The following is a 63,222-nucleotide window of genomic DNA, read 5'->3' on the forward strand; positions in this document are numbered from 1 at the left end:
ATTATTGGAATCAAAACAAATAAAATTATTGGAATCAAAATAAATAAAATTATTGAAATCAAAATAAATAAAATTATTGAAATCAAAATAACAAATAAAATTATGGAAATCAAAATAAATAAAATTATTGAAATCAAAATAAATAAAATTATTGAAATCAAAATAACAAATAAAATTATTGGAATCAAAATAACAAAATTTCAAACATCATAAAAAAAGAACGTAATCCAATAATACATAATAATAGTGATGGAAATGATTTGCCTTGTCACCGTTTCGGGTAGCGCTCTGCAGAAAAATTATGAAGTACGTTAGTTGACTACAACGAGTTTTATATTTATATAGTTTTTTTTTTATAGATTTTTTTTTTCACCAAAAACAACTTACTTTGATGTAAGACATTAAACTAAAGGGGTTGGAACATAATACAGCGATGCTATAAAGGGAGTTGAGAAGCAATATGTCTGTTTACATTACACTTGAACTTCTGCATGTCAGTACTATCTGGGAAGCAGGAACCCAGAAGAGAATTCCAAAGTCTAGCAGTTTTGGGGAAGAAACTATTAGAGTAGAAGGATTTCTGGCATCTGGCGATCTCTACTGTGGAGGGGTGGGATTTTGCTGATTGTCGGATTTGTCGAGAGTATTTACATAAAAGGGTACAAGGGTTTATAGTTCGTCAGAGTATATACCATAAAAATACTTGTAAAATATGAAGAAGTATGCAACCTTTCATCGGTGGGAGAGACCTGTAGCAGACTGGTGGTATATTAGGAAGTGTGTGTTCACCTTACGTTCAGGTGTCACCAGTTTCTAGCGGACTAGGGTGTATTATATATATCCCCCAGTCGTACAAAAGAAAAAATGAACTAAATTGAGAAAGAAACGAACAACGTATTAAATTGAAATAAACGAACTAGAATTTATTTCATGAAGAAACAAATAAAAGAAAAGTACAGCACATGTTTAGTTTGGCGTGCGTCTCTCGCTGTTAGCTGGTGAGAGGGAAAGTCTATTGTTGTAGAGAGAGAGAGAGTGAGAAAGTCAATCCAGGCCATGAAGAGAGAAAGTGTGTAAGGTGTACGTACTGTCAGTTGGCTCTTGTCCCACACATAGTAGCAGGGGACATGAAGCGCGCCCCGAAGGGAGCGGTAGGTCCGTTAACCGTTCAGGTGGGGAGCCGAATCGAAAAGAAGGAAAAGCTTAGGTCTCTTGTTTTTATACTTGTTTCCGGTGGTCTTTTGCGCATGTGTGGATTTCCTTTAAAGGGAAGTGACGTTGCCCATGTGTGCATATGTGTGCGCATATGTGTGCATGTGTGTACGTTAGCATGTGTGTGTATGCACATGAATGTGAGTGTATGTACGTGAACGTGAATATAGTGAATATATGTATGTGTATGTGTGCACATATGTGTATGACAAGAAAAGTGGCTTGAAATGTGAACGCGTGTGTTTGTGTGTGACTAGAAAAGGCTTGCACAGACCTATTGGGTTGGTGACTCTCTTTTGAATCCTGTCCAGGAGTGAGAGACTAGTTGCAGATGCATCAACCCAAATATGACAACAATACTCCATACATGGGCGAATGGTGGCCTTGTAGAGATACAGCATATTCTCAGGCATAAGTAATTTTCTAGCATGGTAGAGAGAGCCTACCTTCCTTGCCCTCACTGTATCTGTTCCAGCTCATGTTTCCTGTGAACATTAAACTGAAGAGTTTGAACAAAGTACTTTCAGGTAATATATCATTAGCCATAGCTGTTAGTGGTTGAGAAGGTTTCTTGTAATTATTTAAGGAAATGAGCTTAGTCTTGGTAGCATTGAATGCTTACATCTATTTTTGTTCCCATTCCTTTGACTGGAGGTCTTCTTCTAGGGTTTCTGCGATTGCCTTAGATATGTGTTCATTTGTTTTCCCCTCATGCCTACCATAGAGTGTGGTCTCATCTGCAAATATACCCATCTCAGAGAAATCTTATCAAGGACGTCATTTATGAATATCAGGAATAATAAAGGTTCAAAAGAGAGTCACCAATCTGATAGGCCCTGAACTGGCATCTAAGCTTCAGCCTCTGTCCCATCGACGAAACCTTGCATCCCTCTGCCTGTTCTACAAGTATTTTAATCCTGAATGCTCTGACGAACTGCAAGCACTTGTGCCCTTACGATGTAAACACCCTCGATAAACCCGTCAGGCAGCTAAATCCCACCCCCCACACAGTAGAGATCCCTAGATGTGAAAGATCTTTCTACTCCAGTAGTTTCTTCCCAAGAACCACTAGACTTTGGAATTCCATTCCAGGTCCCTGCTTCCCCAATTGTACTGACGTGCAGAAGTTCAAGTGTAACGTGAGCCGACATCTTGCTGCCCAAATCCCTACATAGTACCCCAGTAGTTGTTTCCCCTGTTAGTAGCCCTCTACACCAAAGTTGCAATTTGCCTTGTTTGGGGTGAAAATGTAATAAAAATAAAAAAAGTATCGACTCCTGAGGCATACCCATATTTATATCATATTGTTTTGATGTACGTCCATTGAGGATAAACTGGATTCTTGTCTTACTTAAAAAAGATTTAATTATGTTAGGTATTCGTCCAGTAATACTGTATGATCTGATTTTCCTGAGAAGACCCTCATGCCATACTCTGTCAAAAGTCTTAGATATATCTAGGGCTACTGCTCTACCTTCCCCTGCTTTATCCAGTGCATGGTAAATACATTCAGAGATTACAGTTTGGATATCTGCAGTGGAATGGGCTTGCCTAAATCCATATTGTTGATTGGACAGATATTTAGCAGCTGTAAGATGGTGAACTAGAGCTAGACTAATTATGGACTCAAATATTTTGGCAAAAAGAGGGAGGAGGCTAATGGGGTGATAGTTTAATGGGTCAGTCCTTTTGCCAGAATTCTTGTAAACTGGTCCCACAGAAGCAGTTTTCTAGAAATCATGAAAACAAGATTTGTTAAGAAGTTTGGAGAGATCTGGACTAACCTCGACAGAGCATTTTTTTTTTAATAGTACGGCTGGCATGTGATCAAGTCTGCATGCTTTTGAGGTATCTAGGTTTTTTAGAATATCATGCAAGGGGTGATTGGCAGATCATCTCGTGTGGTTTCTGTCTGCAAAGGAAAATCAGGGAGGGAGTGGTTTGCTGGGTCCAAGGTAGAGTTTGAGTCAAACTGACGGGCAAGCATGTTAGCTTTCTCGGTTGCCATGCAAACAACCTCATGATTGTTGGATAGTGGAGGAATTATTGAGTGCCCATTATTTACTTTACTGTTGTTATTTACTTTACTGTTGTTATTTACTTTACTGTTGTAAATTTTCCAGAAATCACGAGTTCCTAATATCTGTGTATCCTCGTGATTTCAGTATATTCTCTCTTAGCTGTTGCTACCTCTTTCTTGCAATTACTGCCAGCTTCTATATACTTTTGTCTGTTTGTACAAGACTTATGCGGGGTAAATCTGCAGTATGTGTATTGCCTTTGAGCAAGGGCAGCTGTCCAAGTAGGAGTGATTTTCAGATCATCTTATGTGGTGCAAAAGAAAATCAGGGAGAGAGTGGTTTGCTGGGTTCAATCTAGAGTTTGAGGCGAACCGGTGTTAATCTTCTCAGTTGTCCTGCAAGCAATCTTATGATTGCTGGATAGTGGGGGAATTGTTGATTGCTCATTATTTTCTACACTGTTGTAGATTTTCCAGAAATTTTTAGTTCCTAATTTCTGTGCTTCAATATGTTATCTGGCGGTTACGGTGTATTCTCTTTTAGCTGTCGCTATTTCTTTCTTGCAGTTACTTCTAGTTTCTATTAGACTTATGTCAGATAAACCTGCAGTATGCATACTGCCTTTGAGTAATGGCAGCTGCACTAGTAGAAGTAAACTGCTGAGGAGAGTGGGGTTTACGATAGAACTTCTGTGTAAGAACATGTGCTTCAATTGCCACTATGAACCATTCGATGGTCTCATTTGCACACTGTTTATGAAGGAAGAGAAAAGATATTTCCCCATGGGGCAATCAGCTTTCTTATAGTACCTTGTCGTTTTAAGTAATGGCTCCTCAGTTTTGGGTTGAGAGTTTAGGGTGATTTCTACCATTATCACAACGTAGTCAGCATTCCCGAGTCAGCTATGGGCATTTGTTATACAAACATTGGAAACTGTAGTCATAAATAAGTGAGGCTTGTTGATCTTGTCAATCTGGGAGATGGGTCGGAAACATTGTTTGTAGCATCACTACACCTCTTCCACCTGATCCCATGAGCACACATGAAACATTTGGGAGGTGGTCTTTTGCGCCGTGTGTTTTTTTATGGCAGTACAGTTACTGGGTCTCCATTTTAAGTGCTGCAATCTGTTGAAGTGCTGCAGTCTGTGATAGGGAATGAGATACTATGCTACCAGCTGCGTCTGTGTAAGTAGAGAAATCAAGCCAATTATTGTAGTGGACAGTGAAGTCACTAAATACATGTACTTATGCGCTAGTTTCATGGGAGAGTGCTGTATCTATGCTGTCAGAGACTTGGTTGAATAAGGTACACAGTTTAGGTTGTAAAGATAGCCTCCAACTCTTGCATGATTAAAAAGAATAGCTTTTAAAACCACACCGCTGTGACGTCACCAATGATTGTTTTGGTTTTTTTTCCCCTTAATGATAATCAACAATATATTAATTTCTAAATCATGTTAATAAACATGAAATAAATATTTTAAAATTATAAAAAACGTCAAGGATGTGAGTTCCATTATAGAAACGTTGATTTAATTTGAATAAAATAACATATGCGTCTATAATGCAACATCCTTGATATTATTCTTGCATTTCCTATACACAGTTCTAATATTCCAAAATACAACTACTGAAAACAACGCGTGGATCTTTACAAACAGACTTTTCTTTCTCTAACTTTACAAAAAGGCAAGAAAGAAGAGAAATAAAATGAAATAAAACAAAATACTGAGGATGGAGTTTAGCTCCGAAATATATTTAAATTATAAATTTCAAGCAAGTTAAATATTTGTTTATTTTCCTAATATTGCGTTGTGATTAGGCTTTCAAGCGCACTTGATGCATATTTCATTTGTTTTAAAAAGAATTTTTTTTTATTTATTTGCAACTCATAAAATAAGATCAACTTCTTTTCCTAAATTTATTGAATACTGATTACTCGATCCACAATATTGATTTTCATTTTAAGGGCTAAAAAATCTATATATCTATAAAAACAAAATTGTGTGTGTGTGTGTGTGTGTGTGTGTGTGTGTGTGTGTGTCTGTGCGTGTGTCTGTCTGTGTGTGTACATTTCTCTAGCAAACTACTCTGTCAATTTTCAGTCTACAGACTTGAGATTTGATATAAAGAGTATTGAGATTTGGAAAAATCTTTTTAATCGGTTTTCGGCCAAATATTTGGCCGTCAAGGGGTCAAAGTTCAATGATTTGACCTTTAAAAACTCTACCAAACTCCTCCGCCAATTTGGGGTCTAAACACTTGAAATTTTAGATGGGTAGGGATCAAACTTTTAAATTTGATTTGAGCCGAAAACAATAAATGTTAAGGGATCCAAATCGGGGTCAAAGTTTTTTTTTTTAAATGTACCTCTGCGGTCTACCAAATTACTCAGCCAATTTCTGGTCTAAACATTTGAAATTTTACAGAAAGGATATTCAGAGATAGGGCAAGCTTTTTAATCTGTTTGGGTCGAAAATTTGAGCTGACAAGGGGTCAAAGTTTAAAAGATTTGACTTTTGCAGTCTCTAGCAAAGTATCCAGCCAATTTTGGATATAAACATTTAAAATTTTACATAAAGGGTATTCAGACATGCAGTAAGCTTTTTAATCAGTCTTGGAGACAAAAGTTGGCTGCCAAAATGTCAAATTTGAAAGAGTTCGCCTTTGCAGAGATTACCGAACTTCTCTGCCAATTTTGGGTCAAAACACTTGAAATTTTAGATGTAGATTGTCAGGACATGAGTCAAACTTTTTAATATATATATATATATATATATGTATATATATATATATATATATATATATATATATATATATATATATATATATATATATATATATATATATATATATATATATATAAGTTAGAAAAGCATTTCATCCAAGGCATGAAAATTGTTAAACAAAATGTTTTTACTATAGGCTTTAAAAAAAAAGGTACAAGATTCAATTTGAAATTTATTTATCTTCAAAGTGCAGTTTTATACATTTTACAAAGTAAGGTATAAAAATTTAATTTAAATTGAATCAAAAAATTACCTTGGATTTATTTTATGTAATGTACATTCTGTTGCACTTTAAAAAAAAAAATCATTGAAAATTTTATATCTGTATCATTAATTTCTAGATGAAAGATGTTTTTAAATTGATTACTTCACAAGTGAAAACAACTGAAAAACATCATTATATACAAGCCTATAAGGTAAGCTGTTTCTTTCAAAACACATCTTCTGTTGTTTGCTTGTTTCATGGCGAGTTTCTGCTATTGTTCTGGTAGCAATTTTTATCCTCTAAGATGATAATGTTGACACTTTCCGGCTAAAGAAACAAAATGGAATTTTTCTTTCTTTTTTCTTTTTTTTTTTTTTTGATTTTCTTCCTTTGAAGATTGTAATGCTGGGTATGGGCCAGCCAAACCACCTGCCAACATTGTCTTGCTTTTTATTGAAATGTAGCAGAAACAAATAGAACTCTTTTCTTATGCGTCAGTGCCTCCCCTGACTGTGCGATATGGCACATACTGACCAATCAGAGGCATAGCGCAGGGATCTTCCTTACCCCCTTAAGGAATTATAACTGCTTCCGTCCCGAACGAGAAAAACTCTACCCTTTTCCAGCGAGACGTCAAAGAGAGTTGACCTGTTTCCTCTCTCTCTCTCTCTCTCTCTCTCTCTCTCTCTCTCTCTCTCTCTCTCTCTCTCTTTGCCTACACCGGTATCTACAATTCCCACTTGGGATTAACTACCGGGCAAAGGCAGACGAGTTCTATCCTAGCAATATCTAAATGACATCATTGCCCTTGCTTCAATAAACCTTTTCCTTGCAAGTTTTATGAAGTCATTTGTCCGTTTATTCAGTAGCTTGTGTTGAAATATTTATTTTATTAGAGAGTGCCCAAAAAGCATTGACTCAACTCCCTAAAGAAACCAACCGAGAGCTCTTTTAAGTATCCTCGCTGTTCCCTTAAGTGCAATTGTCTGGATCTATTTTGCCCTTGGTTCACCAAAAATATTAGTTAGGTAGGACTTCAGGTTCTTCTTCATAAGCCCTGTGGCACCTATAATAACTGGTATGATTGATATCTCCTTAAGATTCCAGTTTCTTTTCATATCATACGCAAGACTTTGATATTTGATCCGTTTCTCTATTTCAGCGTTGTTCAGACCGCCATCATTAGGGACACTCACTTAAGCTAAGGTTGAAACTCTCTCTGACTTATTCCATATAACTATGTCAAGTTACACAGCAGCATTTTCAAGGTAGGCTGTAGGGATTACATGGTCGTAATGTATGGTATACAAGTCATTTCCAACTGTTCTTTCAGGTTGATGTTCCCAGGACTTGCTGCTACACTGGATGTTTAATTTTTACAGATGGTCCAGTGGAGGTACTTACATACTCCATCATGTCTCGCTGTATAGTAGTCGTCCCTTAAAAGAACCTTGCAACTTGAAACGAAATACGAAACCAATGCACTACTTATTCAGCTGAATTAAACTGATTTCTTTTTATTTATTTTTTTATTTATTTAAAAAAAAAACAAAAAAAAACATTGTCAACATTACCCCCCCCCCCCCCGCCCAGAAAAAAATCAGAATTTCGTTTTTTAACCTTTACGGTAGACACGTATGTATGCACACATGGGCGGAAGTGAAGATCGCCTAATTGCATTGTGGGTAATAACAATTGGGTTATCCCAATACCCGCCATGATTAATGCCTCGCCCTATATATTTCCGAAAAATACTAGAGAAAGCAAAAGAAAAGATTAACCAAGTTTTAAAATTATATTTTTTTATTTCAATATCTCCTTATTTAACCTTCTACTCCGTATGCAGAGAAGGTACCGTGATGAAATAATAACGTTATTATTTAGAAAGCCACTCTTAACATGGTGAGGAGAGGGTGTTTTGTAACTATTCTGTACTTTCACCTAACAATTTAATAGACAAAAAGATACCGTAAAACTTAAACTTAACTTGAAAATACCATACAAATAAAATAGCACGGTACCTTCTCTGCAGAAGCACCAACTTTTTTTCGTGACAAAATTACGTGACAACATGTAAGTATAATTCCCAGCTTATTTTCACCGCTACTTTTTATATTTTCTTAAATACTTTTTGCAGAATACGTACCGTGCTGTTATCCGGCATATTTCTCGAGGTATTTCATTGTTGCTTTTAGTTCAGTGTTTTCTAGACGGTGATAGCTGATTTGGCGTCCCCGACGAAACATGTTCCAACGAAGGAATCACATATTTAATTACGGAGGCATTCTTAGACGAAATAATAATAATAATAATAATAATAATAATAGTAGTAGTAGTAGCCTGACGTAATAATGATACTTTTCTGTAAAAAAAAATGTTTATTTACTTTTAAGAATGTTTTTCACATGAAAAAGAAAGTTAACAATTACAATAAATAAACGGTTTGTATTACTGTACACATAGATTCGAAAAAGTTGTCAAAAAACAAATATATAACAAATAAATGTTATCAAAGGCAAGATAAGTTACTTTTCTACCTAACTGGATATAATTTTTCGTGTTTTTATTCAATGTAACATGTTTATTCATCTCGAAAAACATACAGTGTTTACCGATGTATTGGAATATTCAAAATGGCGCCCGACTTTCTCGTTAACACGGTAAGTTTGGGAAAAGGTGCTATAAATATAAAACTAGACAAAATACTGTTAGAAGAAACTCGCTCAATATATGTTACCGTGACATAGGTTGATATATATTCGGTGGGTTTTTAATAGTATTTTGTCTAGTTTATTATTTATAACACCTTTGGGGACGTGTTAAAAAGAGAGTCGGGCGCCATCTTGAATTTTCAAATACATCGGTAAACACAAACACTGTATGCTTTTCGAGCTGAATAAACATGTTACATTGACTAAAAACACGAAAAATATATCCAGTTTGGTAGAAAAGTAACTTATCTTGCCTTTGATAACAAAAAACAACAACTTGATTTTGCGGCCATTTTTGGCGGTGCCTAATTTAAATCTTAGTAAAAATTTATTTTATTTAAACAAAAAATATCTTTACTAAAGTTATGGTTTTCAGTAGTAAATAAAAACGCAAGAATTTATTTTTGCTTGTTTTTATATAAATAAAGCATCGTAATTTGTAACAATAAAAACGAATAATTTTTACAGGAACATTACGGAAAAAGCTCATGAAGTCTGTATTAATGAATTCGATATAACTTGAAGAAAAATAAATTTCTCAACCTATCGATATTATCATTGAATTAAGCATTGTTTATTTAATATTTTCACTAGGTGTATCAGAATTTTTGAGGAATTTTTGACACCCCTAACTCGAAACTGCGAATAAAATTTTTTAAAAAGCTCATAATTTCTCTTTTAAAAGTGTGTTGTTTATTTTCTTTATAGAATGTTGTTTAAAAAAATAATAGAAATATTATTTTTTTATTAAAAAAAAAAAACAGTGTTTACAAAGTGCCGGCGCGCCTTTATGCAGCCATTTTTTTACGTAAAAATCAATTGAATTTTATGAGTTAAATATTTTTCAATTTTTAAACTTCAAAAATCTATAAAATTTTTCTATTGGTTAAATTTTTACGATATTTTCAGGATCAATGTGAAATTTTATGCTCTTTTTAATAATCCGAATATAATATTTTACACAAACGTTTTTTTTTAATTCACTCACCCCTATTTTGAAATATCTATTAAAATTTTAATAATTTACGTACCAAAGTTTTATATATTACAAATTGAAGATAAAAGATCAATAAATAATATATTGTAAATTAAAACAAAAAAAAAAGAAGTGTTTTTTGGAAATTTACCTGTAAAGTCTAAAGTGCAAAACCTTTTTTTTTTAAACACATTGACTTCTGTTTTTTTTTAATTGGAAATCTATGTTCTGCTTATATTGTCCAGTAAGTAATGGACGATGACGACAATTTTTTTTTCTATTTCATTCAATGTTTTCTTTTTTTTAGATATTTAAAAAAAAATTTCACTCGACAAAAAAGAATGAAAATATAATAAATCAAAAATTTATGTATTTCTTTGAGAAGAAAAAAATTCCTCAAGTGTTTTTTTAATTTTTGTTTTTTTTAAGGAAAAATCCTATAAGTAAAATTTAACTATTTTTAATCCATGGGAACACATATTTCTTCAGGCACAAGGCTACACGACTAACATGAATGTGTGATTTTTACTGGCTTCTATCCATCGGTCATTCTAAACAAGGACAAACGGCGACTTCTGGTTTTTCGATAAAGATGTAAAAATGCTTGCGTCATCACGCTTTTTTCAAACAGTCATTAAAAAAATTCTTTTATTCAAAAAATAAATGGAATTTAAAATATAAATATGGATAAATTCTGAACAATGAAGAATGGAACTAAACATTCAATAGTATTTTTTATAGGTAAGTGATTTTTTCGAATTTATATCGATTTTTTATAACTGAAGTAAGTAAAATTACGTTGATTTTCTTCGAATCTTTTTTAAAGAAAACCGATTAAAAAAAACAAATATTGCATAATTTGCTATTAAACCTGTTATTTTTTTTAATTGGTCTTTGCTCCTTTAATTGAAAAAAAAATTAGGGTTTGAATTACATTTTTCAAGTAGTTATAAGCTTGTAAATATAGGAGGTCGAATTATTCAATTTCTTTTCACGCATTCTTAAGATCGGTTTCTTACACTGCTATATTTTCACACACAAAAAAAATTATAATAGCAAAAATATTTGTACTTTTTTTTTTAAATTACATATTAAACTTCATCAAATCTCCACATTAACGTAATGTACTTGCAATAACCCTTATCCCTGAGTGGCTTCCGGGCCTTGATAAGTGGTGATCACTGTGTCAAAAAAAAAATTCGCATAATTATTATATGCAAGATTTTAATAATTTCCTTGCTCGCAAGAATGCGAAACTTTCGGCGTAACATAATTTTTATATGATCTCGAACAATAATGTAAAAAAAAAATAATTTAAAAACAGGACCATAAAAAATGATAAAAATTGATACAAACGTTCAGAATAGGAATGTATGGATGCATGTCTGCGAAAAAAAAGAAGAAATCTAACCCCCCTGCCTCCTTTTACTATCATGACTTCATTTTGAACCAGTGTTTCGATTGGCTGAAAGTTTGGGCCTCCTTATAATCGTGTTTACAAAATTTTAGTTTGTTGGGTTTTTCGCAACCGGTAAATTATTTGCTTTTTGAGGGCTAATTAAGTTATTTTTGCGCAAACAAAGTGTTTTTTTTTAAATTTAATTCAATATCTTAGAGCTTTACTTTACTAATTATCTTTGAAATAGACCCAGAAAACTAATATTTATCTTTTAAACGATTTTTACAATAAATTTATTTAACTTCAAAATTTAGCTGAATTTTTTTATTTTTTTATTTTTTATTACATTTTCATCCCAAACAAGGCACATTGCCACTTTGGTGTAGGGGGCTACTATCAGGGGAAACATCTACTGGGGTACTATGTAGGGATTTGGGCAGCGAGATGTTGGTTCACGTTGCACTTAAACTTATGCATGTCAGTAAAGTTGGGGAAGCAGTGACCTGGAATGGAATTCCAAAGTCTAGCAGTTCTGGGGAAGAAACTACTGGAGTAGAAAGATCTTTTACGTCTAGGGATCTCTACAGTGTGGGGGTGGGATTTTGCAGCTTGTCGAGTCTGTCGAGGGTGTTTACGTCGTGCGGTCACAAGTGCTTGCAGTTCATCAGAGCATTCACCATTATAATACTTGTAGAACAGGCAGAGGGATGCAACGTTTCGACGATGGGACAGAGGCTGAAGCTTAGATGCCAGTTTAGGGCCTATCAGATTTGCGACTCTCTTTTGAACCCTGTCAAGGAACGAGAGACTAGTAGCCGATGCACCAGCCCAAATATGGCAGCAATACTCTATACATGGGCGAATAGTGGCCTTGTAGAGGTACAGGATACTTTCGGGTGTTAGAAGATTTCTAGCTTGGTAGAGAGAGCCCACCTTCCTCGCAGCGGCCCTGGCAATGCTCTCGATGTAATTGTTCCAGCTCATGTTTCCTGTGGACGTTAAGCCAAGGAGCTTGAGAGACGTACTCTCAGATTAAGAGTCGTTGGCCATTGTTATAGGTGGTAGAGAAGGTTTCTTGTAATTATTGAATGAAACCAGTTTTGTCTTGGCGGCATTGAGCGTGGCCATCCATTTTTGTCCCCATTCCACTACTGATTTGAGGTCATCCTCTAGTGTTTCTGCCATTACTTTAGATATATATTCATTCGTTTTCCTGTCGTGCCTGCTATAGAGTGTGGTGTCATCAGCATATATACCCATCTCAGAGGCAATTTTGTCGGGGAGGTCATTTATGAATATCAGGAACAGCAGAGGTCCAAGGATAGATCCCTGGGGCACTCCCGCATTTATATCATATTGTTTAGATGTACGACCGTCGAGGACAACCTGGATTTTTCTCTTATCTAAGAAGGATTTAATTATGTTAAGTATTCTACCAGTGATACCGTATGATCTAATCTTCCTGAGGAGACCCTCATGCCATACCCTGTCAAAAGCCTTAGATATATCTAGAGCTACTGCTCTGCCCTCTCCCGCTTTGTCCAGTGAATGGTATATGCGTTCAGAGATTACAGTGAGGATGTCTGCCGTGGAACGGGCTTTTCTAAATCCATATTGTTGGTTGGTCAGAAGTTTAGCATCTGTAAGGTGCTGGACTAGAGCATTAGCTCGCTGTGAAAACATTTTTCATAACTTTTTTTTCACGTGTACAAATATTTTTTCCTTTAGGAAATTAACTTTAGTCTCTAATCTTTCAAATACAATCAAAAAGTAATCAGAAACCTATAAAAAAATTATGATAAATTAGCTTTCAAAAGTAGGTCCCCCTATTTTTGCCCGCCCATGTTTGCCCGTACCTAAATATTACATATTTATTTATTAAAAGTAAGAAATTATTCACATTGTTTCACTTATTTTCATATGAAATGTGTTTTATATGAAGTACACATAAACAATTAAAAAAATGAATGTTTTACAATTTCAAAAGTAGGAAAAAATGACCATTTATTAAATTAAAGTATGAAAAGAAAATTAATTACATATTTATTAAATATAATTAAATTTAAGCCACATTATAATTATAAATCCAGTACATTATGTTGCCGAAGAATTTTTGTCACTTTTGCATGACAGTGACATGAGGCAAATGTGTGTATTTTAGTTTTAAGAACTCCCGACAGATGTCACTTGTCAGCCAAAGAACAGGGGTCGATAACTCTTTCCTTTTCTGAAAGTGCGTGCGAACTAAAATTATATTTTGATACATTTTATGCAATATATCTGTAAAAAAAAAAAAACAATCTTTCTTTACAAAAAAAAATATTCTTAAACCTCTATAAATGTTTCAGGTTTTTAAAATTCTATTTTGCTACAGCGAAAATCTAAAATTATATTTTGATATATTTTCATACAATCTTACTGTGAAAAAAAATATATATTCATACAATCTTACTGTGAAAAAAAAGCAATAATTTTTCTGTAAAAAAAATTCTTAATTCTATTTTGCTACATTGACAAACTAAAATTATATTTTAATACATTAAATCACTCTTGAAAAAAATTATATTAATACATTAAAATTATATTTGATACATTTTTTATTTAATAAATGTTTTGATTTTCATATTTTTGTATTATTAATTTCGTTATATATTTTCACGTTATTGTAAACACTTGATTATATTTAAGGTTCACATAATGGCCACTAGATGTCGTCTCTCGTTCAAAGAACAGGGGTCAATAACTTGTCTCAGTTGCTAATATGTCACTGCCATGCAGAAGTGCCGAATATTTAATAATACTAACCATAAATTCATTCAATGAAAATGTGTTTTGGAACATCTTTTTTATGTGACATATTCTTAAAAATAATTAAACATTTGCCTGGTATTACAGTCGTGATGTGAGCATAGGTAAATGTTTCCCACCCCCTACAAAAAAATAAATTTGAAAAGGTTATCAGAAACAGCATTAAGGCGAAGACGATTTTAAAAATTCAATATATGACTTTTCTATAACAATAGAAAGAAATGCGAATGATGTTATTGTGTTGACATATTTTTCAGAATTCGTAAGAACGTATAATGTTCAGTAAAGGAATATTTTAGCAATGAACTTAATGTTTGTTACGTCTTGTATGGTCGCTAGGACTCTATATATGTAGATGTATTTAGTATGGTAGGTTTTGAATTAAACGCATAAAGCAAAATAGAGAGAGAAATCTTGCTCTGACTGAGGCAAATGAACCGAGAAGGGTAAATGTTAATTCTCGCCGATCTGGTACTTCCATGTGAAGAATTTAGATGTGTGACGCGTGCGAAATGATATTGGTTGTTTAACGTCAGAAAAAAACCCACGGAGTATGTGATTACAGCAGGCTGATTTAACTTGGACTCTGGGCTCGACTCATTGGTTTTGTCACATGTGGAGAATTGAGATGTGTGATGTGTTCAAAACAATGTTGGTTGTTTAACGTCGGACCCAGCAGAACTAGTGATTACAGCAAGCTGGTTCGGTTTTGACTGATTGATTTTGGTGCAAAGTGCCCTTTTTAGAGATTTCAAAGCAGCTCCATGAAAGCTGTCTGAAAAAATATTTTTTTAAATTTCCTTTCTTTGTAATTCGATTGGATGAAAAAAAAAAACACCTTTGTGATGTAAGGTGCTTTGGAATACATCTGCGTGAACAGGCAGAGTTTTAGTTTTTATGATCGCAAAGATTGCGTGGGCGTATACAGACGTTATGTTTCTTGCATGTCGCTACACCATAATAATAATAATAATAATAATAATAACAATAATAATAATAATAATAACAATAATAATAATAATAATAACAATAACAATAATAATAATAACAATAATAATAATAATGATAATAATAATAATAATAACGACATTATTAATAATTTGTCTAAATATGTCTCCGTAATTAAATATATGATGAATTTGTTCATTCAAAATATCTGTTGGAATTTGTTTCTTCGGGGATGCCAAATCATGTCACCCTCAACAGAGGAGGTAATGAAATGTTTCGAGAAATATGCCAATTAATCAATTATTATTATTTAGAAACCCGTTTTCATATGAAGGGGGTTGTAACTATTCTGCACATCATCAAAAGGGTACTTATGCACTTATTGTACTGAGCTGAAATCATAATTTTATTCTTTAAAAAGCCATTTTTAACATGGGGAGGAAAGGGTGTTTCACAACTATTCTGTGCTTGTAAATCTTTGAAAGAAAAATGTGTTTGTGTTATTGGCGTAAGACTGATACTTTTCTGTAAAAAAATGTTTATTTCACAAAAAAAATTAACAATTACAAGAAATAAATATTACATACAAAATATGCATCAAGTCTGCTTGAAAGCCAAATAAAAATAAAAATAAAACAACATGCTGATGATGGAGTTTCTTTCAGTTGGAATATGTTTCATTGGGGATGCCGAATAACCTATCACCGTCTAAAAAACAGGGGAGGTAATGCACAAATGAAATGCCTCGAGAAATATGCCGGTTAATCAACATTATTATTATTTTTTTAATTTTTTTTTTATTACATTTTCACCCCAAACAAGGCAAATTGCCACTTTGGTGTAGGGGGCTACTATCAGGGGCAACAACTACTGGGGTACTATGTAGGGATTTGGGCAGCAAGGTGTCGGTTCACGTTACACTTGAACTTCTGCACGTCAGTACTGTTGGGGAAGCAGGGACCTGGAATGGAATTCCAGAGTCTTGCGGTTCTGGGGAAGAAACTATTGGAGTAAAAAGATCTTTTACATCTAGGGATCTCTACAGTGTGGGGGTGGGATTTAGTAGCCTGTCGGGTTTGTCGAGGGTGCTCGTGTCGTGGGGCACAAGTGATTGCAGTTCGTCAGAGCATTCACCACTAAAATACTTGTAGAAAAGGCAGAGGGATGCAACATTTCGTCGATGGGACAGAGGCTGAAGCTTAGATGCCAGTTCAGGGCCTATCAGGTTTGCGACTCTCTTTTGAACCTTGTCAAGGAGCGAGAGACTAGTAGCAGATGCACCAGCCCAGATGTGGCAGCAATACTCCATACATGGGCGAATGGTTGCCTTATAGAGGTACAGGATACTTTCGGGTGTTAGTAGTTTTCTAGCACGGTAGAGAGAGCCTACCTTTCTTGCAGCGGCCCTGGCAATGCCTTCAATGTAATTGTTCCAACTCATGTTTCCTGTGAACGTTAGGCCAAGGAGTTTGAAAGATGGACTCTCAGATAAAGAGTCGTTGGCCATTGCTATAGGTGGTAGAGAGGGTTTCTTGTAATTATTGAATGAAACTAGTTTAGTCTTGGCAGCATTGAACGCGACCAACCACTTTTGTCCCCATTCCACTACAGATTGGAGGTCTTCCTCTAGTGTTTCTGCCATTTCTTTAGAAATGTGTTCATTCGTCTTCCTGTCGTGTCTGCCATAGAGTGTAGTGTCATCAGCATATATACCCATCTCAGAGGCAATGTTGTCGGGGAGGTCATTTATGAATATCAGGAACAATAGAGGTCCAAGGATAGAACCCTGGGGCACTCCCACATTTATATCATATTGTTTAGATGTGCGACCGTCGAGGACTACCTGGATTTTTCTCTTATCTAAGAAGGATTTAATTATGTTAAGTATTCTACCAGTGATACCGTATGATCTGATTTTACTGAGGAGACCCTCATGCCATACCCTGTCAAAAGCCTTAGATATATCTAGAGCTACCGCTCTGCCTTCCCCCGCTTTGTTCAGAGATCACAGTGAGGATGTCTGCTGTGGAACGGGCTTGTCTAAATCCATATTGTTTGTCAGTCAGTAGTTTAGCATCTGTAAGATGATGGACTAGAGCATGGTTAATTATGGTCTCAAATATTTTGGCAAAAAGTGGGAGGAGGCTAATGGGGCGATAATTTGATGGGTCTGTCCTTTCGCCAGAATTCTTGAATACTGGTACAACAGAAGCAGTTTTCCAACAGCCCGGAAAGCAAGCTTCATTAAGACATTTGTTGTAGAGTTTGGAGAAAACTGGAGCTACTTCGGCTGAGCACTTTTTTAATAGCACAGCTGGGATAAGATCGGGTCCACATGCTTTTGAGGTGTCAAGGTTTTTTATGATAGCATGCACCTGAGCAGGGGTGGTTTTCAGATCGTCTAGTGTGGCGTCTGTCCGCATAGGAAAGTCAGGTAGGGGGTGGTTGGAAGGGTCCAGTGTGGAGTTTGAGGCAAACCGACTGGCAAGCATGTTAGCCTTGTCGGTTGCTGAGGAGACAACCTCGTGATTGTTGGTTAGTGGGGGAATTGTTGATTGCCCATTATTTACTACACTGTTGTAGATTTTCCAGAAGTCTCGAGTTCCTAGTTTTTGTGCTTCGATGCGCTTTTTAGTGGTTTCCGTAAATTCTTGTTTTCATATGAAGGGGGAGGGGAGGTGTTTTATATTCTGAACAATTTAATCAGCAAAAGAGTAATATGCATTTATTGTACCATGCTGAAATAATAACGTTGTCATTTAGAAAGCCATTCTTAACATAGGGAGGAGAGGGCTTTTGCGCAACTATTCCGTACTTGAAAATCTTTAAAAGAAAAAAAAAAGAGCCACCCTTTAATTGCAATTACTCCCAGGTCCACTCTGACCCATAGTGGTAGTACCTGTTAGAGTCCCAACTATGGGTTTAATAGAAACCGACTTGAAAAAAAAAATTCTATTAAAAAAAAATTTTCTTCAAAATAACTGGATTCGGCATTAAATAACCTGAAAAGGGTTGATATGCCGTAAAACAACGAACTAACCAACCAACCAATCAGGAAGAGTATCCATTCTAATAGGCCTCACACTATCAGCCATGAGCCTATTTCATAAATTAAATTCCATTTTGTTTTTCCGGTAAAGTCTTCTTTTTCAGTTAAACACAAAAATTTTATTTCTATGTTTTATGTTTCAATTGTTTATTGGTACTTTCAGTTGATAACAAGAAAATTGTCTTTGTTTTCATCCTGAAAATATAAAATGCAAATCAATATCGGAATATAATCGAAATATAAAAACAAAGGAATTTAAATCGATTATTTACACCAAAAATTAAAAAGGAAAAAAAAGCAAAGTCCTCTAATGCTTAAGCACTTTAACGGTGAATGCTCTGACAAACTGCAAGCACTCAACGTAAATACCCTCGACAAACACGACAAGCAGAAAAATCCCACCCCTTCACAGTAGAGATCCCTATATGTAAGAGAGCTTTTTATTCCAGTAGTTTCTTCCCCAGAACTGCTAGACTTTGGAATTCCCTTCTGGGTCCCTACTTCCCCAACTGTACTGACATGCAGAAGTTCAAGTGTAATGTGAACCGACATTTTGCTGCCCAACTCCCTACACAGTACCCCTTATGCTTATGTCCCTGATAGTAGCCCCTACAACAAAGTGGCAATGTGCCTTGTTTGAGTTGAAAATGCAATTAAAAAAATGCTTGTTGCGGGTCTGTCAGACGTAAGAGCATAAGAAATGTATCCAATACAAAATATTCTATAAAGTTTTCTGTTTTACTATTAAGATTATATATATATATATATATATATATATATATATATATATATATATAGTAATTTATAAAATATATATGGCGATTAAGCTACACTGAATATTCCGCATTTCATCCACTCTAGGATTCTTCAGGCTTATGCGCATAAGCCTGAGGAGTCCTAGAGTGGATGAAACACAGAATATTCAGTGTAATTTAATCGCCATATAATTTTTATAAATTACTAACTAGCTCTACCTACGTATTGAGCACTTTTGAAGTAAATACTTAAAGTTTATGCATAAATCTATACTTTCATATATTAATTTTATGTGAGTAAATTAATTATATATATATCATCATGTATTAAAATTTTATGATTTACAAAGGTTCATTTTCAAATCTAGAATGTTTATTGTTTGCAAACAGAGAATACATTTTAATAAATATCTATATTTAATAAATATTATCTATATTTATAAATTTCAAATCATAAAATTTAAATACCTAAATCAGCAAAAGAGTAATATGCACTTATTGTACCTAAATTATAATTCATTTGCTCTGTCTTGTATGTTGAGCAATTTTATTTAGCTGGGATTGTTTTATATAAAATATTACACCTAATAATATTTTGTAAAACAGATAATCACTGGATTTGCTTACCAGTAGATATATATGCATTTCATTATTCTGAAGTACATATATATTAAGTAAAATGATTCCTAATTTATAAGTAAAAATCGGTTTCAAAAGATAGAAACAAAATCAATAAATTGTACGATCCTTTCAGAAATTATGTTTTTTATTGAGACAGCCAATACGTCTTGAACAATAATTTTATCGTTTGATTTTTTAAAACAAAGTCTCCTCATCAGCAAAAAGAGTGGGTGGGGGTTTAAAGACACCAAAAATAAAATTAGCATTTTTTCAGTAAGGCAGATATATCTTTTATTCACCCGCCTTTAAATCCCCTAAGTATCTTACTCCATCCATTCATTGGCATGTTGTTAAATTTAACATTAAATTCATCAGCTCTTATTCTTAAGTGGTCTTCAGTCCTTATATATATATATATATATATATATATATATATATATATATATATATATTAGACAGTATAAATATAAATTGTTATTTCAATTCCTTAAGTATTTTTGTTTTATTTATTTACAGACATAATGGATAACCCTAATTCTAAACATAAGCCCTCAGAAGAGAAGTTATTTTCCTGTAAACTTTGTAGTTTATCCTTTTCATATAAATCGAAGCTGAATTGCCATATGATGGTACACACAGGAGAAAAACCATATTCTTGTGAAGTATGTGGATCTTCATTTTCCCAGAAAGGCCATCTAAAAACACACAAGCTCACACACACAGGTGAGAAACCCTTTGCCTGTAGGTTATGCGGATCTTCCTTTTCTCAAAAGGGAAATTTTAAAAAGCACATGCTTGTGCACAATGGAGAGAAACCATTTTCGTGTGAAATATGCAGATGTTCGTTTTCTCAGAAATCGCAATTGAATCTTCATCTGCGTCTGCACACTGGAAAGAAACCGTTCTGCTGTGAGACATGTGATGCTTGCTTTTCCCAGAAATCACATCTGAAGCTCCACATGCGTGTACACAATGGGGAGAAACCATTTACATGTGAAATTTGTGCATCTTCGTTTTCACAGAAATCAAACTACGACAAACACATGCGTGTACACAGTGGAAAGAAACCATATTCCTGTGAAATATGCAATGCTTCATTTTCTGAGCAAACATATCTGACGAATCACATTCGTGTACACACTGGGGAGAAACCATTTTTCTGTGAAGTGTGTGGGTGTTCGTTTTCTCAAAAAGGAAGTTTACAACGGCACATACGTATACACACAGGAGAGAAACCATTTTGCTGCGAAATTTGTGGATCTTCCTTTGCAGACAAATCAGTTTTGACAAATCACATGCGTACACATACTGGAGAGAAACCGTTTTCATGTGAAATATGTAGTTCTTCATTTTCTAGGAAATCACATTTAAAAACACACCACAAGCACATACACGACTGCTAGCCTTATTGTGTCACTTGATCTTTAACTTTAATTCATGTTGATACACCAATTCTTGTTATACGACTTAATATAAGGAAAGGACATTATTGAAAATAACACAATTAGTCTTTTTTTTCATTTTAAACAAAAGATTTTTTAAATAATTTATTTTTTTTGTAAATTATGTTGTTTCGAGATTTTCAAGGAAATCACATTTAAAAGCCTGCAAGCATATAAACAACTGCTAGCCTTGTTATAGTCAGTTCACATACATCCTAACTTCCAACGTTGCTGCTACCTGAAGCGGTGATGAGGCAAATCTGTTTTTTTTATTGTTCTTCAGTATTGTGAATTAAATATATGAAAAGAACATTATATAAAATAAAAAATAAAATTAAAAAATAAAAACTTAAAATTTAAAAATAGAAAAGATTTTTTATTTAAAATTTTATACAATATATGTTCATGAATGTATAAAATAAGTTTTTTTTAATTTTAAAAATATACACATTTTATATAAAAGTATACAATAAAAATTAACAAAATTAAAAAAAGAAACAAGTGAAGCATGCATGGTCCTCCATGAATGAACGAGGCATAAAAATAACTAAGTTCAGCACTTACCACCTCCCCATTTAGCCCCAAAAGTCCACAGGGGACGTCTAATCCTCATAAAAATAAACAAACGGTGCAGTTTTAGGCGTAAACATATATAAATTTGAGTTCTCCAACATGTAAAAAAAGAAATGACTAAGTCCATCATTTGCCCCACCCCCATCCCCATCCCCATCCCCTATTTAGTCCCAAAAGTCCCCAAGGCTTTAACATATTTAAATTTGAGTTCAACACAATGCAAACCTGCAAAATAGACATACACAGAAAATTTTGGACAAACATGATAAAATAGTCCCAAAAATGGAGTGTTTTTATTAGCCCAAGAGTTATCGCAAAGTATGGACAAACAAAATTTTATAGAAATCAGTGGGTTACAACTTGTTTTTATTAGCCCAAGAGTTATCACAAAGTATGGACAAACAAAATTTTATAGAAATCAGTGGGTTACAACTTTTCAGAAAGTTTTATAAAAATTCACGACATCACCTTGTTTTTAATAAGCACAAAAGTGTCAGTGCTAATCATTTTAACCCGAAAGGCACCTCTAAGGGGGCAACCAAAGTTTACCCAGAAAATCTGTTCTGTTACGTTTTTACTCATGCCATGTTTAATGTTTGTGCAAAATTTCAAAAAATCCCAAGGCGTAGTTATTGAGAAAAGTGCAGCAGGACAAATGGAAAAGAGTGAATTTACAGGTCCACTCTCTTTTTGTCGGGGAACAAAAAAGTTTTTATTTTATTTAAAATTTTATACAGTATATGTTCATGAATTTATAAAAATAAAAGTTTTTTTTTTTAATTTTAAAAACTATACACATTTGTGAGAAACCATTTTCATGTGAAATATGTAGTTCTTTATTTTCTAGGAAATCACATTTAAGAACGCACTAGCATATACACAACTGCTAGCCTTATTGTGTGTCTCGATCTTTAACTTTAATTCATATTGACACATCAGTTTCCATTAGATCACCAAATGTAAACCACGTTGAGCCAGGTCAGTACTAAAATCAGTGACCATTTGAGAGTCTTAGGTGCTGTGTGTGCTCTCTGCTTATCCTGGCATTGTTTCCATTCATCTAGAACTTTTCCTTGCCTCTGGACTGAAGCAGTTCCTATTCAGAAGAGCTGTTGGAGGTTTGTGCCACCCTTGCCTCATAATTACATGCAGTTCTCCTTACAGTGGGTATCCATTGTCTCTTGAGACTGAACTAGCTTGGTATCTTCCTCGTCACTGTCATCTAGATGTTCAAGATTAATCCTTGGGCTGTTACCTGGATGAGAAGGGAATCATTTTTTGTGGACCTTGTATGTACTGATACGTAACTGAGAGCTGGCAAAATTTCTAATCTACATCCACTCATCTTGCTTGGATGAAATTAAGTATTGCTTACATCCTTTATTTTTTGATAGGTCATTGTAAAGGTACACAATGTCACCAACATTCACCTCCATATAAGGCCTACATGAATGGTTGGGAACCCTAGACTGCTCACCGTAAACATGCTTATGTTGTTCCTCTATAAAATCTATATGATTGGAGTGGATGCATTCATTAGTAAATTGGTCCCTATGAAAATAACGATAGAACAGAGACAGGCTCGCAGTATCTCTTCTGTGGGAAAGAGGTTGCAGAGAAGAGAAAAGGGCATCACCTACTAGGTTTTGAAGCTGGTTTTGAACTGTATCAAACCAGGATAGAGGGCAGCGATCAGGTCCTGTCTAGATGTAGCAATAGTACTCCATTTTAAGACATACTTTGTTCTTATATAGATAGAAAATTGCATCGCCACAGAGATACCTACTGGAGTGATAGTGATCCAACTATTTTTCCAGTGATCTTGGCAACAGATTTGATGTATGTGTTTCAGTTTAGATCAGAAGTGAAAGTAAGTTCCAGAAGCTTGTCAAGACAGAGCTTCCCCAGAGAGCCATTCATTTCAATTGGAGCTGTGTGTGTGTGTGTGTGTGTGTGTGTGTGTGTGATACAAGATTTTTCTGGAGGACAATCTGAGTGATCCAAACCTACATTTCAATGGGCAACATTGATATCTTGGATGGCCTTTTCAGCAACAGGGTTACAAGTGATGTTTTTAGCATTAACTTTCTTTATTGAGATATGGTGAGTGAGCAAAAACCCATCATTTTTAAGGGATTTGAAGCTGGTGCAGAATCTGTCCTTACGACAGCAGGTAGATTAATTATGGGTCTGATGGGCAAACATGTCTTTAGAATAGCCTCCCGCAATATGTGCTCATTTGGAATAAGGATCAAATAGTATAAGAACTATGTACTCCTGTAAGACAAGAATCAGTTGTCTATTTCTCTTGATGATAGTGAACCTAAGACTGAGTGTATACAGGGGATCTTCACAGGACTGAGTGAGGAGCTGCTTTTTCTACTCAAGTGGTCTTTAGCCCTTATATATATATATATATATATATATATATATATATATATATATATATATATATATAATGTTGTTTATTTGTTTTTGTTTTTGCAATACGTTTTAAATATCTATTGCATAACTATTTCAAATGAGAATTAATGTTATCAAAGTAAGTTTCGGTATATTTTTACTCTCTCCAGCTCAACACACATCTTTAAAATGACTTTTATAGGTTTTTGGGTATGCTGAAAACGAATATCACATTCTTAAGATTCGATGTGTTTGAAATTTACAATACATTATGATATTTTTTACCGTGTATAGTTTGCTTTATGTACATAATAGAAATCTTTTATACTTTCCTCTATCACTGAATCTAACAATGTTTAATTTTTTTATTCAGCCATAAATCGCACAGCTTATTTAAAAATTTATTTTTATGTTTTCTACTTTACTATTGGTCGTTTTCTACTACTTCCTTGACAAGTCCAGATATATTTTTACAGTGTTGTTTTTTGTTGAAATAATATTTAGATAATGATTTAATAATGAACAAAATATTTCATCGAATAATAGCAAATACGAGCCACACATTTTGCACATGAGACAATTTTTAGCAGAAGAAGAATCAGATTCACTTTAATTAAAAAGATCAAGATTTTGAAATAGATTCATACTTCAATAGGTGAAAAATCGTTAAAAAAAACTCTGGTTATTGTTAATAAATATGACGTCTGTATAGAGATGATTGTCGAACTACTATTCAGCCTCGCTTGCATGTAGAACACACATGGGTACTATGTACAACACTCTCAAGTTTGAGACATATATTGTTATCGCCCCTCATTTCTGGAGTTGCCAATAGGTGACGATATTAACTTCCTTTCTCTCTGTCTATGTCACTCTTTTTTATACAGTATGGATGCGTGAAGATTTTCTCCTCATAACTTTCTTATGCATTGAATCTATCATATTAGAAGTCTTTTTAGATAGAAATTGTCAATTAGATATTCCTATTATTGAAGGTTCAACCTTCATCGTGGGCAGCACTCAAAATACAATGGCGAATTACTTAAGATATCTACCAAGTCATGGTTGATGGAACGAAAGCATGCTACTCCTGTGGATGAAATAAGGGATTTCATTAGAAATTACGTGTTTTTTTTCCAAGTTCGAAAAATAAACTCAAGAGTTCGACAAAATGCCTAGTTAAATATATCCATCCATAACCTTGAGTCCGGGGAGGGGGGGGGCATAGACCATCTACAACTTTGAAAATGCTTTTGTAGCGAGGAATTCTTTTTTCGGAGTGAGGGTGCTGGCTCTGTGCCCAACCTTCCCAGAAGGTGCATACAGCGCTTAGTCTTCCAAAATTATCATCCATCTGGTACTGGCAAGGCTCAGCATTGCTTAACTTTGGTGACCTGGTGAGAACCGGTACGTCAATGTGATTGTGGCATTAAATATATAGAGATTTATAAAGAATCAGAATCGGTAATTGTATCAGTATTGGGAATTTAGTACAGAATCGGAAAAAATATTGGAATCCTATCCCTAAAAATATATAGAAAATCTCACAATGGTTTATCAAAATCTTGGACAACATAGATTAAGAAGTTTATCAAATTAAAAAGAAATTACATTTACATCCGTTTTTAATTACATTTAATTCATTTTTACTGAATTTCATCAAGTACTCTATCCACTGGATAGACTAAATTCAGTTGTAAAAGTTACATTCCTGGAAATCGAAGGTTCAGTCCTCAGTGTGGGCAGCCCAAAACTACAATTGCAAAGTACTTAGGACTTTTACCCAGTCATGGCTGACAGAACAAGAGCATGCTACTCCCATTCGAAATTACGTGCAGATTTCCGAGTTCAATAGAAAGATTATTGAGTTCAACAAGATACACCTGAAGAAGGTCAGAGGTTACATCGGCCGAAATGGTTTTACATATAATGTTCTTTCACCAGAAATAAGGCATGATGCCACTTTGACGTAAGAGGCTACTATTTACATATTTACAATGATACAAGTTCTTTCAGTCATGGCTCTCAGTGGTTGAGGTTTCTTGTAGTTACTAAAGGAAAGAAGCTTAGTCTTAGCAGCATTAAATGTTAGCATCCATTTACGGCACCATTCTACTACAGACTTGAAGACTTTCTCTAAGGTTTAGTTCATTCGTTTTCCCCTCGAGTCTTATAAAGCATGCTGTTATCAGAAAATATACTCATCTCGGAGACAATTTCATCAGGGAAATCATTTAAGAATATCAAGATCCTTGTGGCACACCGCCATCCTATAATAATTCTTGCACTACTTTTTTGGTGAGTTTAGCTTTCCCTTTCATAAAATCTCTTTTGAACGTTTCAACGAACAATTCTGTCCGAATATGCTCTCTCGTGTTGTGTTATATATTCTTCTCTGGGTGTAAGTTTTACTTCTTACGATCGATATCAGCTGTTTCTTCAGCCACTCTTTTGCCATAGTTAATCAGAAGCCCTTTTTGCTTAACCGCATAACTGCAAGGCATCCTGTCTGACGGATCTTCTGATCTTCTTTCTCTTCTATGAGGCCGCTCATATTATTTGGCGGGCGACCTAAGCCTTGTTTGCACCAAACAAGGAAATGCTCCACCAAAACCCTTAAATATTTTCCCCAATGTCATCACCTGAATGTTCCAGAATACAAACTAATCTTATCCAACATGCATACTCCTCAAGATAACTTGATATAGTATCTTGCTACTTTGTTAATTATTAGCAGCATTCTGATTTCATCCCCACTTTTTTGTTGCTTTAACTGATTCACAGCATAAATCTCATGTTCGGTGTATATATTACCATCAAGGAGAATCTGGATTTTTCTCTTATCTAAGAAGGATTTGATTAGGTCCAATAATACCATATGATTTAATTTGGATGAGAAGACCATCATGCCAAACCCTGTTAAAGGTTTTAGATATATCAAAGGTTACTGCTATAGCCCTCCCCCCTGCCTTATCTAGTGCATTGTATTTACTGTTGGTTGGAAAGAAGTTAATTATCTATGAGGTGGTGGGAAAGTGCTTGCTTGATTAAAGATTTTGCCGAAGAAAGGGGGGAAGCTAATGGGCAATAATTGAGTGATTACTTTTGCCAGAATTTTAAAAAACTCGTATAATAGAAGCAATTTTCCAGTAACCAGAAAAGCAAGATTTTGTAAGGCATTTGTTGAAGAGTTTTGTGAGAATTGTGGCAACCTCAGCGGAGAATTTTTTAATAGTATAGCAAGGGTGAGATCAAGCCCACATGCTTTCGAGGTGTCTAAGTTTTCTTAAGACATTGGTTATTTTCAGATCACTGAGTGCGGCTTCTATCTTCTTATGTTGGGTCTTATGTGGAGTTGGAGGCAAAGCGTTGTGCAAGCAGGTTCGCCTTATCAGTTGCTGTGTAAACAACCCCAAGGTCATTGGATAGTAGGGGTATTATATGTTGATTACCCATTATTATAAATTATTATTATTATTACAGTTATAAATTTTCCAGAAATCACGAGTCTCTAATTTCTGTGACTCAATGTATTTTCTTATGATTCAGTAAGCCTTATGTTGTCTGCGCGTATTTCACTCTTACAATTATTTTCACTCTTCTATAAAATTTTGTCTATTGAACTTGACTTATGTCGGTTAAATCTGCATAATGCATGCTGCCTTTGAGCAATGACAGTTGCACAAGTAGAAATGAATGATTGGAGAGAGTGAGGTTTGCTATAGAACTTTCATGTGAGAACATGTACTTCAATTGCTGCTTTGAACTATGCAGTTGCCTTATTTGTGCCCTGGTCTACAGAAAGAGAAAAGTGTTGTTCCATGGAGCATGTCTGATGCGATCCCTGATGGTTTATCAGTCAACTTTCTTGAAGTAGCTTGTCGTTTTGAGTCATGACTCTTCAACTTGAGGTCGAGAGTTTCAGATGATGTTTATCAGTATCACAATTTGACCAGCATTCCCCAGTGAGCTATGATCATTTGTCACACAAGCCTTGAGAACTGGTTTATCAATTTTAGGAAAAACAGTTGAACGCATACGACTTAGACGCCTTGTGCTAACCTCAACCTGTTACTCGACCTTACTGCTTTAAAAGTGCATCTTTTGCTAACATCTAGATCAGCCTTTAATTTAGTATTGATAGTAACATGAATCTACATAAAATCACCCGTTGATTTAATATTGATGTTTTGGAATTTTCATGGTGACCAAAATTATAAAACATTTCAATAGGCTCACTATATCGCATATCTCTCCATATTTACGTAAATAAGACAGAAATCAGCAGGAGCAGTGACGGTGACAACAATGCCGATGCTAAAACGAACCCCATTCATCGACACAACACAAATGACCACTAGGTGCCTCAGAATTTTTGTAGGAATTTTTGACACCCCTAACACGAAACTGCGAATAAAATAAAAAAAAAAACTCGTAATTTCTCTTTTAAAAGTGGGTTGTTTATTTTCTTTATGGATTATACCTCCAAAATAAACTATTACAGTTGTTTTAAAAGTAATAGATTTTTTTTTTCAAAAACAGTAATGAATTTTACGAACTCAATATTTTTCAATTTTTAAACTTTAAAAATCTATCAAAATTTTTCTATTGATTTTATTTTTACGATATTTTCAGGGTCAATGTGAAATTTTATGCTCTTTCCAATAAACCGAATATAATATTTTAGACAAACGTTTTTTTTAATTCAAGCCCCCCCCAATTTCAAGTGTCTATTAAAAAGTAAATAATTAATTTAGTCACCAAAGTTTTATATATCACAAATTAAAGAGAAAAGGTCAATAAATAATATATTCAAATTTAAAACAAAAAATGGTGTTTTTTTTTAGAAATTTACCTGTTTTATATATCACAAATTGAAGAGAAAAGGTCAATAAATAATATATTCAAATTTAAAACAAAAAAGTGGTGTTTTTTAGAAATTTACCTGTAAAGTTCAAAGTTTAAAACCTTTTTTTTAAAACCACGTTGTTTGTTTTTTCTTTTGTTTTTTTTTTTATGAAACCTTGGTCCTTGCTCCTTTAATTGAAAAAAAAGGTCTTGAATTACATTTTTCGAGTAGTTATGAGCTTGGAAAGACAGGGGGTCGAATAATTCACGCCTCCCATTTTGAAATGTCTATTAAAAAGTAAATGATTAATTTACTCACCAAAGTTTTATATATCACAAATTGAAAAGAAAAGGTCAATAAATAATATATTCAAATTTAAAACAAAAAAGTAGTGTTTTTTAGAAATTTACCTGTAAAGTCCGAAATTTAAAACCATTTTTTTTAAACCACGTTGTTTGTTTTTTTAGTTTTTTTTTTAATGAAACCTTGGTCCTTGCTCCTTTAATTGAAAAAAAAATTAGGGCTTGAATTACATTTTTCGAGGAGTTATAAGCTTGGAAAGACGGGGTGGAATTATTCACTATTTTCCACGAAATTTCTGACACACCTAAATGATCAAACATATACGACAACATCAAAGCCTATTTCTTTATGTGTCCATCAACAACATAACTTGCAACGCAAATCAACAAAGAAAACCGCCAGAGGAAGCCGTCCATCGAAAGAAAAATCAAAATTCAAAGCACAAACAACACAGCCGATGCGCCTCCGGCTGTTTATAAACACAAATGAGTATCCCATAGAACATTGTAATAGTACAATTCTCACTAGAAAATATTCACAACTTTTTCAGCTTCAATTTGATATAACAGATGAATATAAACCTCAAACAGATGACTCCCTTCAGTACGTTTAAACAAAAAACAAACGCAAATCAAAAATAAAAATGACGACCAGTGCTGAAAGCCACCTTGTCTACAACTATGTCCTCAACAGGTGTATAAATACAATCACTGTTTTGCAAACAGTTAGATCACCCCAGCTCGTCAAGCAGTGAGTTTCGTCCCGCCATCAGCAGTCACCCAAGAACACCACACTTTATACCAGCAGCACAGCAGTCAGCTAGGAACGATCTACTTGATACCAGCAGCTGAAGCCTAGATCAATCCATGCTCCTATCACCGCCGCCCCTACCACAGCCTGATAATACCAACCGATACTCCCCAAGTTCGTGCCAACAGCCGACCAGCATTCCTACCAACACGCCACCACCGCCGTCACTGACATATCCTGACAAATCCAACAGTTCTTTTACAGTCGTTTTAACTTGCTTCCATACGCTCAGTTTTGTAATATAATAAACTCCACTGGTTAATCATTATAGATGTAAACTGTTTCAACTAGTGGTAGGTGCACCAGCCCAAATGTGACAAACATACACGATGCATGGACAAATTGATCATTCTGAATGTAAACTGCTTCAGATTTAAATTTGCATAATCTTACAGTTTAAGAGGGGAGGAATGATTCGAAAATGAAGGAGTTCCTTCACTGTAAAAGTTCTGCTTTCAAACACAATAATAAATCTGGCATTTTGTGTAAGTCTTTAATATGTTTTGATGCTTTACAGCTAAGACATAATGTTGAATATTGAGCCGGGGCGACGCCAATAAAATCGGAGATGTGCAGACACGCACATTTAAGATGGATTTTAAGCTACATTCTTGTGTCCTATAAAAATTGATCTGAATTGTAATTATCACCGAAAACAACAAAAGGCTTACATTCCAGGTCGGGAAGTTAGAATTATGAAATGCAAAATAAAGAAGAACGATTAAATATTTTAAATATTTCCGTTTCAGGAATATCGGTTGATGTCTTTATACGACACAGAGAACAAACAAAAGAGGAGTAAAGAGAGGAGGGCTGACAGTCGTCCAGTGTGAGTGACAAATTCCGCCATTGCCTGGCACACACACACACACACACACACACAACCGCTAAACGCAGCTGTTCTATTCCATTCCTCTTTCTTGTTAATGGTCAACAGTGAATTGTAAATTAACCTGTATATTGACAAAGTTGGTCTGTGTTGATTTTGAGAACAACGACAAAAGAATCGTCAAGTGCAACTAATTTCACAAACATTCGAAAAGTGCAAACTAGAGGAATATATCTTCAGTAATGCAACAGTAGCCACCTCTTGTTCTGTGTGGTATTCAACAGCTTCTATTTTTAGCTCGATGGGTATTTTACCTTGCTGTCGGCAATAAAGTTTATGTCTATTTTATCTAATTATTTGTGGACTATTATCCTCTTCTTCTAGTCCGCAAATAATTGAATGAAAATAAATAATACAAATTACTCATCTCAAAAGTATTCCGAATTAATTCAATCAAGTTTACGTCATTCTCAATAGCTCCAATTCTAACTGTATTAGTAATCGTACACAAATGTCCTTAAGGAATCCGATAAGATTTGTACTCGACATATCCGATTCCATTGTCTGGGATTGTATCCATCATGCTAATCATGCACACATGGCAGAGAATATAATTGGAGAGTAGATAGTGGACTTTGTGTTTACATTTGGAAGCTTCATAAATCTTGTTTTGCCATTTTTTGCCTTTTAGTCCTAACAGCTCATGAGAGATTTTTCGGACAAAGAGAGAAAAATTGCTGTTTTCTGAGTAGGAATCTATTTGCATAATTGTTGTGGGGGTACAAATGTCTCCTATTTGAGAACTAAGTGGAATCAACCAATCCTATGAATACCATTGGTTTTAGAGACTAAATGGAAACATTCATACCATGCTTAATTGCATCCTACGAACACGCTCCTCTCATACCACTTTAGTATTCTTTATGATAAATACATATATTTTATACACTTTACACTACTTGTGGTTTCTTTCATTTGTGACCCCTAGCACTTATCGCTGCCTAGTTTTTGACCTTGAAAAAGATATTTTTACTTCACGTCTTGTCTAGAGAAATTTCCATTAAAGCAATGAGATTGCAATAAGGCGAGTTGGGGAACCAGATGTTTAAACTGGTCATATCAGACATTCACTTCTGGATCTTTTTTTGTTTTTTTTTTAGGTATGACAAGAACTTGAATTCTGCTCTCACACTCCTTCCTATAGTGGATCCTCTTCATGAGTATTTTGAAGAGTACAAACTAGAAAAGTATAGTCACATTCAATAACGTAAAGTAAGTAAACCAAGAACAATAATAAATAAAAACTTATTTTCTCTCGTCTGGAGAAATTACATTACACTCCGACCAATCAGCTTGCAGGGCACATTGATTCTATTTATCCAATAAGGAATCACGGTGTTGAATAAGTATAAAGTCAATAAAGTCAATTAATCAAATAATTACATACTTTGTATAGATTTTGTGGAAATTGAAGATCAAAGAAAGAAAGAAATGAAAGACACATTTGAAAGGCCTTTTCAATAATACAAGCACAGAAAATGTGTGATCAGATTTTTTTTATGTGTTAAGCAAAAAGAGAAAGATGCAGTCAACTCTCGTTTACACATTGTGGCCACTTAAAACTAATCCAATCTCTCTAAACTTTATCTTACAGACCAACTGACACCACAAGACAAAATGCAATTCTTTTTCCAACAAGATGGCACTACATGCCACACGTCTCACAAATCACTGACACGAATTCATGACATGTTTACGGGAGAGAGAACAACAAATAAAGAGTTATGGCCACCACGTTCCCTGGTCTTGTTATCATGTGATTTTTATCTTTGGGGGACTTTAAAGCAAAAAGTTTATGCAAATAATCCTCACAATCTAGACCAACTAAAGGAGAACATTACCAAGGCTATCAGGAGAATCACCAGAGAAGATCTACAGGCAGTATCTGCAAACGTTGTTAAACGTGTCCAGAAATGCATAGATGCCAACGGGGAGCACTTCTTGCATCTTTTATAACATTATATGTAATTTAAACAATAAAAGTATGTTCCTTCTCTCTACTACATTTTTCTGGGCTACTTTTAAGTGGGTCATCCCGTATATCACCTAAAGTACACATCATAAAAACCACAGTCCAAGGGAGACGACCTCCAACAACACCTCACACAGTCCAAGGGAGACGACCTCCAACAACACCTCACACAGTCCAAGGGAGACGACCTCCAACAACACCTCACACAGTCCAAGGGAGACGACCTCCAACAACACCTCACACAGTCCAAGGGAGACAACCTCCAACAACACCTCACACAGTCCAAGGGAGACAACCTCCAACAACACCTCACACAGTCCAAGGGAGACAACCTCCAACAACACCTCACACAGTCCAAGGCAGACAACCTCCACCAACACCTCACACAGTCCAAGGGAGACAACCTCCAACAACACCTCACACAGTCCAAGGGAGATAATTTCCAATAACTCACTCAATTCCAACACAGTCGATCATGAGAGAGAATTCTGACAGCAATAAAAACGTCTCCTTTCTTCTTTCCTACCCCACTGGACACTCAAGTATCGAATATCTTTACTTTTTTTATACCATGTGAACAGACTTGAAGCTTGCACCATGTAGTAACTCCTTATGTAATCAACATTTTTCTTCTGTTCTGCGCTCATACATAAAGCTTACATTATGTTGCCACATGTGAATAAATGTCCCTGCTGGATCATTTCATTGCACACTGACCAATCAGCTTGCAGAGCACATTGATTTCATTTGTCACCTGCAAAACCTCCATCCCTTTTAGGAATCAAACTCGATCAGGAGAAAGAACTCTAGAAGCAACAAACACGTCCCCCTTTTCTTCTCCTGCCCACTGGACACTTATTATCGACTATCTTCACTTATACAGTTTGTAAAATGTTTTTGACTTGTGATGGGGGGGGGGGTATGAGACAAATGGATTCGTCTCATACCCCCCATCACAAGTCAAAAACATTTTACACACTCCCTTTTTTGATATAATGGAAAAATCCTTTCGGATTCAATTTTGGTTTCATTTGAGAAAAGGAAATAAAAATAAATAAATAAAAATAAATGAACAAAGAAAAAAAAACAATTATTTTATTGGTTTATTTTTTCTTTGTTCATTTATTTTTATTTATTTATTTTTATTTCCTTTTCTCAAGTGAAACCAAAATTGAATTCGAAAAGATTTTTCCATTATATCAAAAAAGAGGGTGTGTAAAATGTTTTTGACTTGTGATGGGGGATATGAGACGAATGGATTCGCCAATCAGTTTTATAACCAAGGGCCGGCTGCGCTAAACAACCAATCAAAACGTCGCAAAATTATTATAAAATTCGTCGAATTTTGGATTCAATCAATTCGTCATTTGCTACGCCACGGACCGCATTTAATTCTTCGCCGCCATCTTGGTTACTGATCTGAACTACGCTGCCATCTGTGTTCAACACAATGTCTCAAAACTTAACACAGTTTGCTCATGAGGCTCACATTATGTACCCATCCCCGTTATTATTTATTATTTTCTGGAGTGGATTCACAGGAATCTTTTTTTAATTACGTTTCAAGAATTTTGTTGACAGCATAGGGCCGAATATTGGGAGCTTTATGAATAGAAATTCAGTTTTTTTCCATGGAGCTATGGGCTGGAAAACACTGGTTGTAGTTGCAACAAAGGGCGAGCGAAAATGATACTCACCCACATAGCGTAGGGATGTGGATGGAGCCGCCTGTGGACTTTTAGTTGGTTGCAGAATGTGTGATAGTATGAGCAGTTACCTCCCCTTAGCGAACTCTCTAAGAACCTTTTCCATTTAGGCGGGTTTTTCAGAAGAATAAAACATGGAGCTCATATTATGACTCGTATAACTGCATCTCATTCGTTATCATCCTCCCTTCCATAAAAATGATAATATTTCAGAATGTGCAATTTTGGAGGATAAAAAAATACTCCTCTGACACAGAGTGCGGAGAGTTATGCAAATAATCACAACACACCGGTTCCCATGAGATCACCGAAGTTAAGCATCAGTGAGCCTTGTCAGTCTAAAATGGGTGACCATTGAGGAATTTCAGATATTGTATGTGTTCTCCGCTTATTTCAGCATTGTTTCCAGTCGTCCTAGACCTCTTTTTGCCACTAGAATTAAGCAGTACCGATTAAGCAACCCTTGCAGAGGTCATCTATTGTTTCTCAAGACTTAACAGAAGCCATAAAAATGGCAATTTGCATGTGTTGTCACTGACCCGGTTTCGAAATATGATCGATGCCTCCATTCAATTTTAAGACAATGGATACCCAATAAATAAAAATAGAATAAAATAAAAAGGCCATCCAGTCATGACAAGTAAACGGTGAAGTATGGCCCCAAGCCAAAAAATATAGAGAACAAAGTTAAGGTAAGGGTTATTAAATGAGGATAAATAAACTTGTATGTTGACAAAGTTCGTCTGGGTGGATTTTGTGAACAACAACAAAAGAATTGTCGGGCATGTATAATTTCGTGAGCATCTTGTTACATATACCTAAACCCCAATCACTGCCCCCCCCTAGCCCTCTTCTCTTTCTACATAACTCTCCTATAAAAAGAGGAGGACTCCTCATTATAAGGTAGCTGATCAATAAAGCTGTGATTACACTTAGTCCCGTGTCGTCTTCATTCTTATACTAACCATGAACATAACGTGGTGGCAACACGTTTACAGAATTCGTACCATCCATAAGAATGAGAGATCATTAAATAACACGTAAGCAGTATTCCTTTCGGTTTTAACTTGTGTGTGTGTGTGTGTGTGTGTGTTATTGCTCGGTCGTTCCCACCTGGATATATTAATGGCGTGCCTTCATCTCATAGTCTCTGCTGACTTGTACAGTCTGTTATTATTATTGTTATCAAGCTGCTGTCATAAGTGATTATTTTTTCTGTCTCTGCATTGATTAATTTCTAAAACAAAACACATCAGTCTCACAGTGATGTGCGCTGAAGAGAATATGATTACTGCACTAATACCATGTCCGGCTTACACATCAGGGCTCCAGAACAACTCATGTTTAGGAGGAATAAGGCAGACTCTGGAAAACACTGGTTGTACCTATTTACAATGCCTCCCCACGGGACAGAGTTAGACACCAGGGTCGTTTTTTAACGTGGAGAAAAGGTACAAAAATAAAAATTGTCTCATTCGTGAAGGATTTGTCCTCCACCGAAAGAGAACAAGAAAATGAAGTGCAGCATCTGAAGAACAGATGGTATTTATTTGCTCCCCCACCGAGCAAATTAGGCACAAGGCCGATTTTTAATGTGAGGAGTGAAGGGAGGGGGAAGGGAAAAAGGGGGACCAGCTCCCGAGAGGTGGGAAATGGGAGCTGGTTAAAGGTCAGGCATGTGGGGTTGCCCCCACATCTGGTCTTTGCTAGTCATAGCTAGTCATAGCTTGCAGCATCTGTCGGAACAGATACTACACTTTGATCCTGTCCCGAAGGCCAAGATGAAACACTGGTTGTAGCTGCAATTAAGTGCAAACGAAAAATGATGCTTCCCCACATAGTGTAGGGATGCGGATGGAGCCACCTGTGGACATTTGGCTGGTTGCAAAATGTGCAATTTTGGAAGATAAAAAACACTCCTCTGACACAGACAGTTATAATGGCAGAAGGTTGGGACATTATGTTGCCAATCACACGAGGGAGAAGAGAGAAAGATAAGAATAAAGTAAAAAGGCTATCAAGTCATTACAAGTAAAATGTGAAATATGGTCCCAAGCGAAAAAAATATAGAGAACAAGGTACCATATTAGATGAGTGTTATGTTTGCAAACATTGGCATAAAATGGACAAATGACACAGATCTAGGTAGAAATCAAATATGCTTTATTGCCGGTCATGCCAGAAGTCGCACTTTCCCCTCCAAGGTGATTTGCTCCAATCAGGGAAAGTCAGTAGGGAAAATATACCTCTACAAAGAGAGTTACACAGATAAAGGGCAGTGTATTGTTTATACACATATGTTCGAACATGCTTTTCTTCACATATACATGCCCACACGTACGCACGCACATACGCACACACACACGCACGCATATACACAGCCTCATACACGCACTCACATTCATGCGCATGTCTGGTTTTCACTTAAAAGGAAGTGACGTCACAGCTCGGGTGTGTGTATGCACATGAATGTGATTGTGTGTATGAGGCTGTGTATATGCATGCGTGTGTGTGTGTGCGTACGTGTGGGTGCGTATATGTGAAGAAAAGCATGTTCGAACACATAAGATCCCCCCCCTTATGGGGGATAGGGGAAAGGGAAATTGAAACCTATTTATTATATTTTTGGTGGGTGATGAAAGGTATACTTAATTGGGATAGATCGTTGGATTCATTCAAAATATCTGGGGGTTTTTATGACTAAGCCTGATCTTGTTTGTATTGGTGATACTGGTTCCTCGTTTGGCTCTTGTTGGTCTGCTGCTACTGCTTCCATCTTATTGTGTCTGCTTGTTTCATTGTCTGAGGTGAGAATTTCTATCTGAGAATGGTTGTAGATGGTGCCTCTTGGTTGTTGTATTGGGAAAGAATGTTTTGATTGTAATGTTTGGCAGGTGCCCGTCTGAACTCCAATCTCTGGTCCCCCCTCGCCAATCTTTCACGAAAAACACCCGTCTAGCTTAATCCACTGTGAAAAATTTCCCCCACTCTATATCTGTGCCTAAATCAAAACGTGGATTCCATGAACAAAGCTTCTTTCTTAGAACTGCACGCCTGTGGAACTCTGTTCCGTCTATCTGCTTCCTACCGGACTACAACTTGGATGTTTTCAAGTCCAACGTTAACAAATTCCTAATGAACCGCCCCCTTAAGTAAACACTTCATCAAATCTCCACACCAACGTAATGTACTTGCAATAACCCTTATCCCTGAGTGGCTTCCGGACCTTGATAAGTGGTGATCACTGTGTAAAAAAAAATAAATAATAAATAAATAAAACAATAGTTGCTGCGGTATCGCTGTCCGCTTGCATTTTTCATTTTGTACGACCGACCAGTCAACCTTCCTCTCATTCTCTTGCATGAGGGCTTAGAGGTTCTTCTCTCGATAGTTCTTGTCTATGTTAACCGCTGCGGCACAGTGGAAATTCTGCTGTTTTATCTCCACTAGGCCCTTATGTGTGCTTGTAGGTAGGCCCAGAAACGGTTGACAGTCGTCTTCATCTTTGAATATGACAAACTCCACTGAATATTTTTTGCATGCCTTGGGGTTTTTAACATTTTTGTGACATGGCAAAAATATATATATATTGTAAAATGTTTATAGAAATGAATAAAAAAAAAAAAGAATAACAAACCAAAATTGGTAAATCCAGAGTGAATTGAAGTCATTTAGAAAGATTAAGAAACAAAGAAAAATTCTTAAAAAATAAATATATTCGGAATTTCAATCAATCCCAACTCACAATGATGAAGTTTGGTCATATTCCAATCTGATGTGGTTAAAATGAATAGGCCGATGCAGTTAAAATAAAGCAAACCCTCCTTCTAAATAAGGTCCAAATAAGTTGGGTTATCAGGCATGAGTTAAAAACAGGAGAAAGTCAGCAACCCTCCCATCGCTGGAAAACATGTGAGAATGAGAATTAGTTGTCAGATTTTGAGAAATTAGGTTAAAATGAAATAGTTGCATCCGCGAAGCACATGTACCCAACAGAAACGAAACGCTACTGGAGCTAAATATGGGAATAACGAAAGGGAAGGATCATAAGAGAAATACAGAAGGGTAGAAAGAATAGAAAGACGAATCACAGCACATCGAAGAGTGAACTGAGAAAAAACTCAACAAGGAAACCCTCGGGATAACCCTATAAAAATGGCCAACTGGAGAGCATCACGTCATGAGGGAATACATGCCTATTGGTTATAAAAATATACAATATTACATGAAATGTTAGTTCAGCACTGGAAAAGTTGCATCCGCGAAGCACAGGTACCCAACAGAAACGAAACGTAGGCGTTAAAGTTTAAACACCGGAAATCATCATGACAAAAGAAGAAAAAAAGAAAAAAACTAATACTGTGATATGTAGGGAATTTCTGATGGTTTTTAAATAAAAAAAATGAGAAAATCTTATTAATAATAATAACACAAACAAATAAATAATAATAATGGTAGTTATTAGAAAGAGTAATTATAAGTTAAAGTGAATATAATCGTAATATTTGAAATAAATAATAAAAATAATAATAATAATAAACTGGGCGTTATAATATAATAGCCCTATTACAATGAATTAAAAATATATAAATTTGTAATAGCAATGCCATTCACAAAATTAAAGGATAATAGGATGTTAATATTATTCATATTGTAATATAGATGATAATACTATTCATATTGTAATATAGTATCAATGCTTCTAATTGGAAGTGAATGTTGTAAAATGTTATCTGGTAGCATATTCAGGTCCAGATTTTATATATAGATATAGTTTGTAGAGGGAAAGGAAATTTAAGAGAAATTAAATTCCTTTGCTCCAAACAAAATAATTATAAAAAAGAAATAAAACACAATGGCTGTCGGGATTATTTCAACAACAAGAAGAGGGGGAGGGTGTAAGAAAAGGAAGTAAGGGCTTGCAACGAAATGGTGACGTTGCTTACAAGCAGTCTTTTCTTTCCTTGTAAAGGTAACAATTAACTGGTAACGTTTGCCGAATAACAGTAACGCGGTAATCAGTCTAAGAGACGCCAACCGACTAGTAAGCTAGGTAACTAGATTCTTAACTAATCACCAACCCGTAGTGAGACAACTCCTTTTATACATACTAGCAGTCAGTGACGAGAATTCCAACGTGATTTCCAACGAGATTAGAATGTCTATTTAACTTAGTAGGAAATAGACACCCAGTTTCTCAGTAACAGCAAACAGCAGTTCAGTGTCTTTTCTTCCCTCCGACCCACTCCTGGTAAGTCAAATCAATTTCAATTCTTACATGACACACCCTTTTCGTTTAAAATGCGCCGCATTTATTTTTCAACGAAATAACAAGATGAACAAGCAAAGTTTGGTTGGTAAGAGTTCTTGTGAAATCATTGAGGTTAGAATATTCAAATTAGGTGAAAATCTTTTGTTGAACTACTAAGATTAAAAGGTCATGTTAGATGAAAGTCCTTCGTTAAAATAATAAGATTGGAAGGCGAGTCTTTTGTGAAAATAATGTCCTTATTTCTAGGTTTTTGTTTTAACTGGCGAAGTTCGCCTTATTTGAACATCCCATGAGGAAAGTAGTCCGTTGTTAGTAATTCTTATAGAAAATGCACGGAATGGGTGCACGTGTGCATAAGTGTGTTTTTTTTTTAATGCCCGCGTGGTGTGTGTAATTATGGTTTCAACAGATTTGAAAACGACAATGAGATGAAAACAAGAGACATGTTCTCGTGTTAACTTTGAGCGAAAAGAGAGAGAGAGAGAGAGAGAGAGAGAGAATGTTTGTTGAGTTTAGATACTTTTTGAATTGGATTCCAGCACAAGATTGCTGCTGATGATATTTAGTTTTGGAAAGCGATAAAAAACAATCTTCTAAAATTTCTCATTGGTCGATATTATCACATGGTATTGTCTTCGCCTACGTCCGCCAGAAATATGTCCATTTTGCTTTTGTTGTTGTGAGAAAAGCGTGTGGGTGTATTTGAAATTATGTAGTTGCTAGAAGAACTTATTTTTGTGCAAATGCGCGGGGAAATCAAAATCAATGAACGTTTGTTTATTTGCGCGCGCGCGTGTGTGTGTGCGTGTGTGTGTGTGTGTGTGTGTGTGTGTGTGTGTGTGTGTGTGTGTGTGTGAGCACAAGTTTAAGAAACCTGATCGCTCGCATTGGAAGAAATTCAGGATCTGATGAAAATGGCCAAGGAAGCGTTCTTTTTCAAACACCCCACCTTCACTCCATCGCTCTCAACCTTGGTTGTGAGGCCTATAAGAGGATACGAGAAGAGAACAGGCGAGCCCCAATGGGTAATAAATGCATACTAGCCCCACAGGCAAAAAGGGTTGAACCCCACCCATCACTTACCTTTCACAACTTAATAATTAAAAAAGTTAAAAAGTAAAATTCTCAAATATCACCTATTGCCTTCAATAAGTTTCCAGGCTATTTTTGTACAGGAATTTAAAAATTGTCGTAGACTCTTGGAAATCCAGTTGGTTATTACTATACATCTTATGAGATGACTGATCAATTTTATGATTTCAGGTCCACATGAACAGTTACAGAAGGAATTGGAATACACCCTATTAAAGCCTGATTGTCACAGTTGGTGAATTAAAAAAAATGCAATCTAGACGTGAGGACACTTTAAAAGAACGACATGCAATAAAATTCTGTTTTAAACTTGAAACAAAAATGCCACAGAAACGCATGGAATGCTTCAGGCTGCTTTTGGACCATTTCGCATGAATTAAGCATAAGTTTTTTAGTGGCATAAGAGATTTAAGGAAGGCAAAAAGTCTGTGAAGGCAAAAAGTCGGTTGGGAGAAGTAAAAAAGGCAGAACACGGTGTTGATTGGCCAAATAAAGAATTTCATGGATAAGAATCGCCACGTGCCTATAGAAACAATAATTGTGCAGTTTGATGTCAGTGTGGGAACTGTACATACAATTATTCGTGACGAACTGAAGATGCAGAAGATTTGCACAAAGTTAGTTCAAAGGCTGCTCAGAGAAGATCCAAGGTTATTTGATCAAGATGGACATTAAGACAGTTTATCACCCTCCCTATGGTCCAGACCTTGCTCTTGTGACTTTTGATTATTCCATAAGCTCAAGGAAAACATAGGCTGTCGTTATGAGATGAGATGAAAAAGACTGTAACAAGGGTCATTGACAAGCTCACACAAGAGTACTTCCATGAGGCTTTTCAGACGTTGTTGGAACCGTACAAGTGCACACTGCACTGCAGTGCAGTGCAGGCTGGAGAAGATTGTTTCGAAGGAGACTAGAGTTTTATGTGTGTGTACTATCAATAAAAGTGCCCGTATGAAAAAAAAAAAGTCTGGAAACTTATTTAAAGCACCCCGTCTTTGCAATATATAATTAAATAAACGTAAATATTATATTTAAAGTCGGTAATATTGAAAAGAAACAAGTCGGAACTGTTACGAACGGGGACGAGAATCACCGTTTAGATCGGATTTGGAGTTCAACGTCATAATTATTCCATTTTTTTGTTGTTCGTTTTCATTATTTAATATAATTTAAAAAAATAAATTAATCGTTTCAGCTCACAGATTTCAAAACACCGGGTGACAAAACTTTCGTTTTATTCATTTTATTTTTATTTTATTTATTTCAATCTGAGTTATCTGCCTTTTCGGCTTAATCTGACGGAAGTGTAAATCGCTAATTCATTAAAGAACAACCGGAAGTGAACATTGCATTGTGGGTAATAACAATTATTCTAATATTATATATGATTCTCACTTCTTAACACTTTCTCGCTTCTCATAGTAACCTATAATCATTTTAAAGTCTGATAGAAATACTACAGATAGAAAATCGAAGCCTTGAACAGAGATTTAATTGCAAACTCATTTGATATCGTATTGCTTTCACCTGAAAACTCTTCAACCACAAAAGTACGTAACAAAATGTAGGTATAATTTCCAAATTATTGTTTTCATCCGTCGTTTTTGTATTTTCTGTAAATTAAATTCCAGCACAATTTTCTTTTAGTCAATGTTCACCGTTATGCCAACTGAAGAAGTAGGTACGGGCAAATCTAATGGCTGCTTATGGGACCTGGTTTTGAACGCCGGTTAATCATAATATGTTTTAAATTTTCGGTTACTTTTTTATTATGTTTAAAAGATTACAGCTTAAAGCTAATTTCTCGAAGAAAAAAAAGTGTGTGAAGTAAAAAAAAAAAAAATACATGGAATAATTTTATCTCAAATCTGAAAAAAAAAAAAAAAAAAGTACATTTCGCATAAAAATTCATTATGACAAAAATCGTGTTTACATTTTTCTGGCAAAGAAAATATAAGTTTTCTGGAATTATTTCCAAGTGAAGTATTAAGTTAAAGTCTTAAAATAATGAATTAATACAATAAATGTATTTAACTTTTGCTAAAAAGGGTAATAATTATCCAAAAATATGGCCATGGTAGCAACAAGATTAGTTTCGTGTCAAAAAAAAAAAAAAAAAAAAAAAACATGGCGGCGAAATTCAAAGAAGTACGGAAGCACATTAATAACATAATTTTATTATTATTTAACAATGTTCCGGCATATCGAGCATCTTCCCCCTTTTCTTTTCAATAATGTGCATCTGTACTTACCGACATGGAACGTTTGTATAATTCTTTCCAATTTTTAATTTAATTATTTTTGTATGTTCCTGTTTTTCAATTTAATTTTTTTTACTTTATTTTTTGAGATTATATAAAAGTTATCTTACATTGATGGTTATACATTCTTGCATGCAATAAAAATATTAGAATTTTATATATTAAGATTACATTAAAAATGTAACCGTAAAAAAAAAAAAAAATACTTTTTGCAATTAATTTTTTTTTTGCAGGCATATATTAAATTACCGATGCTTAATTCAATGATAATATCAGTAGTTCGAGAAATTAATTTTTTTTTTAGTTATATCGATTTCGTTAATACGAAATTTACGTGCTTTTTTCCGTATTTTCCTGTAAAAATTAATTCATTTTTTGGTCGACCTAGACGAGAGTACCCAAAATGGCCGACCAGGACTGAGATATGACACTTGACCGGATGTAATGGAAGAAATATCTCATGTATTTAATTTAAGCCGTCGTTTCGTATCTTACAACATCGTATCTTACAACATATACATATATCAGGGTTGCCAGCTTGGCTTTTTTTTCAATTCTGATAATTTTATATAAATATTTATTAAATATAGATTATTAAAGAAAAAGTTACAATAAAGTATTTGTTGTATATGTTGTAAGATACGATGTTGTAAGATATGAAACGACGGCTTAAATTAAATACATGAGATATTTCTTCCATTACATCCGGTCACGTGTCATATCTCAGTCCTGGTCGGCCATTTTGGGTACTCTCGTCTAGGTCGACCCATTTTTTTTTAATTGTTATAATTTAGAATGTTTTATTTTCATAAAATAGCTGAAATAAAATTCTTGCATTTTTTTTTCTTTTTACTACAGAAAACCATTACTTTAGTAAAGGTGTTTTTCTTATAAAAAATAATACATTTTCACTCAGAGTCAAATAAAAATAATGTGTTTATTATATTCCGCAATCATTATTTGATAAATACTGAAAATTTCATTGAAATTGGTTCATTTTCTGATTTTTGGTGGATTCTTAAATAAAAGAAGGGGGTCAAAATGTTTATATATTTTGAACGAATTTAGGAAAACTCGTCCCCGGAAAACTCGTCCCCAGAAAACTCGTCCCTGTTTGCTAGGTAGGAAAACTGGTCCCTTATTAAATAAATATCGATTGAAAACACATTTTATGACCGTTGTTGAAGATATTTTCTTTAAAAGAGAATACATATCCCATAATATTTTTTAAAGTTTTTGGTCTTTCAACTTATTTTAAAGAGTTTATTTAGTTTAAAAAAAAAAAAGTAATGTTGAGTGTTACTTATGAACAAAAAATGTCCGACATAAGAGGATCACGTCTTAGGAGGATAATTGCCCAAAAATAGAAAATTAAAGAAAATATTAAGGTAGATATAGTTTTAAAACGAGCCCCCCCCTCCAAAAGAAAATAAATTTGTATATTTTTAGGTAATAATGCACATCCCATAATATTTTTAAAAATACTTTTACATGTTTATTGTTTTAAATAAAAAATTAAATTGATTTTTCCAAGTTTTCGTTTTCTACCTAGCTTTGTAAGTTTTTGGTGTTTAAACTTATTTTAAAAAGTTTATTTGGTTAAAAAGAAATAATATCAACATTACTTAGTAAATAATTTTTAACAAAAAAAATGTCCGAAAATTAAAGAAAACACTGAGGTAGATATAGTTTTAAAACGAGCCTCCCTTACCTCCAAAAGAAAATAAATTTGTATATTTTTAAGTACTGCACGAGTGCCCCTGAAATGACTTTTAAATGATACCCTCTCCTCCCCATGTAAAGAATGGCTGTTGAAATAATAACATTATTTCAGCACGGTACCAAAATTACATAAGACCGTGTTTTCTTTTTTTGTTGTTTTGTAATAACACAAGAATTATTTAAACTGAATTAATTCTTCTAAATAAAATAATTGCTTTCTTTGATAATACGAGTTTTATTTCTTTATTTTTGTTTTGTAATGACACAAAAAGTGTTAAAACTAAAGTATTTTTTTTTAAATAAATATTGGTTTCGTGTTTCGTATCTTGACTCCGTGCTCAAGTTTATTTTTTTAAGCAAGAGTTAAAAATAATTTTTTTAAATATTATGGGGGTGTATAGTCTCTTTTAAAAACAATATCTCCTTCAAGAACGGTAATAAAATGTTTTCAATCGATATTTATTCAATAAGGGACCAGTTTTCCTATCTAGCAAAAAAGGGGGATTTTTCGGGTATGGGTTTTCCGAGGTGAGTTTTCCAGGGATAAATTTTCCAGGCACCATTTTGAGCATCAGCATTCATTTTGCACGTACCTAGAAGATGCCTCAACATTTTCTAAATAATATGATGACTTTTATGGGTTTTCGGGTATGCTGAAAACAAATATTGCAGGGGAAATTAGTGCAAACAAATAGTTTTGGAGATATAAATACCTGTATTATGCTGCGTAATTTCTAGTAGTTTTATTTGGCTGCCATCTTTGTTGTTTCAAGGAAATGATATATTGAGCATGCGTGCGTATGCTGCAGTGAACATGAGCTGGGTGGGGGGTGTTATTACGAAAGCCATTCTTAACATGGGGAGACGGGGGTGGTTATTCCAAAAGAGCCGTTCTTAACATGGGGGCGTGGGAGGTGTTTATTTCGAAAGAAATGACGTTGAATAAACATTTGCATCTCGTACACAGATCGTCTGCTCATGCCGACTGCAGCGTGTGCGTGCATGCTCAATATCCCATTTCATTGAAACAACAAAGATGGTAGCCAATTCACACTACTAGAAATTACGTTGCATAATACAGGTATTTATATCTCGAAAACTATTTGTCTGCACTAATTTTTCCTGTGATATTCGTATTCAGCATACCAAAAAAACCTGTAAAAGTTGTTTATTTATTAAAAAATGCTGAGGCCTCTTCAGTTGGCGTAATGGTAAACATTGACCTTTCTTTTCTTGGTGATTCATTATTTAGTACACAGCACTTTTACATTATACAGACAGCGCCATTGTTAGGAGCCGATAACTCAAATGATCAAACAAACAATTTTTTTTTTCTTTTTGCCGAACACAAAAATATTTGCAAACCAAAACAGAAAAATGTATAAAAATATAATTGTAAAAACATTGAAAAGTCTGTATAAGAAAATATAATTTTAATAAAACAATTTTTGAATTAAAGCAATATTGGATTTTTTGCTTCCGAAATATTTTTTAAATTAGAGGAAAAATATTTTTTTTCTTTCCGAACGATTTAATGATTTAAATGAAACATTTTTTGAAACATTAGGCTTTTTTTCTGAAACATTTTTTGAATTAAAGTAAAATTGTTACTGTAATCAAATATAGTCTGCTCTTTGAATGAGAAGTGCTACCTAGCGACAGTTTAGTGAAAGACACCAAAAAATTGTCTGTATAATGCAGAAGTGCCGAATGAGACAGAATAATAATACAGACAAATTTTTATCAAGTACGTATACAAAAATGTTATATTGCAAAAATATGTAAATTGATTAGGTAATTTTGTTGGTTTTTCTTTCTTGTTTTTTATCAAGAAAATAAAAGCTCACGATTTTTAGCGATTAATAATTTTTGGCAGCCATATTTTATAAATAAAAGACGACAATTTGATTTGAACTATCAAGATCAAAATTATCCTTGTTATTATTATAATTACTCTGAAAATCGTTAAAAATCCTAAAAAAATAATTATATATATGTATTTAAGTATTTTTTTAGGATTTTTAGTGATTTTAAGCAAGTTGATACAGCGATTGCAAGTGATTAAATGGCTTACTGACTAAATAGTTTTCTAACGAATGATAAAAAATATGAAAATTGAATAGTAAGTTGTTTTTTTTATATAGTTTTAAAGGTAAAAAACTTCCAAGACACACACACACACACACACACACACACACACACACACACACACACACACACATATATATATATATATATATATATATATATATATCAGGCAGGAGATCTCCATCTTTCGTAATTTTCTTTCCCAAGCAGATGTAGCTTTCCACTTCCTCAGTTAGTACATATTCATTGAAGATCTCCGCTTTGATTGACATATTTGCTTTTTCTCCACTTTCCAAAAGCGCCCCATCCCAATGCTATCCTTGTCATTATCTCAGGGAGAAGATCTCCATATTTTGTCATTTTCTGTCCCAATTAGATATAGCTTTCAACTTCCTAAATGGTCTTTCCATCAACAATTATCGGCAACTTGGCAGCGTGCTGGTTTAACGTGCATCTTGGTCTTACCAAGATGCATGTTGTGGCCAACCGGTTTGCTCTTAGAGTGGATGTCGTTTAGAATGTCATTTAGTTCCTGAGGAGAGTGTGCCATCAGTGCTATATCATCAGTGAAGATGAGATGTGGCAGGTGTTCGCCATCGATGTTGACTCCCCTACCCTCCCACTTAATCCGCCTGATTATCTCATCTTGGAGACAGGCTGTGAAGAGTTTTGGCAAGATGTTATCAAATTTGTCTTGCTCCCTTCTCCATCTTGATCTTGTTGCTGTCATGATGGAGTTTTAAAGTAGAGGTAGTTCCACTCTACATGTCTTTCAGCAAGGTCATGTATGTAGTCAACTCCTTGGTTCTCAAGGGCAGTAAACAGTGGATCAAATTTTATAGTGTCAAAAGCCTTTGAATCTACAGACTTGAAATTTGGTATATAGGGTATTCAGACATGCAGAAAACCTTTTAATCGGTTTTCATCCAAAAAAAAGGCAGCTAAGGGGTAAAAATTGAAAAATTGGTACGTGGGTTTCATCTGATTTTTATTTGTTTGTCAAATGTTTCATGAATGTGCATGCATGAATCGTTCACCTGATAAATTACTTAGGTTAAGAATACATAGGTTTGAAAACACTTTTTAAAAATCATGTCGAACTGGCCTAATAGTCGCTGTCCTTAGGTTTGGGGTTTGATTTTGATTTCATCTTGAGTATTTTTTTACTTACAAAAAGTGAACTATGCGCATGTCTCAGTTTCTGTATGAATTAAAATATAATAATTATAATAATAATATAACAATTATGCATATTTTATGGCCAGGTAACACAGGGCGGCCTGTTAGTAATAAAATTGGATGTTGTTGAACAAATTAGTTACCCTCTACTAACATAAACATAAATTTTACATTTAATCAACAAAAGTAAGAATGTGTGTATGTAGGGACAATTCTCAACCTATATACTTAACAAATTTTTGATCTACAAACATGAAGTTTTGTATATAGGATATTCAGATATGTGGAAAATTTTAATCGGTTTCCATTCGAAAAAAAAGGGGTTGCTAAGGGATCAAATTGAAAAATTGGTACCTGAAGGCATCAGATTTTTATCTGTTTGTCAAATGTTTCATAAATGCATGAATCGTTCACATGACAGATTACTTATGTTTAGAATAAGTAGGTTTGAAAAGATTTTTTTTAAAATCGTGTCAAGCTGGCCTAATGGTTATCATACTTAATGGACTGTCTTTAGGTTTTGGTTTCGATTTTAGCTCAAGTATTTTTTTTACTTACAAGAAGTAAGTATACATTATTTTTTATTGGAATTCTTTTGAATAATTTGTTTGTTTGTTTATTTGTTTGTTCGTTTATTTGTTTGTTCGTTTATTTGTTTGTTCGTTTATTTGTTTGTTCATTTATTTGTTTATTTGTTTATTTATTTGTTTGTTTATTTGTTTATTTATTTGTTTGTTTATTTGTTTGTTTATTTGTTTATTTGTTTATTTGTTTGTTTATTTATTTGTTTGTTTATTTGTTTGTTTATTTATTTGTTTGTTTATTTGTTTGTTTATTTATTTGTTTATTTGTTTGTCTATTTATTTGTTTATTTATGTATTTGCTTATTTATTTGTTTATTTATTTGTTTATTTATTTGTTTGTTTATTTATTTGTTTAAGGCTGCTAAATCCGACCCCCACACTGTAGAGATCCCTAGATGTAAAAGATCTTTTTACTCCAATAGTTTCTTCCCTAGAACCGCTAGACTCTGGAATTCCATTCCAGGTCCCTGCTTCCCCAACAGTACTGACATGCAGATGTTCAAGTGTAACGTGAACCGACATCTTGCTGCCCAAATCCCTACATAGTACCCCAGTAGTTGTTGCCCCTGATAGTAGCCCCCTACACCAGAGTGGCAATTTGCCTTGTTTGGGGTGAAAATGTAAAAAAAAAAAAATTATTTGTTTATTTTATCCTCATCTTTATAGTTGTTGTTTCATCACATATTGGCCAACTCATTCTCTGGCCTTCTTCAGGTGGAATAGGAATGCTGAGTCTCTTAACTGTATTCTCAGTAATTACTGCTTTCCATAGTTGTCGACTCACCACGTTTTTGTCAATTAATTGTCTGTCTGGCTTTGGGCTGGATTGAAACTGCTATCTTCAGTCAATACTCACCTGGAACCATAGAGATTCAATGCCTCAATCCACTGCACAAGTAGTTTAAAAGCAATGAACGAAAGAAAAACAATCCCATGGCAAAATTGTTTTGAAGATGGGAAGTTCATTGAAAGAAACTCTGTTCATGGAAATTTTATTTAGTTTTCGATACACAGAAGAAAGAAAAATATTCTGCAGTGTGGTAGGAAGTTGAGTTTTTGTTGTAAATCCTTTTACGAGCAGGAAACAGATTGGAGTGCTACAAACATTTAATAACATTTCGATGAAGAACCATTCCTTTGATTTTCTTTTAAAAAGACCAAAATACTGCAAGAACTCATCTTAAAATTATTAATGCTTGCAGAACAAACAAAATAATAAAAATGTATTTTCTATTTAAACAATATTAAATTTTTTTTTAAAATAACATGACAACAATATTAAAAAAATTAAAAAATAACATGATAACAATATTAAATTTTTTTTTAAATAACATGATAAAACAATATAAAAAAATAACATGATAAAACAATATTAAAAAATAACATGATAAAACAATATTAAAGAAAAAACATGATAAAACAATATTAAAAAAAAACATGATAAAACAATATTAAGAAAATAACATGATAAAACAATATTAAAATAATAACATGATAAAACAATATTAAAAAATAACATGATAAAACAATATTAAAAAATAACATAATAAAACAATAATAAAAATAACATGATAAAACAATATTAAAAAATAACATGATAAAACAATATTAAAAAATAACATAATAAAACAATAATAAAAATAACATGATAAAACAATATTAAAAAATAACATAATAAAACAATAATAAAAATAACATGATAAAACAATATAAAAAATAAAAAAATAACATGATAAAACAATATTAAAATATTAAAATTTTTTTAAAATAACATGAAAAAACAATATAAAAAAATCAAAAAAATATGATAAAACAATATCAAAAAATAAAAAATAACATAACAATATTAAAAAATTTTTTTTAAATAACATGATAAAAACATGATTAAAAAATTAAAAAAATAACATGATAAAACAATATTAAAAAAATTTAAAAAATAACATGATAAAACAATATAAAAAAATTAAAAAATAACATGATAACAATATTAAAAAAATTTAAAAAATAACACGATAAAACAATAATAAAAAAATAACATGATAAAACAATATCAAAAAATAAAAAATAAACTAACAATACTAAAAAAAATTAAAAAAATAACATGATGAAACAATATTTAAAAAATTACAAAAAATAACATGATGAAACAATATTAAAAAAATTAAAAAAATAACATGATAAAACAATATTAAAAAAATTTTTTAAAATAACATGATAAAACAATATTAAAAAACATGATAAAACCATATTAAAAAATAACATGATAAAACAATATTAAAAAATAACATGATCACAATATTCAAAAAATGTAAAAAATAACATGATAAAACAATATTAAAAAAATGTTTTAAAAATAACATGATAAAACAATATTAAAAAAATTAAAAAATAACATGATAAAACAATATTAAAAAAATTAAAAAATAACATGACAAACAATATTAAAAAATTAAAAATAACATGATAAAACAATATTAAAAAATAAAAAAATAACATGATAAAACAATATTAAAAAAATGTTTTAAAAATAACATGATAAAACAATATTAAAAAAAATTAAAAAATAACATGATAAAACAATATTAAAAAAATTAAAAAATAACATGGCAAACAATATTAAAAAATTAAAAATAACACGATAAAACAATATTAAAAAATCAAACAAATAACATGATAAAACAATATCAAAATATTAAAAAAATAACATGATAACAATATTAAAAAAATTTAAAAAATAACATGATAAAACAATATAAAAAAATTAAAAAATAACATAACAATATTAAAAAAATTTAAAAAATAACACGATAAAACAATAATAAAAAATAACATGATAAAACAATATCAAAAAATAAAAAATAACATAACAATACTAAAAAAAATTTAAAAAATAACATGATGAAACAATATTAAAAAAATTTAAAAAATAACATGATAAAACAATATTAAAAAAATAAAAAAATAACATGATCACAATATTCAAAAAATGTAAAAAATAACATGATAAAACAATATTAAAAAAATGTTTTAAAAATAACATGATAAAACAATATTAAAAAAAATAAAAAATAACATGATAAAACAATATTAAAAAAGTTAAAAAATAACATGACAAACAATATTAAAAAATTAAAAATAACACGATAAAACAATATTTAAAAAATTAAAAATAACACGATAAAACAATATTAAAAAAATTTAAAAAATAACACGATAAAACAATATTAAAAAAATTTAAAAAATAACATGATAAAACAATATTAAAAAAATTGAAAAAATAACACGATAAAACAATAATAAAAAGCATTCTCTGAATTTGCTTGAAAAACAAAAGACCATAACAACCATATTGAAATAAATTATTAGGAAAAAAGTAAAACAACAATTTAAAAACTATAGCAATACAATATAAGTATATTTACTTATATTGAAAATAAAAACGTTCTCATAGATCATAGGGCATGTATATTTGACATTAAATTATTAAACTATTGAAATCTCTGCTCCTATTAAGTTTTTTAATAACATTAAACAATATAGCAATATAGTGTGTATTTTAATATTGAAAAAATGGTGAAACGTTTCTCCAAATAATTTTTAAACCTTCGCCATTAAATACAGTTTCATCTTACAATTAGCAATAATTATTTAAAAAATGGTAATGAAAAAATTGCTATAAAATTTTCTCCAAATAATATTTAAATCTTTTCCATTAAAACAATATTAAAAAATCAAAAAAATAACGTGATAAAACAATATTAAAAAATTAAAAAAATAACATGATAAAACAATATTAAAAAATCAAAAAAATAACATGATAAAACAATATTTAAAAATTTAAAAAATAACATGATAAAACAATATTAAAAAATAAAAAAAAATAACATAAAACAATATCAAAAAATCAAAAAAATAACATGATAAAACAATATTAAAAAAAATTAAAAAATAACATGACAAAACAATATTAAAAAATTAAAAATAACATGACAAAACAATATTAAAAAATTAAAAATAACATGATAAAACAATATTAAAAAATCAAACAAATAACATGATAAAACAATATCAAAATATTAAAAAAATAACATGATAACAATATTAAAAAAAATAACATGATAAAACAATATTAAAAAAAATTAAAAAATAACATGACAAAACAATATTAAAAAATTAAAAATAACATGACAAAACAATATTAAAAAATCAAACAAATAACATGATAAAACAATATCAAAATATTTAAAAAATAACATGATAACAATATTAAAAAAATTTAAAAAATAACACGATAAAACAATATAAAAAAAATAACATGATAAAACAATATTAAAAAATAACATGATAAAACAATATCAAAAATTTTTATGAAAACAAACTTGAAATCATTGAAGTCATATGAATATATTTTCTTATTTCTGAAATCATAACTTTATAATATATAAGAATCGATAGAAAATTGACTCTATAATATATACAAAATCTGCATGAATTAAAATTTCATATTTAAACATATTTTACTAGCGGGCTACACAGTGTCTCCCTGCTTGTTTAGATAAATACGTTTGCATTTTTAACAAAAGAGCTGCACTAATATCAAGGCATCTCCATTTATGCTGAACATGTACTGAATGCCAACATCAATATATTACATATGAAATCGTCTGCTGCAGAATTTCCACAGGTCCCGCTTGTATTATAATAACAGCGAATTTCTTTCATTTTTTTATGTAAACAAACTTGAAATCATTTTACTCATACACGTTGTTAAAACATGAAGCTTCCTCAAGATAAGAGCCGTTCATTTCAATTGATGCCAGATGGCATCAGAGCGTGGATGATGTAAAGATAAAAGCTTTGTTTTAGATGCGTTTAAAGTAACCAGCTACTCTGAGTGAATGTCGTTTAATTATTACGACCTTCCATTTCTTGTAATAAATAATTTTACCAAGAATTTTAAAGTTTTTGTTTCAGTTTCAATTCAAGCTGATGCACGAAAGTCATATATTTTATTTTTGAAATCATTACTTTATAATATATGAGAATTGATAGAAAACTGACTATAATGATATATACAAAATCTGCATGAATTAAAATATCATATTTAAGCGTATTTTATAACTGAGCTACACAGTGCCTCCCTGTTTGCTTAGATAAATGTTTGCATCTTTAACAAAAGAGCTGCAATAACACTGGAAGGTGTCTCCATTTATGCTGAACATGTACTGAATGCCAACATCAATATATTACATATGAAATAGTATGCTGTAGAATTTCCACAGTTTCTGCTTGTATTATAAAAATAGTGGCTGTCTTTCATTTTTTTATGAAAACAGACTTGAAACCATTTTACTCGTATGTGTTTTAGTTTTTTTTCCCACAAAATCTTGAACTGAATGAACACTTGTGTACTGACGCCTTATTTGTATAAAACATCATGTTCGGATGATGAGAAAATCATTTTCTACCAGAATATAAATATTCACAATATATTGCAACACAATAAAATTTTCTATTAATAATAAATCTATACCATTTGTTTTAATATTTACATTTTAATGCACTTGTATTTTCTACAGATATATTTTCAGTGTTGCTCATATTTTGTTCAAATTATAAGAAAAAACATTTTTTAATAGAACATTTATATTTGCAAAATATATTAAATTATTGAAACGTAGGCTAAATATATTTTGTAATATTTTTTTTATTTATGTATGAAGTAACAGATGTTCAATGTGTATTATAATTCTTTATAGCGAATTTCAAATCATTTTCTTGTACATGTAGGCGTTTCTTTTTTCTTAGCTGTAACAGAATCGAACTCCTTTTTGTTTAATACTGACAATTTATTCAATAAACTTTTAAACAGACTATGAATATGTTAAAACTCAACTGAACATGTAGAAATAAATAACTACAACACAAAATTAAAATAGAACAGGTATATTGAGAGCAAGAAAGTATATACAATATTTACATAGAGTTCATTGGTATAGTCATGTTGTCTCTCATTGGGTCTCTCCTGTCTTTATGGTACCAACCATATTTATATATGTATCTATGTATTAATCTATGTATGTTAATTAGATGGATCCTACTACAACATCCCCCTCTGAAGCCTTGGATTTAAAAATGACTTCATATATGGAATGATGATTATGAGGTATTTTTGTCGTAGGTCCCATTTGCATACTATATATGAATATGTAATTTTTAGTATCAAACTCCTTTTTGTTTTTATTTACAAATACAATGTGTAAAGTAAGAGATGTTTATTTTCACAAAATAGTTGATTTATTTAGTTGTATAATAATAATAATAATAATGAATTCTCTTGGAACTGTTTTAATATTTTTTCTTACAGATCCAATGCAGAGTGAAACCGAATCAAACTCCTTTTCCTGTACACATTGTGGGTCTGCATTTTCACAAAAAGCAGAGTTGAACGAACACTTGCAAACTCACAAAGACAACAAGAAACGTTTTCCCTGTGAAATATGTGGATGTTCATTTGCTATAAAATCACTTTTGACAAAACACATGCGCAGACATACAGGGGAGAAACCGTTTAGCTGTGAAATGTGTGGAGATTCGTTTTCTGAAAAAAGCACTTTGACGAGACACGTCCGTGTGCACACAGGTGAAAAACCATTTTCATGTCAAATTTGCAACTCTGCATTTTCAGAAAAAAAAACTCTGACGAACCACATGCGTATACACACTGGAGAGAAACCATTTTCATGTGAAATATGTGGCATTTCATTTTCACAAAAACATATTTTGCAAACACACATGGACGTACACATTGGGGAGAAACCATATTCATGTGAAATATGCACAGCTTCTTTTTCACAAAAAGCAATTCTGACGAATCACATGTACACACACACTCGAGAGAAACGATTTTGTTGTGAAATTTGTGGACGTTCTTTTTCTCTAAAAGGAAATTTCAAAACACACATGCGTAAGCACACTGGTGAAAAGCCATTTTCATGTGATATTTGCCCATCTACGTTTTCACACAGAGGAAACTTAAAAGTGCACATGCATGTACACACTGGAGAGAAACCATATTCCTGCGAAATATGCAAATCTTCATATTCTCAGAAATCTTCATTAAACACGCACATGCTTACACACAGTGGGAGGAAACCATTTTCATGTGAATTCTGTGGATCGTCATTTGTTTATAAATCATATTTGAAAATTCACACACGTATACACACAGGGGAGAAACCATATTCCTGTGAAATATGCAGGTCTTCATTTATTCATAAATCATATTTAAAAATTCACATGCGTAAACATTCAAAAGAAAAAAATCAACATTAACTATTCCCCTCTAAAAATTAAAAAATTTTATTTTGCAAAAAATATTTTGATAACATATGCAATGTCGCTTACTATGATATGATTTAGGCGAGTTAGTAGAAACCCTAGTTGAAGCATACACATACTTAATGATGATGGCCTTAACAGATGAGAGAGAAGAAACTGCAATCTTACATATGTCAGTCTTTTTTTTTTGTTATATAAGCTTAAATATCTGTAGATGAAGAAACAATCCCGTTATAAAAGAAAGCATAGATACGATTCACTCAAAATACTGCAAAATTTCGCAGAAATTAACATTAAAAAAGCACAAAATTATTTTCATAAAATATGCAGAGATAAGGTATCCTTTACTGTGATACGGTTTGCTGTGTAGTTTATGTAAGTGTCTTTGATGATGTTGACTTTAACAGAGCTGAAAAGTAGCAAGTCTAGTTGAAGCATTCCTCATGATGCTGGCCTTAACAGAACTGAGAGAGAATAGATAATGAAATATCAGCGTTTTATGTATGACATTAAAAAACTGAAAATTCAAGGTTTCCATCATTCAAGTAATTATAGAAGCAACCAGAGTCATAAAACCGAATTTTTAAAACTACCACATCCTCATTAAACTATTTCCCTCTGAAATTTAAAGACCTTCATTTTGTCAAAAAATATTTTGATAAAACATGCAGGGTCTTTTACTACGATACAATTTAGGCAAGTACGTACCAACCCTAACCCTAACCAACCCTAGTTGTTCCATTCTTACCAGACAATACAATACTCGTCACGATGGATGTTTCTTCTCTCTACTCGAATATTCCACATGAGGAAGTAATATCCGCATGCAGGAGTTTTTTACAAACCCAGAACTTACAAGACACCCACATCACAAACATATGCAGCATTATAGAGTACATTCTAACACATAACAATTTTACATTCAACAACCAACACTTTTTAAAAATAAAAGGCACAGCCATGGGAACTAGAATGGCTCCCAGCTATGCCAACATCTTCATGCACACATTCGAACATAAATACACACACACACATACCACCTCAGACCGACACACTATTAGAGATATATAGATGACATCTTTGTCATTTGGCCACACGGTGAAAAGACATTGATGGACTTCTTCTAGCATATAAACAACTGCCATAATAGTATAAAATTCACGATTTAACAGAGCTGTACGGATACCCAATTTTAATCACCAAGATTTTACACAATATGGGTGACATCTTTGCTGCATTCATTGTTTTCTGTGTCAATTCTACGGATGCCTAATCACGCTAAAATGATTAATAAACGTTTTCTTGCTATCAGGTTTTCATATTTACGTTTATATTATATTGATTTAGCATTTGTTTTTGCAATCGAATTTTCATATTTACATTTATATTGATTTAGAAAACATATTAGTTTAAAATATATATTTATTAATCCACTTGGCTTATATTTTCCCCTATACAATAAATAAATGTATTTAAATGGCTAAGTAGCAACTCTAGTTGAAGTATTCTTAATGATGCTGGCCTTAACAGGTCTGTAGGGACACTCGATTTTATGTGTAAAATCACCAAGATTCTGCGCAATACCAGCAACGTCATCATTTAGTGAGTACAGTATTTTCTGTTTCAATTTTATGGATGCAGAATGGCGCTAAAATGATTAATGGAAGTAACTTTTTTTTTTGCAATCGGATTTTCATATTTACATATATATTGATGAAGAAAAAATATTAGTTTAAAATATATATGTATTTCTTAATCTACTTGGCTTATATTTTCACCTATACATGTATTCAAATGCTAACATAGCAATAAGTTGATTATTTTTAAGTTCTGTCACCCAATGTTTACAAAGGTTTTGCCCGGAACTATCATCTATGTTCTGTAAAATATTATTTTTCTCCTGCATATTTTTTTTTTTTTTGATATGTCCAACTAAAATTGGAAATCCAGGTTTTGACTGATGCAAAACTTTACAGAGTCGTTTTGATATTTTTAACAGAGCTGAAAGAGAAAAGATAATGAAATACAAATAATAATCTAATATATAAAAGGTTATATGTCTGTCTGTCTGTTGGTATCCATATTTTCAAACTCTATCTCTTCCAAAACTAAAAGTTGCAAATGATTTTATGTTTTATGTTCTTTTATAGGTTTTTAACCAGTTAAAACAGTTTTAAGGGGTCAAAATAAATAAAAATTGTTATGCATTTTGTACATTCATCTTAGTTTATTTTTAATTAGTTCATATGCGTGTCACGTTGGTACAGTGGTAACGTCACCAGCTTTGAATGCTACAATTTTTCTTCTGGTTCCAATTCTAGCAGATGGTATCCAAATACTTTTTTTAAACTTTGACACCATAATAATATATCTGGATTAATTAAAATGTCATATTTAAGTGTATTTTACAACTGGGGAAAGCCCCCCCCCACCTAGTCTGAACAAATTAAAATATCATATTTAAGCATATTCTATGACCGGGCAAAGCTGGTCCCCCACCACCACCACTAGTCACATTTAAAATTAGCACTTATAATATTAAGATCTTCCTTTTCCAATGTTTCTGAGATTGGGTTGACTTGTTTGCGAAAACGAGGCCAAGCTTTGAATGATACAGTTTTGCTTTTGGTTTCGATTCTAGCTTAATCCTTTTTTTTATTTTGAAATCACGAGTCTATGATAATATATACGAAATCTGGACAAATTAAAATATCATGTTTAAGCGTATTTTACGACCGGTCATTTTTTGTATCTAATATTTTATTTCTTTTTATATTTCAAGCTCTTGTTCACAAAACAATTTTTTTAAAAAAAATGGAAATTTGTATTTTGGACAGCGTTACATTTTTTTCACTTTTGAAATCATTACTCTGTAATCTGGACAAATTAAAATATATTTAAGCATACTTTACGCCCGAGCAAAGCTGGGTGTCCCCCCTCTCCGCTAGTATATATATAAAAGAATCATTATTAAAGTTGCTTTCATTACTCTTTTTAGTTTTTGATTTTATCATATCATGTCCCCAACTTCTGCATGTTGTAGTTTTTGTACATTTTCAGTTTTATAATGAAATATGTTTCTTAGAATATATCTATAAATAAAATATTTTCAATTTAATTAATGACATATCTGCTTCTCAGTTCTTACTTTTTAGAAACATTTTTATATATCGCTCTCTCTCTCTCTCTCTCTCTCTCTCTATATATATATATATATATATATATATAGGAGCAAACAGTTAATAAAACATGTTTATTTTATATATATGTATATATATATTTGTATATTTTGGCAGCGAGTCATTATTCAAGCACATCTTATTAAACACGGCTGAGTTCTTTTTTTCCGATTTTTTTATTATAAAAAAACATATCTATCTATCTCAATATATATGTGAGTTCCATTATAGGAACGTTGATTTAATTTGAATAAAATAAAATATGCATCAAGTGCGCTTGAAAGCCAAATCACAACGCAATATTATGAAAATAAACAAATATTTTACTTGGTTGAAATTTATAATTTCAATATATTTCGGAGTCAAACTTCATCCTCAGTATGTTATTTTTTTTCTTTTTTCTTGCCATGTTATAAAATTGGAGAAAGAGAAGTCTGTTTGTAAAAATCCATCCGTTGTCTCTCAGCGGTTGTATTTTGAAATGTTGGAATGTGGTATTGTGAGTTCCATTAAAGAACAGTTGATTTAATTTGACATTAATTTTGTGTAGCCAACGCCACGTTTCAACATTTCAAAATACAACCGCATGATGCATACTTTATTTCATATATATATATTTGTATGTATTTGTATATTTTGGCAGCGATTCATTATTCAAGCACATCTTATTAAACACGACTGAGTTCTTTGTTCCGATTTTTTTATTATAAAAAGACATATCTATCTATCTCAATATATATGTGAGTTCCATTATAGAAACGTTGATTTAATTTGAATAAAATAAAAAACGCATCAAGTACGCTTAAAAGCCAAATCACAACGCAACATTATGAAAATAAACAAATATTTTACTTGTTTGAAATTTATAATTTAAATATATTTCGGAGTCAAACTTCATCCTCAGTATGTTGTTTTCTTTCTTTTTCTTTCTGGTCATGTTGTAAAGTTGGAGAAAGAAAAATCTGTTGTAAAGATCCGCACATTGTCTCTCAGTGGTTGTATTTTGAAATGTTGGAATGTGATATTGTGAGTTCCATTATAGAACAGTTGATTTAATTTGACAATAATTTCACATAGCCACTGCCACGTTTCAACATTTCGAAATACAACCGCATGATGCATACTTTATATATATATGTATATATTTGTATATTTTGGCAGCAAGTCATTATTCAAGCGTGTTTGATTGAACACGACTGAGTTTTTTTTTTGTTCCGATTTTATTGGATAACTTTTCAATTTGCCGAACGGTCTTTCTTATTTCACCTGGCATGTTGTACAGAGTGTCCCAAAAGAAGCTGATGGTTAAAAAAAAATTCATAACTTTCTTAATTTTTTATATTTTTCTTTAATTTTTTCAGATCATCTAGAATAACCCTTCCAAGGTCATCATGAGTCGTTACACTACCGAGGAGCGAATATTTATCTTAGAGTCGTATTTTTGGTTGAATGAGTCAATATCAGAAACCCAAAGAGAATTTTGACGAAACTTCAATGCAAGAAATTCCCCCTACTCCCAATGCAATAAAAGCTATGGTGGCTCGATTTCATGAGCAAGGGTCTGTATGTGACTTCTATAAATCTTGCTGATCCCGTACAGCAAGAAGTGATGAGAATCGTCAGAGGTTAGCAGGGAGTGTGGCCAAGGATCCATTCACATCAGTAAGAAGGAGATCAAGTCAAATTGAGGTCTCTCGATCATCTCTTCACAGAATGCTTCATGAAAAGGGCAAATTTCCATATAAAATTGAATTGGTGCAAGACAATGGACAATGCCCTGCAGAGAGAACAAGAGTGTGAAAATTAAAATGGTGGACATTTGAGTAACATCATTTTTCATAACTAAAATTAGACCTTGTGAAAAACATACTCTAGATTAAGTTGTATAAATAAAATTAGAATAAGTAGACTATGATATCTTACTATATCTCAAAACATCACGGAGAGGCTCATCTACCTACATATGAATATTGTTAAGCATCCTAAATATTGGAGAAGTTTTTTGGTTTTTTTTACATAGGCATCACCACTTATCAAGGCCAAGAGGCCACTCAAGGATAAGGGTTAAAGAGTGCACAGTAGACATAGGACAATATAGTAATCATTAGTAATGAAAATTTGGTAAATTTGATAACTTATATAGAACGGCTCATCAAGAACTTATTTACGTTAGACTTGAACACAACCATATTGTAGTCAGCCGGAAAGCAGGAAAACGGAAGACAATTCCACAGGCGTGCAGTTCTAAGAAAGAAGCTTTGTTCATGGAATCTAGATTTAGGTTTAGGCACAGATAAAGAGTGGGGGAAATTATTGATAGTGTGTACAGCTAGACGAGTGTTTCTTGTGAAAGTTTGGCGAGGGGGGACCATAGATTGAAGCTCAGTTGAACACCTTCCATGAAAATAACGATACATCAGACACAAACTCGCAACATCTCTTCTGTGAGATAGAGGTTGCAAGGAAGAGAAAAGGACATCTCCTACGAGGCTACGAAATCTATTTTGAACTCTATCAAGGCAGTACAAGTCCTTTCTAGCAGCTCCTGCCCAGATGTGGCAACAATATTCCATCCTTGGACGTACCTGGCTCTTAAATAGATAGAGAATAGCATCAGCAGTGAGATATTTACCGGATCGATAGAAAGATCCCACCATTTTTCCAGCGGCCTTAGCAACAGATTTGATGTACGTGTTCCATTTAAGATAAGGAGTAAAGGTTAATCAAATTTAATATCCGTCAGCTTTTTTAGGACACCCTGTATATTATACTAACACCACACGGAACCAAACTAATGTAGTGTGTGAATTTATTTGCCCCTTTTGAAGAATGTCTCTGAACGCACTTACAAACCTCATACAACAGATGTATAGGCTACATTACGACAACACTTTCTCAACGATTAATCTAGCATTTAGAAGACAATAGCGCCATAAAACAACACTTAGCATTCCATGATAAAAACCTACAATCATCCGACATTAGAAATATCTTAACTAACAATACTAAAATTTGATGCTTTAATAATTGCACATGAAAATTAAAATTACTAGAAACTATACTAATTAAAAAAACTACAGCCACTTAGTAACCAGATCTCATTTAATATCTGGACAAATACACTAACTGTATTCAACAATTAACAATAAATAAATAGCTAATTAAATAAAATATAAAATAAGCAAATCAAAATTAAAAATAAATAATTCACTTTTTTATGAAAATAAAGCATCGTAAAATATAACAATTAAAAATAATATATTTAATTTTTACAGGAACATTACGAAAAAAGACCCTAAAGTCCTTATTAATGAATTCGATATAACTTGAAGAAAAATTAATTTCTCAAACTATTGATATTGTCATTGAATTAAGCCTTGTTTATTTAATATTTTCACACAAAAAATTATAATAAAAAAATAGTTCTACTAAACATTACATATCTTCATTTATTTTTCTTACAATACATTTTCCATTTTGTATTCTTCCTTGGAACTCTGTTCATCCGACGACCGCTGCCAACATGTTTCATTATCTTTGCATGCGGATTCCCATTAATGAAAACAACACAACGTGTACACTTGGTTTACTGGCATCTTATTTTATTCTCGTGCCATTATTCACAATACAAGTCTGTCACCGCCAAGGTACGTTACTCTAGCGGTGTAATCTGAGATTAGTTTCTCATACAACAAATTCTTATTTGTTTATTTTTGCCCATTCCTAGTATTAAGGCACTAGTGCATTACTGTCAAAGAACAACATTTTTGTTTCCATTTTTAAGTTCACAGTGCAAGGGGAGACTATTCAATTTTAGAATGAGAAAACCAAGTAAATTTTTATCTGAAAATTTCTACAACAATACAATAATCTGAACATTTATTGAATTAAAATAAGAAAATTCTAACACAAAATAAAATATTAATTATTTGAACATTTATTGAATTAAAATAAAATTAAGAAAATTCTAATAACTCAAAATAAAACATTAGTTGTTTGAACATTTATTGAATTAAAATAAAATTAAATTATTCTAATAATGCAAAATAAAACATTAA

At 32.8% G+C, this 63,222-nt stretch overlaps 1 protein-coding gene and 1 long non-coding RNA gene across 4 annotated transcripts; both read left to right on the forward strand.

Annotated features, from left to right (window-relative positions):
- Positions 1-7,935: 7,935 nt before the first annotated feature.
- On the forward strand, positions 7,936-33,768 carry LOC145269644 (uncharacterized). Of its 3 annotated transcripts, none has more exons than XR_013865154.1 (2): positions 7,936-8,302; positions 32,360-33,768. XR_013865154.1 is itself a non-coding variant. In XM_080125361.1 (2 exons), the coding sequence occupies exon 2, from the start codon at positions 20,018-20,020 to the stop codon at positions 20,897-20,899; it is 882 nt and encodes a 293-aa protein (XP_079981487.1). In that variant the 5' UTR covers positions 7,936-8,302; positions 20,013-20,017; the 3' UTR covers positions 20,900-22,316. The 3 variants fall into 3 exon arrangements, 2 of the variants coding, with proteins under 2 accessions (XP_079981487.1, XP_079981486.1); XM_080125361.1 differs by lacking the exon at positions 32,360-33,768 and adding an exon at positions 20,013-22,316; XM_080125360.1 differs by lacking the exons at positions 7,936-8,302; positions 32,360-33,768 and adding exons at positions 10,383-10,657; positions 20,013-22,317.
- Positions 33,769-41,940: 8,172 nt separating this feature from the next.
- LOC145269647 (uncharacterized) lies at positions 41,941-59,112 on the forward strand. The gene is made up of 2 exons (XR_013865158.1): positions 41,941-42,374; positions 55,012-59,112. It is a non-coding gene; the product is annotated as an uncharacterized LOC145269647 (long non-coding RNA).
- Positions 59,113-63,222: the final 4,110 nt, after the last annotated feature.

Source organism: Euprymna scolopes, chromosome 45 (assembly GCF_053919585.1).
Source record: "Euprymna scolopes isolate OS-2025 chromosome 45, ASM5391958v1, whole genome shotgun sequence".
Taxonomy (NCBI): Eukaryota; Metazoa; Mollusca; class Cephalopoda; order Sepiida; family Sepiolidae; genus Euprymna; species Euprymna scolopes.

Coding starts and splice junctions, on each gene's coding strand:
- LOC145269644 (XM_080125360.1), top strand. CDS start 10,618: ATGAAGAATGGAACTAAACATTCAATAGTATTTTTTATAG. Junction 10,658..20,012: donor TTCAATAGTATTTTTTATAG/GTAAGTGATTTT, acceptor ATTTATTTACAG/ACATAATGGATAACCCTAAT.